The sequence below is a fragment of the Cajanus cajan genome, chromosome 11 (genome assembly GCF_000230855.2).
Source record: "Cajanus cajan strain Asha chromosome 11, NIPB_CcT2T_4, whole genome shotgun sequence".
Lineage (NCBI taxonomy): Eukaryota > Viridiplantae > Streptophyta > Magnoliopsida > Fabales > Fabaceae > Cajanus > Cajanus cajan.
The window spans coordinates 41,224,026-41,289,394 of record NC_138527.1 but is presented as its reverse complement, the minus strand read 5'-3'; the positions used below and the strand labels follow the sequence as shown (position 1 = coordinate 41,289,394).

The following is a 65,369-nucleotide window of genomic DNA, read 5'->3' as shown; positions in this document are numbered from 1 at the left end:
TCATTATTGCAGCATCCCAAAAACGTGCCGGACCTCGTATGATTGCAAATCGAGATTGAAGCACTCCAAATGCACGTTCTACATCATTTCTCGTTGATTCTTGTCGTTGGGCAAATAATTTCCATTTTCCCCCCTGTGGCATGGAGATGGTCTTAACAAATGTAGCAAAGTCTGGATATATGTCATCTGCTAGATAGTAACCCATATTATATTGCATTCTATTCACGGTGTATTGCACTGTCGGAGCAGTTCCTAAAAGAACTTCGTTAAATACAGTAGATGCATTTAACACAATAATATCATTATTCGAACCTGCAGTCCAAAAAATGCATGCCAAATCCACAAGTCTTGTGATGCAACAACTTCAAGAATGATTGTTGGATTGGCATGATCACCTCGACAAAATTGACCTTTCCACGCAACTGGACAATTCTTCCATTCCTAATGCATACAGTCAATTGAACCTAGCATTCCAGGAAACCCACGTGCCTCTCCCATCCGTAGTAGTCGTTGAATGTCTTCGTTATTAGGGCGTCTCAGATACTCACCCCTAAATATTTCACAAATTCCTTTCACGAATCTTTGTAAGCATTCCACTGTAGTGGTTTCACTAATTCTAATATACTCGTCCAGAAAATCAGCAGGTATCCCATAAGCCAACAGGTATCACTAATTCTTCGTCGGTGTTGTCGGGTAGTTCCTCATCTATGAATTGATCCAAAAGATCATCTAAATTGATGTTTGGATCATCTAAATTGTTGTTTCGATCCATCACGTATCAATCTAAAAATCGAAGAAGAATAGATGGGGATTTTGTGTGAGAGAAGATGTGAGAATAAGTAGGATTAGATGACAAAGTCTACATATAAATGGTTTTACAACGGCTAGTTTTATAACGGCTAGTTTTACAACGGCTAGTTTTATAACGGTTAGTTTCATAACAACACAATTTGAATTACAATAATAAAAGAAATTAAAACTCAAATACTTCCCTAAACCCTAAAAGAAATTAAAACCCATATTGTTGTTTAAGATAGTTACAATACTTTTCATGAGCTTCACGTTGAGTCTCATTCATGGTGGAAGTATCCTTCATTATGGTTTCATATGCCAAACGTCTTTCTTGTGCCTCCTTCAACTCAATTAGTTTTGATGCATAGACATTTTTCTCCTTTATTGCATTTTCTCCTTTATGGGTCATTTCTTGTGCCTCATTCATGGTGGAAGTATCCTTCATTATACTTTGGCCTTCCTTTTGGCTGCCTTTTGTGCTATCGGACGGGATGTTGGCATTGGTATCTCATATTCATCAAGTTCAATGGGTGTCTTTGTGTTGGAAGACGATGAGTAACCACCTGCAGACGTTACCTTCCCTCTTTTTGAATTGTGTTGCACGAAATCAGATTGTCATTTAGGTTCATCTCTCAAAATGACCCATGCATGCTCCATATCAAATTTTTTACCTGTATCTTGAGTGTAAATCTTATATGCGAATGCCATGACATCTTTCTCTGAACTCTCGATTTTCTTTTGACTAATTGCTTGTTTGTAGCAACCAATAAATTTTTGAACTGCAGGATGAATTCGATTCCAATGTGCTTTTAGTTGATCGATTCTCTCTCTAGGAACTCGCCACGGTCTTCATCGTTGTTGTATGCTTCTGTGATTCTCGACCAATATTGTCGTAACGTTTGATCAACTCTTATGATTGGATCCTTCGATGTATTGACCCATGACCTCACGAGAATAATATCTTCTTGAACTGTGAATGGAACACGAATATTTTTTGTTGACGAATTCTCTACACTTCCATCTAGTTGAATTCCATCGAGACCAATTGGTAATTCAAGTTCACTATTAGGAGTGTCAATATTGTGTAGAGGCGGGCCTAAAACATGCATTTGGGTTGGTGAGAGGTGGTGGTTGACTAAAAAATTGTGGTCCTTGAGAATTATCACCACTAGGTAGATGTGTTGGAAACATATAATATTGTGGTGCTGACCAATAAGGTGGTGGATTTTGAGAATTTTCAATAAAATAAGATGGTGGATACATAACATATTGCGGAGGAATTTGAGAATTTGCACTCGTCGGTGGTGGTTGGTTTTGCAAAGAATTTAAAAGATTTTGATGATTGTATTGGTTAGGATCCATTTTTGAAAGCAAAACAAGTAAGATAAAAGAAGTAGCAGAGAGTTAAAGAGGTCCAAATTTTTGAATTGAGTTGATGCATATTTATAATGATTTTTAAAAAAAAAAAAAAAATTGCCAACAGCTCTTCAACGGTTACTTCAATGAATCTTTTGTTATTTTTTTTAATTTATTAATTTTTAATTTTTTTATTTCTATTTTTTATTTTTTATTTCTTATTTCTTAAACCATCTCTTCTTCTTCTTGTCTTCGTAAGAGGGTTTTCTTCTTCCATTTCCTTTTCTTCACCTTTTCTTCTTCCAACTCCGTCTATCGCCGCCATCGCCGCCGCCTCTGTGCGCAGGTCCAGCCAGAACGTCCACCCGTGGCAGAACGTCTACTGGCGCGCCTCCGTTGTCCACCGGCGCGCTTCCGCTATCCAACCGCGCGCCACCGCCGTCCAAACCCGTGCCTCCGCCGTCCAACCGCACGCCTCCGCCGTCCTACCCCGCGCCTCCGTCGCACCTCCGTCGAGCCTGCTTCAGTTCACAAAAAAAGCAACCGTTGCTTCATTAATAAACCCTCTCTCCTCTGCAAGAAACTTTTGCTGCCACCTCATACCTCTCCAATGGTAAGAAATTCATGTTAGAGTTGCTTGATGAGCCAAGCAATTTTCATCGGAGTTGCTCTAAGTATTTAAACTAAGGAAATAGAAAATCAAACATTGAAATACATTTTAAAGATGTGAGACTAAATTGATTCAATTAATTAAAGTAAAACTAAATTAATACTAATAAATAATATAAAAGACGAAAAATGTATTTTCAAATAAATCTATTAATTAATAAAAAATAATTTATTTTTTCAAGTCAAACTAAACTCTAATTAATTCAAATTAAGATAGGTAGGTATTTTTTTAATTTATTAAAATTATGGACGACAAAAAAATTCTTATTTATAAATATCTACAAATAAAATCATCATAGATTATAAATAGATAACTTAAATGAATAAATGTGAATAATAAATATATTTTTTTTATCCATTTATAAAAACATAATAAAATTTTATAAAATACATATTCATGAAAAATTAAATACCTTATTTTCTGCAAATAAAAATTATTTAGTAAATTAATCAATAATTTCTATTTATTTTTTCTATTTGATATGTTGTATTAAGATATGTATTTGTAATTTTGTGAGATTTATTTAGTTAGATTAAAAATGAAATAGTAAAATTTAGGATAAAAAATAATAAAATTAGTAATAATTTATTTTTATATTTTATAATTTTAAGCACTTATTTTATAAAGATAATATATATCTATATCTATATCTATATATATATATATATGTGTGGAGATAGATTTTATAATGAAATACATTTAAGTTGCTCCATAGTTTGGCAGTTGGATGCATCCATGATTAGAAGCCTTCTACGAATCCTTAGGTGGTGGTGCGGCATCTTTCTTCTTGGATTTCGAATCCTTTTAGAACCTTTCTTTGAATCTTTCTGCTTCGATTTGGAAACTTTCTGAGAACCCTTACCACCAACGGCGTTTCACACTTGTTTTATTCTTCTTCAATAAAAGATTCTTCCTTCACCGTTGGCCCATGCCACCGCCGCCTTCTTCTTCGTTTCGCGGTAACCTCCTCGCATTTTTCTTTCTCCGCCTCCGCTTCCCGCAACGCTCCACCTCCGCGCCATTTTTCGTTCCAACAAAATATGCTCATTGGTTTCTTTTTCATAAAAATTACTACAAACAATCTTTTAACAAAACATAATTAAATATAAGACTATAATATTCTAATTAACTGTACAAGATTTTCTTTTTGGTGTACAATTCTAAAAGATTTAATTAGGTATAACTATTACAATCATAATCAAATTTAAAGAATCGAGTAAAAATGGATTATATTTTTTAGTCATCATTGGTTCACGTTAGATTGAGTATTTTGAATCATACCCAATTCTTTGTCCACCCTTAATCTTAACTCCATGTGAATATTAAAATCTTGATATATGTGATTTGTTTTGAGAAAAAAAATATGCATTTTTCAACCAGGAACACATTTATTATAAAGAATTAAATTGATATTTGCATTGCATATGAACAATACCCTAACATTTTGACTCATTTAATTATTTTATTTTAATTTAAAAACTAATGTTTATTCATGATAATTCTAAATGGAGAAGTTGAAGAGTGTAAAATTATTTGATTTAACATTAGTTATTATTAAATACAACAAATCTTGAAATTAATTAGTTTAATAGGAGTAACAGTAATGAAATATTAAATGGAAATGGGAAATTGAGAATTTATGGGTAAATTGAAAGAATTATTATAATTACATTTATACCCTTATTTTGGGCGGGATTCTGAAAAAGGAGTCGTTTGGGTTCCAAGTTTTGGGGGGGAAAGTTTGGTGATATTAATTAATTAATTGAAGTAATAATGGACAATAATATCCCTTCTGTGTTCTGGACATTGTTTGGGTCTGGGAACCCTAACCCTAAAATCCTTATAATTTGGATAATCGAAGCGAGTGAGAAAATTGTGTTGATCTAGATGGTTGCGCAGTCTCTGGACGTGGTTCACCAGCATATAATGGTTGCTATGAGAGCGGAAAAGAGTTCCAATTCCAAAGCTAAGGCCAAGAATGCCGGAAAAGGGCCCAAGGGGGGGAAGAAATCGAACGCTTCCGCAATGCCGCGGAGGTCGAGCGCTCGAATCCAAGCGTTGAAGAAAGCGGAGGAGGAGGTTCTTGCTCGTCAAAAGTCCGAGGAGATTCCTTCTCGTCAAGAAGCGGTGTTAGTCGAGGACAAAGACGAATGCGACGAGGTTGCCGCCAAGCCGAAGAAGAAGCACCGAACAAAGAGTGGCGGCGAGGAGGAAGAAGACGCTGCCTCACGGCCGAGGAAGAAGAAGAAGCCGGCGGTGGCGGCATGCCCCAACGGTGACGTGAGTGCGAAGGAAGAATCGGAGAATGTGGCCGGGGTTGGTGGTTCCGGAGAGAAGAGTGACTTGGCTAAGGTCAAAGAGACCATTAGGATATTTAATAAATACTATCTGCATTTTATTCAGGAAGAAGAGAAGAGGTGTGCGAGGGATGATGCTAGTAAGGGTTCTAAGAATGCTTCCAAATCCAAGAAGAAAGATTCAAAGAATGGATCTAAAAAGGATTCGAATTTCAGGAAGAAAGATGCTACACCACCACCTAAAGATTCAAAGAAGGGTTCTAAACGACCAGATCTAAAGGCCATAACGAAGATGATGGGAAACAACGAGATACTGTACCCTGAAAAAAGAATCGGCAGCATTCCAGGTATTCAGGTTGGGTATCAGTTCTATTCTCGTGCTGAAATGGTTGCAGTTGGTTTTCATAGCCACTGGTTAAATGGCATCGATTTTGTTGGCATGGCTTATTCCAAAGTGTATAGCAACTATGAATTACCAGTTGCTGTTGCAATTGTTTTATCAGGCATGTATGAGGACGACTTGGACAACGCTGAGGATGTCATCTACACAGGTCAAGGGGGACATAATCTGACAGGTAATAAGCGGCAAATTAAGGACCAGTTGTTGGAGCGGGGTAACCTGGCTCTCAAGAATTGTGCTGAGCAATGTGTGCCTGTTAGAGTCATTCGTGGTCATGGATCTTCAAGCAGTTACACTAAGAAAGTATACACATATGATGGCTTGTACAAGGTTGTCAATTATTGGGCAGAGAAGGGAATCTCTGGGTTTACTGTCTACAAGTTTCGACTTAGGAGGCTGGAAGGGCAATCTACATTAACCACAAATCAGGTGTATTTTACCAATGGACGGGTACCGCGTTCTTTAGCGGAAATACGAGGTTTGGTTTGTGAGGATATCAGTGGAGGTCAAGAAGATGTGCCCATTCCGGCTACCAATTTGGTTGATGATCCCCCTGTTCCACCTACAGGTTTTACATATTGTAAGTATGTTAAGGTTGCAAAAAATGTGAAGCTTCCCACCAGTGTCTCTGGGTGCAGATGCAAAGGGGATGGTTGTAGGGACCCAACAACCTGTGCATGTGCGACGCTTAATGACTCTGATTTTCCCTATGTATCTCACAATGGTGGCAGGTTAGAAACTTTATTGGTTAAATGGCTATTGAATTTTATTTGCTGTAATATTTGATGTTTTTTTTTTCTTGTCTATATTGACAGGTTAGTTGAAGCGAAAGATGTTGTATTTGAATGTGGTCCCAAATGTGGTTGTGGTCCTAATTGTGTGAACCGAACTTCTCAAAAGCCGCCGAGATATCGGCTGGAGGTTTTCCGCACTGCCAAAAAAGGATGGGCTGTTAGATCCTGGGATTTTATACCTTCTGGAGCGCCAGTTTGTGAGTACACAGGAATACTTGCTAGAACGGAAGATATGGACAGTGTATTGGAAAACAATTATATTTTTGAGATTGATTGCTTGCAAACAATCAAGGGTCTTGGTGGAAGAGAGAGGCGGTCACAAGATGGGGAGATTCCTACAAATCTTTTGGGAAAATATGATGATCAAAGTTCTGAAAGTGCACCAGAGTTTTGCATTGATGCAGGGTCTACTGGAAATGTTGCTAGGTTTATAAACCATTGTTGTGAGCCTAATCTATTTGTTCAATGTGTCTTGAGCACACACCATGATTTGAGATTGGCTCGTGTGATGCTGTTTGCCGCCGACAACATACCTCCTTTGCAGGTTACTCATTTTGTATTTCCTTCCAGTTTATTTCCTTTGGGATGTTGTTAACATATTGGGATTGGGGAGGGTTGCTGTGGTATAAATCGTTTGTAGAACTAGTTTTGTTTACATTTATTATTGGGTTGAGGTTATTCTGTACTATTTTTAGTTATTGTTGAATCTCTTTGATTACTTGCAGGAACTAACCTATGACTATGGTTATGCGCTTGACAGCGTCTTGGACTCTGATGGAAATATTAAGCAAATGCCATGCTATTGTGGAGCTCCAGAGTGCAGGAAGCGATTATTCTAACTGCTACCTTTTCCTTTATAGCAAAACTTGTCTGGTCTTTTTTTGCACAACTAGTGTGGTATCGTATTGGTTTTGCACAACTAGTTTGGTATCCTATTAGTTTTTTGCACAGCTAGTGATGTTTGCAGCATATACTTTGGGCCGAAATGGCAGTATTAGTTTTTTGCACAACTAGTGATGTTTGCAGCATATACATTGGGCCGAAATGGCAGCAAAGTAACATCGATATAGAATTTTTTGCATTTTAGAAATGAAATTGATGCAAGGTAGAATGATTTTGCAGAGGTTGTCCATTATTCTTTTTCTGTGGTAACTAAGTCCTGATTTTGTCATTTTGACTAGCAAGACTAACTCCATTGAGGTAGATAAACCTTGCGCGTTGTTGATCAACATGTTGGCAGCAACATATAACTCTTGCACGTGTAAATATGTTAGTTCTACTGTGAGCCCATATCTGCTACTGCCGGCAACATATATGTAGCATGTTGCAGACAGGTTTGCTGGATCAGTCTTTTTCTCTGAATCACAACATAGGCACCCTTTTGGTAGATTTACTCAACTAACGTCGTTTTCAGTGTTCAATTTGAAGCTTTATGAGGTACAAAAGCCGATCAATGTGAATATCTGCTGGCTCTTTCTTTGATTTCCAACATCCTTTTGATTATCACAGCTCACGTATGGTTATGAACACTCCGCTGAATATTTGTGTTCCACCCGTTTTAAAGTGTCACGTTCAATTGAAAATTACACATTCGTAAGTGTAAGGTGTGCATCATTTTAGGTTTAGACCGAGATATTTGGCTGTCTTTGTTTCTTGAGCCAAAAGCAAGCCCTATAACAACAATAAGTGGCTGTGGCCATCTTTCCAAAGCAGTATCTTTAGTTAGATTAGGTGAGCTTGCTCAGCTTTATCATTATTGAGGAATAAAGCATTTTTCAAACTTGATTTCACACAATTTTTATTTGTAATAGAAATGAAACTTGCAGTTATTGAAGTTAGTAGACTAAAACATGAAAATTAAAATTCATAAGTTTATTTTTAAAACATTTCATCCTCCACAACTTTTAAAAATAAACTGAGTGAGAATGTATCTTTTTTTATATATCGATATAGATTTAGCCTTTGAATGCAACATTTTAAGCTTTAATTATTTTTAAAATAATTTAAAGAAAAAACACTGGGCTTATGAGCTCAGTTCAATTAATCGTTTTTTTTTGTAGAATTTTGAAACCTATATTTTATATTAGACTAGTCGGTCCAGCCCATTTTAATACCAATTCAGTATGTTGTGTGTACTAATTCATCTCAACGGCGTCATTTCAACAGAAAATATTCAAAAAATTTCAGCCAGATCAAAGCATATATTTAATTTATATCACCACCTCCCAAGAATCGAAGGTTATTCAAAGTTTCACCATGGATTTTAGTAGCAAGCACAATTTTTGTTTTTTACGTAAATTCCGTATAGTTTCCTATTTTACACTGTTTATTGCGATTCAACTCCATACGAAATACCTTCTTGTAACATTGGTAGCCTACATGTAACATTAACACCAAGTAGGTCTATACATGTGAAGTGAATGTAAGCGTGTGATTTAGTGGTAGGAGTTGATCCACGCTTAAATAAGGTCAGGGGTTCGAATCCTGTCTTGTGTATGCAGTCGCGTTAAATCTTGGGGTCAGCTATCTCACCCTTTGAGGTGCCTCCCTCGTAGCGAGGAGATTAGTCACCGCTATCAGCGGTGGATACTCCATAAACGAACAAAAAAAAAAAAAAAGTGAATGTAGCATAAATCAAGTCTATTCACGTAAATTTATCAAGTAGGCCTATTCGTGTAGCATGCATGGAACATTAACACACGCCCTTCCAATTAATGCCTACAGCATAAATTAAGTCTATACACGTAAATTCATCAAGTAGACCTATTCGGGTAGCATACATGATCTCCATTATAATACACAAAAAATATCCTATTACTATGTTTTAGATCTCGCTTATAATAAACAAATACAAAAAAAAAATTATATCATATTTTTTACCAATGATTAATATGCTCCCTCCAAACTCGAATATAAGTAAAAGAAAATAAAACTCTTATAGTGGTGGACCAAAATATTTACGAAACGTAATTAATTTTATTCAATTAAATATTTAATACTACCATTTCTAAAATACCCTTTATTTAATTAAAATTATTTTCAATGACTTATTCTTGATATTAAGTTCAAATGAAGGGCAGTATAAAAAAATTAAGAATGGCAAAATTAAATAATGTTAACCAACTTAAATAATAAATAAGTTAATTAATTTTTATTATAAATGAAAATAGAGGGAAATTCATCAATAACAAAAAAAAATCATTTAATGTATTGAGTGATCATTTTCTACAATTTTTAGGCGTATCTAGGATGTTCAACTAATCCAGTTAATTGTTCTAACTAGGCCATTCACCGTTGCTTATACACAATCTAGAAGATTAATACAGGTAAAAAAATTTCTATCTAGCTTACCGAGGAAGCTGCATCGACAACCTTGCCTTTGAATAAAATTCTCACCTTAAGCTGAGGAACTGATAATAATTCTCAATTCAGTAATCTTAAGACGTTCAGTCGGTACAACGTGCCATCATTATTGATGATCCATCTCTTTAATCTAAATTTCATTTCATGAATTTAATAAGCACAGAAACAGTTTAAGCAATAGCTACAAAGGAGAACCATAGAACAAATTGTCACAATTAGTTAGCAGAATCATCTGTCCAACATTTCAATACTTACAGGAGACTACCATAATTCACAAAGAACTATTCAAATGCATCTTGTTAAAGTTCAGAGCTTCTTTGTAGATCTCACACGTGGTTCTTTTACTCACATACCTCCTACATTATGCAATTCTCGTAGCAAAAAAAAATTCAAACCGCTAGACCTAAAAACCTGACAACCTCTATAGCTTGGACATGAGATTTGGTAGTTAAATTTGTTGGGTAGCCGGTAACATTACCCAGACTTCCTTAAATTGTACATTTAACTCCCACACAGTTTCATCAAATGCAGCAATTCCCATTTGTTTACACTGAAAGACAAAGCTAAAGAGCAGAAAGGCATCAAGTAAAGCTCAGTTAGAATATTGGTGTTTCAACGGCAACTTCCATTGTATGCGCAACTAAACAGATAAAGCCCAACTAATCAATAACCATACCAATTTTTATGGTAATCTGCCTTTGTCTTCTGCAAACTGTGGAATAATTTTCCCATCTAATAGGATCTGTTTCTTCACATTGGCTGGCTTGGTATCATTCTTCAGTTTGAACCTTGCTGTTGTTTTATGATGATCCACTGCAAGTGCTTCAGGCATCTCAGACGAAACCTCATCAAGGAATTCATCTGCTACATCTCCATCTTCATCCATCTTAAGACGCTTTACATACCATCTCAGACCCTGATGAAGAGAAACAAAAATAAAATAAAAATGAAACACATGCTGATAGTAACTTTAATAGGGAAAAATCATTTGACCATGTAGCTCCCAAATTTAATCAATAAGATAACTAAATAAATGTATACATCAAAATGATTGGATTCAGAGGCAACATAGCAAAAAGAATCATTGCAAATTGCATGAACAACAAAGGGTTATTGTCATCCGCTGCACTTAATACAAAAAGCTAGCAGTGAAGACAAAAGAAAGCGAAAGTGTAGAAGGTAAAACTGTAAGGTCATGAATGTCCAATAACTCTAGTTAGCAACTATGTTTCCCTTCCCCTCTTTCATCTAACATTGATTGGAGTCACGTGCCTTAACTTCAAATTGTTTCATTTTCTTAACTCATACATACATAATACTGACCACCATGACTGTACAAACAAACACTATCCACTAAAGAGTTAAGCACAAAAAAGCTATATAATGAGAATTCTTGATCATCAAACAAGGACAAGGCCCACTGATATGATGAATAGAACATACTTGAAAAGTATTTTGAAACAAGACATGGTACAACACAAGCCATGTAAAGGTTTATCATTAGCAATTCAAGTTTTTTATAATTCCCTTTTCATGCTCCTTATTGATAAGTGTCTAATTTACTCAATTAATTGATCATTTTAGACACTTATCTAGCTAGTTTGATATGAAATTGATAAGTAAACTCCCTATGTTTGTAACTCGAGTCAAAAGGATATGAAATTAAATATTTTGTTGAGAAATGATGACATTTTGTATATTGATTTTGGGTTTGTGGTCTTGCAAGTGAAAAAACAAGTATTGTTCAAACCCAAAACCGCTCAGCCATTGGCAAAGTGCTAAGCAGTTTGAAGGTAGAAATCAAGGATTTTGGAAAACCCAAAACCGCTCAGCCATTTGGAGAGTGCTGAGTGGTTTCGGTCCAGAGGACATGAAGAATCTGACCTCAAAGGGCTCAACAAATCCCCGAAGGCTTAGCCATTGATGTTTCTTCACTATGAAGAATGTTCAAACCACTTAGCCGTTTGAAAAGCGCTGAGCGGTTTAATCTCACTCTTCCACACTATTTTATTTTTGGTTGACATAAAAAAGGAGAAACAAGAGGAGAATATAGAATCAGGGCAAAAGAAAGAACAAAGCTTGAAGGATCTTGGAACCAACTGGGAACGAGGGTTCTTACGGATTTCTTTTCTTCTCTTTTCCATTTTCCTTGTATCTTGGATTGGTTCTTACCTTTATGAGGGGTTGATCCTTTTGTTTTGTTGGGATTAAATGTAAACCGTCAACTCTTGTGTATTCCTTTTGATTCATTTATATATGATGTATTATTCAATGTTAGTGATTATGGTTCTGTTCTTAATGCTTGGATGAATTGATCTCTCATATTTGATCTTTGGTTTAGAATTTGGTTGGAAAATAATTTCTGAATCTAATCACCTATCAATTTCAAAGTCTAGGAATAGTTTTGAGATTGTTCGTTAGTCAAGTTCTTAACGTTTAATGCAAGGTGTCTAGCTTGATAATTAAAGGAATCAATTGTTGAGTTAGGTCCCTTAAAATTTCTAAATGCAAGGAATTGATTTAGAATGATTTTCATGAACTCAATAACATTGGATAATAAGGTTCATATATGAATGATCATAGGAAAACATGAGAGAGATAGGTGGAATTTAATCCCAACAACTCTAAATTATGATATTTTCTACTTCTTGATTTGATTTGCAATCTTATCTTACTGTTACAACATCTAAAATTGAGTTATATATGAATGATGATCATAGGAACACATGAGAGAGATAGGTGGAATTTAATCCCAATAGCTCTTAAATATGATATTTTCTACTTCTTGATTTGATTTGCAATCTTATCTTACTATTACAACATCTAAAGTTGTTATGAACCTCTTGTTAATATTTTGTGGATATATATATATATATATATATATATATAAATTTCTTATTCAAGTTTAAATTAAGATAACGTAAATTAAAAATAACTTCCAAGTCTCTGAGGATCGACAACCCTACTTTTTCCTATACTACAAAGACTGGATACGATTGTCACAAAAATCTAATCACTCATCTCATTTTGAGTTGAGAAACAAACAGTTCATCCACTCATATACTCTATGTGAGAGAAATATACAGCAGATTAAACTTCTACACTATACAAGGATGAAGTAATTCCCGTAGAATATGATAAGCATGCACATCTTCCCTCCCCAATGTTATGACACCTCCAACCTGATTTTGCAATGTACAAAGAAAGCCAAATGTTGCCAATTTCACTCATGCTTACAAAAGTTGACTAAAGCATCCCCAAGCAACTAGAAACAAAATACTTAAAAGTTCAGGTACTTGTGCAGAATGAAGTAAGAAAAACAAAGACAAATGGTTATCCAACTTACCATTGCAACATTACAATATGCTACACCTATCTACTACTTTTGCAATGAAAGAAAACTAAAAAAATATAAGTATACAACACCACCTAGAAGTCAAGAGCACGTTTCAGCCCTAGGGGTACAAACTCCAAAAGAAAAAAATGGAAAAGCGGCATGATCTTCACAAACGCTAACATTATAAGATGCTATTTTCAAGAGTTTCAGCTGCAGTGCATAAGCATACACAAAGACTAAAAACAGGAACTACATAGTTTTAGAATCATGTTATATACACGCCTAATAATAGAATTAGAAACTAGAATAAAAGATATTAATAATAACCTCTGCTGAATCTCAACCATTCACAAGATCCTTGATGTTCCAAAAGCACAAAAGTAAGGTCTCTTCAAATAAACTTCTCTAGAAACACTCTTAGGAGCAAAAAATAAGAAGGAAAAATGAAATAAGTTTTTCCATAAGCTAAAATTAACTTATGCATAAACTAATTTGTAAAACTTTCTTCATATAATTACTCCAAAAATTATAAATTGACTTGTACATAAGTTAGTTTTAGCTTATGAAGAGGTTTGTTTCATTTTTCCTTTGTAATTTTTTTCATCCAAAGTGCTTTCGGAGAAGTTTATCTAAGCAAGCCTTAAGCACGAGTTTTCCTTTTCCTTAAACATATCCGTGCAATTGCATACACGCGAGATTCAATCCATTTTCCGTTAAGTTAAATTGCGTATTAAAAAGTGAAAAATCGGAAATGGCATATAAGATCCAAGCAGTTATTTTGTCGCTATCAAGAAATGGAACAGTAATGAATTTCTAGGTTTCTAAAATCAGATTGAACGGTTAAAAAAGCAAAACTATTTGGAGAATGTGGGGAATTGTAAATTATGAGAAAGGAAGGACCTGAAGTCCGCCGTCGCCGGAGATAGAGGGAGTGAGAACGGGAGCGAGGTGGGGGCGATCGACAACAACCTGGGCAGGGACACTGAAGCCTTTACGAGGACCGGTTTCTCTGACTCGATAGGGTGTGGTACGAGGTTGAGCGTCGTGTTCGTCGTCGGCGTCATCCTTGGAATCGTGGTCGTGGTCGTGGTTTCCAAACCCTAAAATTCCAATTATCTTTCTGAAAAATCTCATGATTCCAACCTCGATTGTTGCAGGGAAGGGAATGTATATATAGCCGACTCACCAACCAATCCACTCTCAAGTTTCTCACTGACGTTCCAATTCCACTACATATCTTCATTTTCTATTTTATTTTTCTCTACTAATAATTTGTAGGTTAAAATACAATTTTAATCGGTTAAATTTGTTTACTTTTAGTTCTTATAATTTAAAATAAATATTTTTAACCTTTAAAAGTTTATCTTTGTTAGACCAAATTGATTCTTCCTTTACTATACCAAGTTGATCAACATGGTGATTAGTGAAAATCTGGAAAATTATACATCATATAAGAGATAAATGTTTGTCGGGTCATTCAAAATTAACACATTTTGTGAAAAAAAAATGATAGAAATAAGCAATTTGATTTAAGGAAACATTTTAATGAAATAAAATAGAAAATTTTAAACTTAAAGAAACCAAATTAGAATAAAATAATAATAATAAGACGAAGAATCAAAGATTCAACAGTGTAGTATTTTAGTCTCTTTTTTTTTTTCGTTATTAGTGTTCGACTGTTATGTTATTACCTCGTGACTTCTATATTATTTTGTTGGTATTTTTATTTTATATTGATATAATACTTTTTTACTTATTAATAATATTATTTTGATTTAATATTTTTTATGAGTATTCTCATTCCTTCATTGTATATTATGTATACTGAAAGGGATGGAACGTTGTGATTTGGCAGAATACTTTTTCATAGAAATATGCCCAATGACATAGGAATATTCTATAAATCTAATCCGTATATAAAACAAAATATGATATTTTTCAATCAATTGAAATTATAAAGATATAACAAGATTCAAACCAAAGACGTATTATTTCAACCATCTAACACATTGCATTAATATTCATAGAAATGTGTAACGAATGGAAATATTTTAAATTTACCATGCGTGTGAAAGCATCATTAGTTTTTTTACATTAATAATATTGAAGGTGGACGTTTTTTTAATATTGGTAATTTAGTAGGCAAGGAAATTAATTTTTAGGAGGAAATAGCTCCCGTGTGTATCCCACACAAACTAGAACTGCAACTATGAAAACAAAGAATCCAGAAGAGAATTTGATTACTATTTATCATAACTTAGTTTTCCTATCTCAGAGGACTTTTTTCCCTCGAAGCAACAAATCCGTTTAATGAGTAACTATATATCTTTTCGAGCAGTATAGATCAACTCCGATATGGTGTAAAAGTTACAGAATGCACCACTCAGTGAAAATTATCATTAAAATAAAATACAATGTTTACAAGGGAGATAGAATGAATTAGAAATTTTCATCAACAAGCTGGCCTTGGAATAAAAAATACTCGACTGATTTTTCACGACCATAATCATTTTGACAGCGCACTATATGATGGTGGACGCCTAAACCTTAACAAGAAACTCGACTATAATTGAATAACTACACAGAACAGCGCCTTTAAGTATTTGGTTGCATCAATCTCCACCCATTAATCCGGACGTTACGAGATGTGTCGCCTAGCACCTTATCTCGTATGATCCTGCTTTTGTAATATAACGAACCCACTCAACAGTGTTGTATCCACTCTTCTCCCACACCTTCAGAGAGTAAATTAAATAAATCACTGAATTCTAAGAAAAATGCAGAACCAAAAAAACAAAAGCCTAATAAGTCAGAATGGAATGATGGATACCTTTAGGAAACGCACACGTAAACCAGATGCCGTGAACATGGGAACCTGCATTAACAATCAAGAAATATAAGACTAGTACATCAAGCTACTGCTGCTAATACATAGGAAGCGAGTTTGGACTTTGGACTTTGGATAGATAACCTCGACAGGAGAATGTGATATATTAAATCTAAAGTGAGGGCCAATATTCAATTAAACTTGGCCAAAAAGTAAAAGGAAAGTTTAAAAAGTATTTTGTCAGAGATAGAGAAAAAGAAAAGACCGTGTCAACGGTCCTAAGCCCTAACTCCAAATTTCCTTAATTCCCACATATACAATAAAGCTAGACATTAAGCTAGACTTATTACATATCCAATTCCAACCGTTTTCATGAATAAGCTTTCAAAAAATATTTTAAGGCAATCGGGATCCAGCCATTTTCAAGGAATTCGTTAAGCAAAACAAACCTGAAACTCCATCTGAATTGGCGGTCTTGTCCAAGATTTCTTATCTGTCATCGTGGAAATAAGTTCAACTTCTGCACTCAAGGTTGGCTCAGTTTGCCCAGGAAATTTTCTTATTCTGCAAATTAAGAAGAGTTGGATGTTAGAACTGAACCACATAAAAAACAGAACCCTAACAATTTATTTATTTATTTATTTTTAAAATGGGAATCCTATCATGCTCTAACAATGTAAAACAACACATTCACACATGATTATCAAAATATAAAATTACAAATTAAAAGCATGCAGATTTATGTTTTCACTAGGGCCACTATATATGTTATTCAAGATCTAAGTTAGGGTCTGAAAATTATTTTCAACAACCTTTGTTTCACATAGTAATCATAATAAAGTGAGACTCTTACTTCCAAACTAAACAATCAATAGCTGCATTATACTTTGCTCGGCCAGATGTGACTGTGAAACTTGTTTTTGCAGTTTGTTTCGGCACAGGAATTTTGACAACAACCCCTAGTGCAAACATCTTTGCACCAAAGACACTCTTTACCTGAAAAACATGTTAATAAATATATAAAATGGGTGGAGGATAGATGACCTTCAATAAATTTGCCTTCAACATGAAAATTTTCAAACCTTAACATTTACTTCCATCCGAGTTCGACCAAGTTCCTTTATGGTTGGCAATACTTTGAAGGGAAGATTAACACCCTCAGTGATACGATATCTACAAAAATAAAAAAAAATATTAGCTGATATTAGATAAAACCAATGACCATTCTGGCACCGTTAAAAATTTACCTGATCCTATATCACTTGTGGTTTTAATACCAAGTGATGCAAAATGGTAAAATAGTCTTTTTGAAGCTACTAAATATACTTTGAATTTCATAATGAGCTAGTGCTGTGCAGAAGATGCTAATCACTTCAATGCCACAAACATTATGAAAGGAAGAAAGTAATCTAACAACTAAGGGACCCTAACCATCTTTCTAAACCCATCTACCCACCCTTTTCCCAACAAAGCATATTGATAGCGTTTGGTCTATCACATGCATGTAATACGTTTGCTATAGATTTAGAAAATTTTATATAACATGAGATATAATGAAAAGGCAGAAGCTTACTTCATTAGTTCAAATTCACCATCAGGTGGCACAAAACTAACTGTCTTCTCTGAGTTGAACCTCGTCAAATTTACACATTGATGGAAAGTGACATCATCAAGTTCAATAGTTTTACCACTGCAAAACAGATTTGTTGACAATAGAAAACAATATTACTATTATAGCAGAGCAAATAAACACATAAGGATGAACTATCCTCCCAGCACAACACTCAAAACAGACTAATTTTAGAGGAAAAACAAGTAAAAACATAATTCTCTATGATAATGTAACAGGACAAACATTTGAAGGAAAATGGGGGGTACTGTGTCCAAATGAAAACTACCTTTTAGTAGGACGAGATTTAAGTTGCGACTCTTTCTCAAGGCCAATCTTGTCGTTCAAACCCAATTTCAAATCAGGCATTCCCGAAAGAAAGCACTTCATAAGAATCTTCCCCGTAACATCACAACGTAGAACAACACCTAAAATCTTAATAATTAGCATGCAATCAAGCAAACATCAACGTGAAGACTTCAAAAATTCTTGACCTACCTTTTGAAGACATAAGAAGATTCACACTCTCCACAATATCCAAGAAGACCTGCAATGGATCAATGTTGTAAACTTGCAATAGTACGGAAATGATCATAAAGAATGGAAGTAGTATAGTACACAACTCACCTCATTCTTCTTGTATACAAGGCCTTCTCTCCTCCAACCAACAGCACCAGTAACTTGTAAAGTTGCATTTGGAACAGGTCTTTCTGACGGCTGTGCCCCCCAAGCATTGCACATGGAAAAAGATGAATTAAAGGATTTAGCGAAATATTCAAACAACACAACATATTAGGAAATATGAACTAAAAAAAACAAATGTACAGACAGATAACACATCCACACATTGCACTAACTTATGAAGTCACATTTTGAACGGGTCTATCTGTGGGCTGTTCCCCCTATACTCCCTCTGACAAAATGTTATTTGGTATTTTCATATATTCATGCAACTATATATATTCTATACTCCAAAATTCCTATTTTTTTTTTTTTTCATGTTAATGTGATCCATGTATGTGTTGTATCGAGTCCACACTCATGTACTTACTTCAATGTGTACAATAGCATGAACAAACTAACCTTGGATGAAAATGGGGAACGCACTCCTTCCTGAGTGATATAAAGCTTTAAGATCTCCGGTGAAAGATTTTGAGGATAACCAAAGTCCATGATTTCTGCAAATGTGTAAATATTTATCATAAACCCATTCAAATTCAAAGGATAAATAATTTTGTCATGAAAACACAACTTGGTCTTTAACGTGTACTCTTGCAGTTTCACATGTGCATGCATAAGAAACCAGCCACTTCTGTTACATTTCACTAGCAAAGCCCTAGTTTACTACCTATTATAACCATGGTAGTTGCTTCAAATTCTGAAGGGCGTATAGAATTATAACAAGTTGGCGAGCTACTTTTACCTGTATAATAGAGTTTGCAAGAGGCACAAAATTTGCAACAAAGACATGTATCCTTCCCCTGACCAGCCCGAAGGTTTTGTCACCATCAATAAATGTATTAGGTTAGAAGAAGATTCTTTATGTTTTTTCCCAGAAAAAACCCAGTTACATACATTATGACATGACTTGTGTATTTGTATTTAATATCTCCAGAAAATTAAAATCATATAAATATTTTATATTGAACATAGTAATACTCTTGCATCTCCCTCTTCATTGTAGGTGCCCACTTTCACATGTAACTCCTCACTTAAACTTTGAACAGATATATGAACTTATCCAGAAGATATTCTTCTAACTAATGACAGTTTTTAAAATTATAGGTAACTAAACTAAAACCATTGCACTGCTTTTCAGCATTAGCATGCTTTAGAGACCACCAACAAAATTGAATTGATATGGATTACATACCATCTAGGAGTTCATAAATGAGTACAAAATTATTGCGAATTGCATCCTCATCAAAGGCACCACCAAAATATGATTTGAATAGTGAAACAGCCTGCGAGGAGGACCTATTATCAATCATGATCGTTTACATAACCATATGTAAATGTTAATTATAATCAAATAAGCAATACACAAGCAACAAAGACAGCATCCTGAATCATAATTGAACAGACAAAGCCATACATCATCAGATAAGGCAGTGACAGCAAGTGGTTAAATACCTCAACAACAAACTTGAAAGCGCACGCTACATTAGCATTGCTGCTGACGACAATCACGATGTAAACATTGTTGATCCTCATGTAAAAGAAAGAGCAGCCACCGATCTGCCTCACAGGACAAGTACCAAGTTCTTTTGTTTGCATTATATGTGTCCGAAAAGCATCAACCATATTTCCCCTATAAAGCCACGAATTAGAAGACACAATATTGCTCCCAATGAAATCACAAATAAACTGCCAAAAGCTCAATCAACAAGTTCCAGTGTTTCAAGAAGTAGCACTCCAAAAGTAAAAACTCACTGTCACTATTCCTAGCTGCATTACAAGGAAATGTTCGGCGCAAAGCAAAAAATTCTTTGAAAATTGAAAACATGATGCTACTAAATACAGGCTTCTATTGAAACATGCTTAATTGTTTTCCTACAAGCAACTACGACGACACGTAAAAGACAATCAAGCAAAGCTTATTTTCCAGAATCCGAGTCACATTCGAGAGTGCAAACGATAGAAACAGTTCGTTTTCATTTCATTTCATGGCTAAAAATCTCCACTAAGCAGCAAGGTAGAGATTAGAGAGGGAGAAACATAAGAGATGTTACCCAACATCGTCACGGTAGAGGCGATTGATGAGAACGTCCCCACGGAGGTTTAAGAAGTATATAGCAGAAGCAGCAACCGGCATCTCCGATCCAGTGTATCGACTTCCAAACTCTCCGGCGAAGAGGAACAATCAGATACGGTGGCTCCGCCGCAGATCTGTGGCGAGGAGGAGGAGGAGCAACTAATGCCGTTGACGGAGAGAAAAAGAAAATGAGAAGTGCTGTAGACTCGCTAGTCAGTATTTTTGTGGCTTTTGTGCGGTAATTTTTCTAAAATTACAAAAATGGTAAGTTATGAAGTATTTCTGGAAATGGAGTCAGTTGGGTTCGGGATACACGAAGTCATATTTTATTTTAAACAAATTAAATAAATAATATTTTTTAGGGGACACTAGATTGAAGGAAAGCCTTTTTAAATTTTTTAATTTCTATGGATTATTAATATAAAATTTTTACTGTGTTAATTAATTAATATTTATGGTTAATATACCTTTGAAGGTAATCAACATAAAAATTAATAAATTTATTATACTCGGCAATAATTAAATGACAATATAATTTTTTTTATATGGTATTGGTCACTACTTACTGGTTTCTTTTAAATGAAAATTGTCATTCTTAGTTATGGTGATTTTTGAGAATGATTAACATATGTTTATTTATAAAATGATTTTAATTAACAATCTATTTTTTTAATAATTTTATAAAGTCAATGATTATTAAATTGTTGTGACTTAAATATTATTTAAAACATGAGATTTTCGTGATAAATATTATGTTTAAATATATAAATCATACTTAAAATTTGTATAAATAGATATTTTTAAACATATGAATTATATTTTAGATTTATGATAAATAATTTATATGATAGCACAATATTATTTATTATTTGATATTTTTTTAAATATTAAAATTTAATTCATAAATATTTATGATGAATAAAAATTGAATTAAATAAAAATTTAAAAAAAGTCTCTAAAAATATTTTTGTAACATAGATTCATGTTTAATATATAAGAATTAAAATTTATAAATAATTATAATAAATAAAAATTAAATTTAATAACTTAAAGAAAATCTCAAAAACTCTCTTTGTAAAAGAAAACTTTCTTAAAAATCCTTTCATGTATGATAGAAATTCATGTATATATAGAAGTTAATTGATAATTCAATATCTTTATTCCAATAATATGTCAAAATCACACGCAGGGAACATAATTACATAAATAATCCGTAAACAGTTCCTTCAGAACCCAAGACTCATACCATATTCTTTTTTTTACAAAAGAATCATACCATATGTTAAGTTCGCACACACCCAACTTAATTGAAAATCCTTCCTCTAAACAGTCCAAGGCTTTTATAATAGCATTCCATGTTGTAGATCTTTTCTTTTTTTGTCTGGAAGACAAATAATTGTCATGGTCAACATATTTATCTCTTAACAAAAAGACCCACAAAAGATTGTTAGGATGAATAGGGTCTCAAAGGAACTTTCCTAATAGCGTAGTGTTTTGGTTCCTCGTAGTTCGGATCCCAAGACCACCACGCTTTCTTCGTTTTGCTATTATATCCCAAATTACCATGTGCAATCCGTTATCATGTTGTCCACTCCAGATAAATTTTCTGATAGATCTATCCACAAATATACATACATGTTGAGGGTATCAATGTACCTTCATGTCATATGATAGGAGCGCTGCAACCACCGAGTTAGTCAATACCAGATTACTTTTTCAACTAGTCAGCTTGCTATTTATTCTATCAATCTTAAAAGAGGACTTTTTCCCTCGAAGCAACGAATCCGTGTTTAATTAATGAGCAACCATATATCTTTTCAAGCAGTATAGATCAACTCCAATATGAAGTGTAAAAGTTACAGAATGCACCACTCAGTGAAAATTATCATTAAAATAAAATACAATGTTTACAAGGGAGATAAAATCAATTGTAAAGTTCCGTTAACAAGCTGGCCTTAGAATAAAAAATACTCAAACTGATTTTTCACGAACACAATCATTTTGACAGCACACTATGATGAGGGACGCCTAAACCTTAACAAGAAACTCAAGTATAATGGAATAACTACACAGAACAGCGCCTTTAAGTATTTGGGATTGCATCAATCTCCGCCTATTAATCCGGACGTTACAAGATGTGTCGCCTAGCACCTTATCTCGTATGATCCTGCTTTTGTAATATAACGAACCCACTCAACAGTGTTGTATCCACTCTTCTCCCACACCTTCAGAGAGTAAATTAAATAAATCACTGAATTCTAAGAAAATGCAGAACAAAAAAAAAAAAAAAAAAAAGCCTAATAAGTCAGAATGGAATGATGGATACCTTTAGGAAACGCACACGTAAACCAGATGCCGTGAACATGGGGACCTGCATTAACAATACAGAAATATAAGACTATTACATCAAGCTACTGCTGCTACTACATAGGAAGCGAGTTTGGACTTTGGAGAGATAACCTCGACAGGAGAATGTGATATATTACATCAGAAGTGAAGGCTATTATTCATTAAACTTGGCCAAAAATAAAAAGGAAAGTTTAAAAAATATTTTGTCAGAGATAGAGAAAAAGAAAAGGCTGTGTCAATGCCTTAGACCTATGCTACGCCTAAATATACATTACTATAATTAATATAATAATAATGAACATACAGGTCCTAAGTCCTAACTCCAAATTTCTTTAATTCCCACATATACAATAAAGCTGGACATTATGCTGGATTGATTACATATCCAATTCCAACCATTTTCATGAATAAGCTTTCACAAATATTTTAAGGCAATCGGGATCCAGCCATTTTCAAGGAATTGGTTAAGCAAAACAAACCTGAAACTCCATCTGTATCGGCGGTTTAGTCCAAGATTTCTTTTCTGTCATCGTGGAAATAAGTTCAACGTCTGCACTCAAGGTTGGCTCAGTTTGCCCAGGAAATTTTCTTATTCTGCAAATTAAGAACAGAGTTGGATGTTAGAACCGAACCACATAATAAACAGAACCCTAGCAATTTAAATTTTTTTTAAAAATGGGAAACCCATCATACTCTACCAATGTAAAACAACACATTTCACACATGATTATAAAAAAATAAAATTACAAATTAAAAGCATGCAGATTTATGTTTTCACTAGTGCCACTTTATATGTTATTCAAGATCTAAGTTAGGGTCTGAAAACCATTTTCAACAACCTTTGTTTCACATAGTAATCATAATAAAAATGAGACTCTTACTTCCAAACTAAACAATCAATAGCTGCATTATACTTTGCTCGGCCAGATGTGACTGTGAAACTCGTTTTCGCAGTTTGTTTTGGCACAGGAATTTTGACAACAACCCCTAGTGCAAACATTTTTGCACCAAAGACACTCTTTACCTGAAAAACATGTTAATAAATAAATAAAGAGTGGGGGATAAATGACCTACAATAAATTTGGCCTTCAACATGAAAATTTTCAAACCTTAACGTTTACTTCCATCCGTGTTCGACCAAGTTCCTTAATGGTTGGCAATACTTTGAAGGGAAGATTAACACCCTCAGTGATACGATATCTACGAATATAAAATGATATTAACAGATATTAGATAAAACCAATGACCATTCTGGCACTGTTAAAAATTCACCGATCCTATATCACTTGTGATTTTAATAATAAGTGATGCAAAATGGTAAAATAGTCTTTTTGAAGCTACTAAATATTCTTTGAATTTCATGATGAGCTGGTGCTGTGCAGAAGATGATAATCACTTCAATGCCACAAACATTATGAAAGGAAGAAAGTAATCTAACAACTAAGGGAGCCTAACCATCTTTCTAAATAAGTGAAACTTGGATAATAGGAAACTGCATACGGCATGAACATATAATACATTTCCGTAATAGCAAATAATTTAAATTTGTAGCAAAGGCAAGGAAAACTTAATAAACTGAAGAAATGGATGCTTGTAAATCATAAGAAAGATCCAGATGCACCCCTTGACTAAGCTCCTTGGTAATAGAACTGGATTTATGTACGTTGGGCAGTTGTAAGCAATTAGCAATATTAATCTTAGCAAAATTAGCTTTCAATAGTGCTTTTGGTGGCCTATTAGGGTGTCGTAGATGGAATAAAGCTCTTTCATAGAAAGCTTAAATCATAACATAGGGATGCAAATAATCCATTGTCGCAATCAAATTTTGATGATGAAAATCTACCAAAAAATAGATTATCAAGTGCCTAGTAGAACCAACAGTGGTTTGAAATAATTAATCAAAAAAAATAAGGGCAAAGAGAAGGAATCGCTAAACCATCTACCCACCCTTTTTCCAACCAAAGCATATGCATGTAATACGTTTGCTATAGATTCACAAAATTTAATATAAAATGAGATATAATGAAAAGGCAGGAGCTTACTTCATTAGTTCAAATTCACCATCAGGTGGCACAAAACTAACTGTCTTCTCTGAGTTGAACCTCGTCAAATTTACACATTGATGGAAAGTGACATCATCAAGTTCAATAGTTTTACCACTGCAAAACAGATTTGTTGACAATAGAAAACAATATTACTATTATAGCAGAGCAAATAAACACATAAGGATGAACTATCCTCCCAGCACAACACTCAAAACAGACTAATTTTAGAGGAAAAACAAGTAAAAACATAATTCTCTATGATAATGTAACAGGACAAACATTTGAAGGAAAATGAGGGGAACTGTGTCCAAATGAAAACTACCTTTTAGTAGGACGAGATTTAAGTTGTGACTCTTTCTCAAGGCCAATTTTGTCATTCAAACCCAATTTTAAATCAGGCATTCCCGAAAGAAAGCACTTCATAAGAATCTTCCCCGTAACATCACAGCGTAGAACAACACCTAAAATCATAACAATTAGCATGCAATCAAGCAAACACCAATGTGAAGACAACCAAAATTCATGACTTACCTTTTGAAGACATAAGAAGATTCACACTCTCCACAATATCCAAGAAGACCTGCCATGGATCAATGTTGTAAACTTGCAATAGTAAGGCAATAATGATAAAGAATGGAAGTACGATAGTAAAGAACTCACCTCATTCTTTTTGTATACAAGGCCTTCTCTCCGCCAACCAACAGCACCAGTAACTTGTAAAGTTGCATTTGGAACAGGTCTATCTGACGGCTGTGCCCCCCAACCATTGCACGTGGCACAAGATGAATTAAAGGATTTAGTGGAATATTCAAACAACACAACATATTATGAAATGTTAAAACAAAACAAAAGCAAATGGACAGACAGATAACACATGCACACACAGAGCCACTAACTTGTGAAATCACATTTTGAACAGCCCAATCTGTGGGCTGTTCAAAATGTGATCCAAGATTCCGTTTCCTTTTCTATTTTTCACGTCAATGTGATCCAGTGTTCTATCAAGTTCGCACTCATGTACTTACTTCAAATGTGTTTACGATAGCTTGTGCAGACTAACCTTGGATGAAAATGGGGAACGCACTCCTTCCTGAGTGATATAAAGCTTTAAGATCTCTGGTGAAAGATTTTGAGGATAACCAAAGTCCATGATTTCTGCAAATATGTGTAAATATTTAACATAAACCCATTCAAATTCAAATGTTAAATACTTTTGTCATGAAAACACTACTTGGTCTTTTATTATTACACAAGATTTGACTTGGCAAAACATATTTGTTTCAACCTGATGACAAAATAGATAGATCCAGAACAGTTATCAAGTGCACTGTTGCAGTTTCACATATGCATGCATAAGATACCAGCCACTTCTGTTACATTTCACTAGCAAGCCTTAGTTTACTACCTATTGTAACCATGGTAGTTCCTTCAAATTCTGAAGGGCAAATGGAATTATAACTATTTGGCAAGCTACTTTTACCCATATAATAGAGTTTGCAAGAGGCACCAAAATTGCAACAAAGAAAATGTATGATTCCCCTCGTCAACCTGAAGGTTTTGTCACCGTAAATAAATGTATTAGTTTAGAAGAAGATTCTTTATGTTTTTCCCAGTGAAAACCCAGTTACATAAATTATGTCATGACTTGTGTGTTTGTATATAATATTTCCAGAAAATTAAAATCACATAAATATTTTGTAGTGCACAGTAATACTCTTGCATCTCCCTTTTTAGGGTAGCTGGGTAGGTACCCACTTTCACATGTAACTCTTGACTTAAACTTTGAACATATATATGAACTTATCCAGAATATATTCTTCTAACTAATAACGGTTTTTAAAATTATAGGAAACTAAAACCCATGCATTGACTTTCAGCATTAGCATGGATTAGAGACCACCAACAAAATTGAACTGATATGGAAACCTATTCATCACCGGATAAATACATACCATCTAGGAGTTCATAAATGAGTACAAAGTTATTGCGAATTGCATCCTCGTCAAAGGCACCGCCAAAATATGATTTGAATAGTGAAACAGCCTGCAAAGAGGACATATAATCAATCATGGTCGTTTACATAACCATATGTAAATGTTTACTATAATCAAATAAGCAATACACAAGCAACAAAGACAGCATCCTGAATCATAATTGAACAGACAAAGCCATACATCATCAGATAAGGCAGTGACAGCAAGTGGTTAAATACCTCAACAACAAACTTGAAAGCGCACGCTACATTAGCATTGCTGCTGACGACAATCACAATGTAAACATTGCTGATCCTCATGTAAAAGAAAGAGCAACCGCCAACCTGCCTCACAGGACATGTACCAAGTTCTTTTGTTTGCATTATATGTGTCCGAAAAGCATCAACCATATTTCCCCTGTAAAGCTAGGAATTAGAAGACACGATATTGCCCCCAATGAAATCACAAATAAACTGCTAACAGCTCAATCAACAAGTTCCGGTGTACTCCAAAAGCAGAAACTCACTGTAACTAGTCCTAACTGCAATACAAGGAAATGTTCGGCGAATAGCAAAAAATTGTTTGAAAATTGAAAACGCGATGTTTCTTAATACAGGCTTCTCTACTTCTATTGAAGCATGCTTAATTGTTTTCCTACAAGCAACTACGACGAACCTAACACGTAAACGACAAACAAACACATCTTATTTTCCATAATCCGAGCTCGTTAACACAAAAATGGCGAAAAATAGGTCATAGAGCATTCGAGAGTACAAACAATTGAAACGGTTGGTTTTCATTTCATTTCATGGCTAAAGATCACCAAGCAGTAAGGTGGAAATTAGAAGGAGAAAGAGAGAGAAGCAGAAGAGATGTTACCCAACATCGTCACGGTAGAGGCGATTGATGAGAACGTCGCCGCGGAGGTTTAAGAAGTATATAGCGGAAGCAGCCACCGGCATCTCCGATCCGGTGTATCGATTTCCAAATTCTCAGACGAAGAGCTTCCAGAAGAATACGAAGAATCAGATACGGTGGCTCCGCCGCAGATCTGTGGCGAGGAGGAGGAGAAGCAAACAAACGGCGTCGACGGCGAGAAGAAGAAAATGAGAAACGCTGGAGACTTGCTCTTGCTAGTCAGCGTATTTGGCAACCAATATTGAAACATCCAAACCCCGTTCAGCAATTCAATTTGACGGCACGTGCGCCTCCCGTGACTTTTTTTGGTGAACTATTTATTTTTTAATTTAATTACAAATAAAATATACTAGATTAATGAGATTGTACAAGTTTTTACACTTTTATTTTATCTAATCATAAATTACGGTTTTTAAATTTTATAACATTTTTAGGGGACACTAGATAGAAGGAAACCCTTCTGTAAAATTTTAATTTCAATGGGTTATTGATATAAAAGTTTTATGTTAATAAATTAGTATTTATGGTTAATACAACTTTGAAGGTAATTAATATAAAAATTAATTATTTTTTAAATGATTAATTAATAAATTTAATATAATCAACAAGAATGAAAATATAATTTTTTATATGTATTGGTTTACACTATTTTATTGAGTTGTTTTAATGAATGTCATTATTTTTAATTACTAACGTAAAAAAAACATATATATTTTTAAAAAATAATTAAAAATATGTCTAGTTAAGTGATTATTTAGAAGGAGTAGGAAGTTTGAAAAATAAATTTACAGTAAATTAGAGAAAAAAAATAAAATAGAAACCAAATAAAAAAAAGTGTTTTGAAAATTGATGAACAAAAAAGTCAATAAAATATGTATATCAAAAAGACATATCACTATAAAAAATGGTAGTGATAGCTGATAAATCCTTTGAGATTTCTTTTAGTACTTGAGTTCCTAAATTTTAACCTTTTTATATAAGTTAATCATTTTGTTATATTTAATTACCAACTTTGTTAGTTTTATGACTAGAAAATAGTTAATTGTCACATTTATTTTATCTCTTAATTAACATAGAAAATCATTATCACTAAGTTATTTTCTACTTCTATCATAAGAGTTTTGTGATTCATTATCTATAATAGAAATACTCATGTTTATGTTTGATTGACACATCCTTACTTAAGATTTTCAAGAACGATTACTCATTTTACTAAATCTTAAATTTAATAATTTAATATTTATAATCCTAAACTTGTAGTTAGAAAATATAAAGAAAATAAGGATGACCAAAATAGAAAAATCCAATTACAAGAAATCTCATAAAACTCAATAATAACCTTTCATTTTAATCAGAGCATCTATGATCATAATATTTAAATATGACCTAGTATTTATTATTGATTGCAAAGTATCAAAACTATGTATTATGGTCAATATTAGGTAATTAAGAGAGAAAATAATCAATTAAAAGAGAGAATAAGTGTTAACCCGACTATTTAAGAAACTAACAAAGTTAGTAACTAAATATAATAAAATGACTAACTGACATAAAAGAAATAAAATTCAGGGACTTGGATCTCACAAATAATTATTCAAAGTCACTTTTATCATCTTTTATACCAAATTGAATGTTTACTCAAATAACATATCTTTTAGTTATAAAATAATTTTCATTAACAACCTATTTTTTTGTTTTTTTAAGTTTATAAAGTCAATGATTATTAAATTGTTGTGACTTAAATATTGTTTAAAACATGAGATTTTCGTGTTAACTAAGTAAAAAATAATCTAAAATAAATATTATTAATAATTTATTTTGAAACATTTAATTTTAACAACATAATAATATAATTATTTCACAAAGATTAAATTTTAAAATAACTAGTATTTTATTTATACAGAATAAATGTTTATTTTATATAATTATAATTCATAATAAAGAAAAACTTTTAAATACATGCAAATTACATTTTAAAATTATTATAAACAATTTATTCTATCACATAATGTTATTTTTAATTATTAATAATTTTTAAAAATATTGAATGATAAATTAAGAGAGCCAAAGGAAATGCTTAATATTTTTTGACAAAATAAGTTTTGTTAGATCAAAGACTAGTTTTTTAATTTCAATGCAGGTATTTGGAATAATAAACTCGTAGGTAAGCGACTAGTAGGATGATTTGGTCGAATAAACTCACTGGTATTATAAAATGACTTGGGAAGTTATGCCATAAAAGTTAATGCAATCATTTTCAAAATTCTAAATTTTATAATGACTAGAACTAATAATTTTTTTGAATATATATCTAGAAAAGAAAAAAGTTACCATATTTACAGAAATTAAAAACATATCAAACTACTTTTTCTCTTTCTAATATTGTGGTCGCATTTTGTAGTTTGTACTACACTAAAAAAAGATCTATATCTAATTATTTGAGAACGATTACTTTTAGCACAACTTACTAACCTTTAGATTTGAATATATAAAAGTTATAGATACATGTTCACTTTTTATATCAACTATAATTATAATTATGACTACAGTAGATTTAGTTATTGTTATACATACATTAGATTTATATTTAGTCACAGAGATGGGTCAAAATGAGATATGCATCCATAATCAATCAATTGTAAATTACAAACATGTTTGTAACATTGCAAATTATATAAATAATCCTCGACCCATCTTATTTAACACGTGGCTATAACTTTTGTTGGGAAATTTTTATAATAAGGAACATTTCACACGATGGATAATAAGTAAATTACATAAACAAGTTTGACACTACAAAATAACTTAAAATTTTATGGTGTATTTGGATGATGGATTTTACAAATTCAAGAAATTTTAAATTTTTTGTATTTAAATTACTTTGATTTCAATTTCTATCATTCTTAAAATATTTTGTTTGGATAAGTCAATTCAAATTTTTTAAATTTTAAATTGTTAAGTTGGATATAATAATTTGATTCTACCATGGTAAAATTAATTTTAAAAATAAATTTATATGTTGAAATTTTTGAACTAAATTTTATAAAAATAAATATTAGCTAATTTTTAAATATTTAATAAATTTAAAATTTAATATTAGATAATATTTAATAATTTTAAAAATATTGTTGAATATTTAATAATTAAAAACATGAAGAGGTAAGATAAGATAAAATATATAAGTAAAATAAGAAGAAGAAAAAAATATGAGGAATTTCAAATTCTTATTTTTTAAAGAGAATTTCAAATTCTACTATTTCAAGAAATTTTATAAATGCTTGAATTTTAAATTCTTTATAAATTCTCCATCCAAACAAGGTATTTCACCTCAAAGAATTTAAAATTCTTCAAATAAATGAATTACTCCATTTAAATTTTTCATCCAAACACACTATTAAGGTATTAGGTAGGTGGGTCTTTCTTACTTATATATTACTCAACATGTTAAACTCTAATCAATGTTTACTTCATACTTGAACTTTAACACTCCTCTTCAAGTGTGAACCCCTTCCACATGGTCACGTTCCCTCTCAAGCGTAAGCCTTTCATGCATCACGAGTATTCAATGGTAGTCTTACTTGCACTGTCGTTGCACTTCAACAACACATGTCCTCTTCACACCTCTAGGGAGACTTTTAGTACAAGGGATGATCCCACTATTGGATCTTCTGCCAATTCCATTCTGGATCCTTCTCTTGGATCTATCCATTGCCAATTGTATTGACCAATGCTCGTCTGAGTCGATCACTAGTCACTTGGTTGAACTATCGGCTCTAATACCACTGTTGGGAAGTTTTTACGGCAAAAAACACTCCACACAATAGGTAATAAGTAAGTCACACAAGTAAGTTTGACACCATAACATAATCTAAAACATTAAAACATTAGGTAAGTGGGTCTTTCTCACTTATATATTACTCAACATGTCTAATTCTAACTAATGTTAGACTTTACTTTACACTTAAACTCCAACAAGTTTTTCATGAGAAATTCCAATGCCATTAGTTGAAAATTGATTTTTGGGTTCATACTTTAATTTGTCTTGGAGTAGTTTTAGGAGACTTATGGGCTGAATGAAAAGTTTCATACTAACTTTTATTACTACCTTATTTTAGAATAAAAACATTCAAACATAAATCATGTAACTTAAAAGATCATTTTTACAAAATCAATTTTGGGTGTATTTGGATACATATTATTTGACATGTCTCAGCTTTATTCTAGATGGGTTAAATGTGATTTAGTCGTTGATTATGATGTTTGACATTGCGTTGGAAACATAATTTCAAGTTTTAGACATAATCTCATTAAAACTGTTAGAAGTAGTTCTTTGCTTCAATACTAACTCGAGTCATGTTATTTGTTTCATGTATACCCATAGTTGTGTTATTTGTTCCATGTATATCCTTAGTTAAACTCAGGTGATTTCTATAATTACACACTCTTATTTAAGTTTTGAAATGCTAGTGTGTAAAAATAGTTTTTTAATGTATATTATCCAAACAAAAAATTACATTACTACAAACTGACTTTACATAAAATCCTATAAATCACGCTAATTTAGAATCAATTACACAAATGTGTACGCCTAAACTATACTTCATGGAAAATTAATTATACAACTGTTAACTAAAAAGAAACACTAATTTTCTTTATATTTATACGAAGTTCATATATTTAACATTGTTCATAAATAACAACCATGGTCCTAATCAAATATATTCAGAAATTTATTAAATCAAATTTATTGAAAATCACAAATTTTTATAAGTTTGACTTCCTTTTCAATTGTATCCTCTTAATTTTCTCAGCTTCATTCCCACATGGAATTATCTCAAGCTGTTCATCCACCACGTACTCAAAGTAAACGTGTATGTCTTTGTCAAATTGGACACAAGTAACACTAACCATAGCATGGATATCTTCGTCGTTCTCTAGAAGATGCAAACGACACCCCTTTTCTAGGCACCAAGAAGAAAACTTGCTAAAATCTAATAAAATTTCCACACGTTATGCGTAAATCACGAACGACAAATACATTTACATAATCTGTGTGCATGCCTTCCACACACAAATTTCTCCATCCACATATTTCTGTAACTCCCTGTCGTTCTTTGTGAACCTACCCTTGTGGTGAAGAATTGGGTTAATCAATAATGACATCATGCAATAACCCAAAACGTAATAGAATAATGACCAAGACAAATAACATACATGCAAAATCCATCAAAATTGACAACCAAATAAATACATGCAACACAAATTGAACAAGGAGAAAAACTACTTTGTGTATATATACGATAAACAAGTGTTTAACAGGGTACTATTAACATGCTTCAACGACTAATGTTGCCTATTCTTCTTTAATATCGTCGTAGCAATCGGGTTGCTTGACCCCAGTAGAGACAAAGTCTCTTATTGGGGAGGACATCGTTGAGGAGATTCTACTTGAGATGATATGATGCGTGAGAAGGAAAATGGAAAGGTGATGGACAGTGTGAGGGAAGAAGACAAAATAGTCTCTATTATGACAAAATAACCCTTTCGTGGATTTAAATTTAACTCTTGGCAAACAATTAAAAGTTAACAATGTACTATCAAAATGGTCATGTGACTGTTCAATACGTTGGCATCCCATGTGGATAGCTTCATCACACAAAACTTGTCACACACATAACGTTACATCAAGACTCTAAAATTAAAATTAATGGAACTTCATTAACGACGAGACGAACGTTAGAAACAATTTATACTTTGATAGTTTTTTATTTTTATTTTTATTTTAAATCTTTGAAGAACTAAGGTGAGAACGAGTTACACAATTGAGGATAAAAAAAGAGTTTTTACCCTAAAATAAACATTTACTTTGTATATTGTTCAGAATAAAAATACTATTTTGTTATCTCTAGTTAGTCTTATAAATCTGTTTTATTTTTTTTCTTCTTTTACTTTTGAATTGTTGCCGTTGAAGACATCCGACTTCAAACTAATTATAAATATATTTTTCATGTGGCATATGCAGCATTCTTTTATTTGTGAATAAAATAAATCTAGTAAAATTGAAGTTGTGTGACATTAGTAGGTGATTGTTACCATGGTAATGAACTAATGGGTAATAGGTAATATTTCCTAATTATCTATTATATTTTTATATTTACAAATAAAATATAATCATACTTTTAATATTTAAATGCTAACAGTATAAACTTTTCATACAGGTAAGATAAAGAGTAAAACAAACTTATAAAATACTTGAATCGACAGATGGAGTATTTTAAGAAGGAAATATAATTTTTAAGGCTATTTGAAATTTTAGAATAAAATTTATTGTTTAGATATTTTACTAAATGAAATATAATATTTTAAATATTTAAATTAAATTTTAATCAATTGAAATTCAAAGTATTTTAAAAGGAAATGTGATTTCCAAGAGGATTTCTTTATTTTTAGAATATTTTTTTTTGTTTAGATATTTTATTAAATAAAATTTAATACTTATTTGTTTTTAAATGGAAATCTTAATAAATAATTTTTTAAAAAAATTCACTAAAATGTCAACAATTTAATAGTTCTTTTCTATCTCCTCTCTCATCTTTAAAAAGTTTAATTATTTTATTTACATACAAAATTTTAAAAAAACGAATGAATTTATATATTTTACCAAAACAATAAATTTAAAAAATAAAAAATATTGATTACTTATCTAAACACACAATTTTAGAAGTGAAAGCATTTAATTTTTCATCTAAAAATTGAAAATAAAAATTCAATTAAAGCAATTCAACATGTTAATTTTTTTACAAAAAAAAAAATTATATTAGAGTAAGCCATAACTTCTTTAAGAATTTTTAGTAAAATTATAAATTGTTTACTCTAATCCACATGAAAGTATCTATACACTATACACATTATTTATAATTTTATTATAATTATAGAGGGGATAATTATAGAGACTACTAGATGGTGTAATTGGTTTTGGTATCTATTTTTAATGAATCATTGTATCCTTTGAAAAAAAACTCTCATATTTAATGAATAATCACTTACAATCATTCTTAAATTATCTTTTTTTAATTATTTTAAAAATTAAGAAGTACAAAATGTTTTTTTTTACTGGTATAAATAAAAGAGAAGTCAAAATCAATCTATAATCCTAATTAATATACATAAAGGGACTTTTAAGACAAATAATTTTAAAATTAGTCAAAACAAGAAATTCTAAAAAGATGAAAAAAAAGATTATTTATCTAAATTGATAATTTAAAAAACAAAAAAATAATTTAACTTAAAAATAAAAAATAAATTTATTTAGAGTAAAAAAAATGTACAAATATTTTAATTATTTATATAAGAAAAAGAAGAAGTTGATTGTAGAAAGTAGAAGTAGAAAGCGAAGGATGATGAAGTTGACAGGGAGCGGCGAATGGGTAAGGGTAACTATCGTATCCAAATGTTGTCAAAGCATGGAAGTGAGAATAATAAAATAGGGGTAAGACAGGGAATAAAATCAAAATCTAAAAGTAAAACCCTAAATTAATACACAACCCCGAGACTCGGTTCGATTCGCGTGTTCCCCTATAATTAACTCAGCGCTCCGCATTTTCTTCTTCATTCATCACCACCTTCTTCTTCTTCTTCAATCACTCCTTAGTTACATTACTCTCTTCTCAGGATCCAATCCAACCGCATTCCCGTTTCGCTTTCGTTTTTCCTTTCTTTTTCTCTCGTTTGATCCGCGATGGATTCTCGGGAACCGCCTCCGCCTCAGCCTCAGCCGCAACCGCCAAGCATGATGGTGGGCCCCGCCTCCTCCTACCCCTCGGTGATGGCCCCCGCCACCGCGCGATTCCCTTTCAACAGCAACCCTCCGCCCGACCCTTTCAACGACGCCACCACAGCCAACAACAACAACACCGCCACGTGCGAGGCCACGTTGAAACCGTGCGGGCTTCCCTCGGACTCCGCCAAGAAAAAGAGAGGCCGGCCCAGGAAATACTCCCCCGATGGCAACATTGCGCTGGGTCTGGGCCCAGGCCCAGGCCCAGGCCCAACCCATGCTTCCTCTTCCTCCGCCGAACCTCCCGCTAAGAAGCACCGCGGCCGTCCCCCTGGCTCCGGAAAGAAGCAGATGGACGCGCTCGGTGTGTTTACGTTTCACTTTCATCTGTTTTCTTGTTCCTTCTTTCCTCTGCGTCTTTGTCTTTTGTATTTGTTTTCATCGTGCTTTTTCCTCTATTTCTCAGGAATCGGTGGAACTGGTTTCACTCCTCATGTTATCTTAGCCGAAGCTGGCGAGGTATGCACTGCAATCTCTCACTCACTATTCACTGTTGAATAGCTTGTGTTATAGACTTATAGTCTTATGTGTTGGCTCTGTAATGTAACTAAGCTTATTATTGATATTTGGTGGGGGTTTCTTACTGCAGCAGTGTTCTTCTCTTTGTTTGTAGGATATTGCTGCAAAACTTATGGCCTTTTGTCACCAAGGACTGCGGACAGTTTGCATTCTCTCTGCTACTGGTGCAATCTGCAATGTTACCCTTAGGCAATCAGAAACTTCTGGGGGTGGTGTGTCCTATGAGGTACCTTTTTACATCCCTTTAGAATCCTTTCAATAACCATTGTTCAAAGTTTTGTTGTTCTATGTGTTGATTGCTAATGATATGACGTATTATTTGTTTGTTTGGTGTGCTTGTGTGCATGTTAGTTGTTCTGTTTGTCGAGCAGAACTTTAAAATACACGTATTTATGTTAAAATTTTCTATTTGGGAAACAGAATATAGGGGAAATCTAACAGAATTCAGAAACATTTATACGAGATTCTGAATGTTATATTTTTTTTAGAAAAATTACATATTTTATTTTTCCATGAGATTAGGTAGGTAGATCTACTTAAGAATTGTTATGGAAAGAAATATCAAATAAATATTGTATACTTAAGAGTTAGGTTTAATGGATAAATTCTTGTACACAATCTTGATTTAACTCTGTGAATGAATGGATGTAAAAACTATAAATGATTCAAAATGATTGGATAGCTATCTGTTTTGTGAAAAAAATATTTTGAAGTGTGTTTTTTAAATGCTTAATTTGATCTGAAAAGTGTCTTGAAAATTGTATTTCTATTGTTTGAATGAAAATGTTGTGATAACATGCAGTAGCTCTATAGGGATTCTGTATGTATGGGTAATTTGACTTGTGAAGAAACAAATTTTGAGGTGTCAGTCACACAATATTACTTGTCACATAAGTTGGTCTTTTTTGGTGCACAAGTTTATATCTCTTTTCTTCAGTTTTGATTGGGTCCAACCAACAACTAAGAATCTCTTTTTGCTGAGTTGTTTTAGGATATATATTAAAACCCTCTGATTATAAAATATTGCAATTGGTCTCTCACTATTTATAAGTTTTTGTGATTACTTGATGAGCTCTAGTTTAGTGACTATAGGAACTAAAATCTACTTTGGAACACAGAAGAAGATTACTATTATATTAAGAAGATGTTCCTTAACTTAATCCTAATCCTGCCAGGTTTTATTGACTTTTTCCAAACCAAAATCTAGTTTGGAACACAGAAGAATAGTGACTTTGTGCACTAATTTGATTCTCATTCTGGTTTACCCTTAGTTCTTGGTTAAACCTTTTTTAAATACAATTGTTCAAATTTGTGATTTACATGTGTTAGTGCTGCTGTGTGTGAAACTTTCATTTTCTTGTCATTGCTTTTAAATGTTACTTCCTATCTTTCAGACACTCTTAATTGGTAAAGGTGCATCGATTAATAATTAATAATGAAGTTTAAATGACAATACTAATATTTTTTTTATTTATTTTTTTGCTGAGAAGGAATCAAATTTTGCTGCATCTATAGTTCTTCTCATGATGTCTTTTTAATAGTCAGAATGTTATTATTTTTACTTGCATTTAAGTTTGATTCACTTCACGTCATTTTTTTTTTCACAGGGTCAATTTGAGATTATATCACTTTCAGGTTCTACTCGACATTCTGAAAATAACAGTGGTCATAACAGAATGAGTAACTTGAGTGTGTCTCTAGCTGGTCCTGATGGAAGAGTATTGGGTGGTGAAGTTGTTGGAATGCTTACTGCAGCATCTCTAGTGCAGGTATTTTCAAATGGTTGAAAATTTGTCAAATTATATAGAGTACATAGTGCATACATGATTTTGGCTATTGAAGAGTTTTTCTGCATGAAGGATTGATCTAACTCTGATGCATTATTTCTGTGACTTCTAAAAAATCATCAACAGATCATTGTGGGGAGTTTTGTTGCGGATGGTAAGAAGTCTAGCTCAAGTAACCCAAAATCTGGACCGGCTGTGACACCATCATCCCAAATGGTAACTTTTGGTGGTCCTGTGACTCCAACCACTCCTACATCTCAAGGGAATTCAACTGAGTCCTCTGATGATAATGAGAATGGTCATTTTAGCAAGGGGTCAGGTGATCCAGGACTCTACAATAATAATGCTAGTCAGTCCGTTCATAACATTCCGATGTACCATCATCAACTATGGGCAGGACAAACTCAGCAGTGATGTGCAATTTTAGGTTTAGCATTGTCGAAGCAGAATATTGGCATGATTATTGTTCAAAGTAGTGACTAGAAGTCAAATTGAAATTCTAACATCCATCATTGGTTTTGGAACTGATTTTAGGAGGATTATCTTAAGGTCAAAATCTATTTATCTTTATTTTTCTGTGGATTAGAATTTTTAAATCATAATCGGAACAGTGTTAGTTATGATAGTTTTTGGTTATTGGAGCCTGTTACGGATGTGGATCCACACTCATTTATTAGATATATGAGTTGTGTTCCCCTGTGCATGCGTTCATTAGATATATGAATTGTGTTCATTACTTTTTCCTTTTTGAATTTTCATTCATGGCTTTTTTTCTTTATTCTTGCTGTGTTTGAAGAGAAAATCTGACCAACGAAAAGTAAAATATTAAAGGTTGAGATTTGATAAGTTGGGTTTACCTGGTAGCCAAAAAGATACATCATCTAAAAATATACTTATATCTATTTTAAAAGATAAATTAGCTATCGAACACATATACGGTAAAGAAACTACATAAAGAACTCACACAGGATATACATTGCAAGTTATTTTAACAAAATGTTTTCACAAAAGGTTTATAGGACTGACCTATAACAAAATATAGCAAAGAAGTTAGTAAATAAATGTAATGGGAAATTTAGGGTCTGACTTAAATCGTTATGAACTAATCTGGTTTTTCACTAATCATTAGCATCATTTGGATGTGATCGAAAGCCGTATAATCTTTCATCATATATTAATGTTATTATAGACAAAACTTAGTTGCATCATATATTATTATATACAATTTAGTAACAATTTTTTAAGTATGTTTAGTGTTCTCTAATCAGAATTTTATTTTGAATAGTATGTTTAAATGTATATTAATAAGTATTGAGGTAAAATTTTAATTTTAATTGGATGACAACACTAACTACATTTAAAGAACTATATCTAAATTTTGTCTTATCATTATTATTATTATTTTTTAAAATACAACTCCTTAGGCATAGGTTATATTAATTTCGGTGATCAAATCAACTTATACCTACTTTTATTTTAATTACTAACTAATTGTAAAATCATAATCTGTCGAAGTTAGATTACCATTATCGAAACTACATGTACCCGTGTATATTATACAAATTTAAGTTTTCCTTCTTTATTTCTATTATAACAGTAGTTAGTAATAATGTAATATATATATCATTAACAAATGTTCTATTATTTGAGTTTAATTTGTTGTATATTTTAAGATATTTTAAAAGGTTAATTACTTCATCAAATTATTTTGAATTTATATTTAAATTCAAAAACAATATTTTATTAATTATAGATTTTAAAATTTAATTAATATTGGTTTTAATGAAATATAATAATATGAATGCTATAATTTTAATTATCAACCATTTTAAAATTAATTATTTTTAATTCTCGTGATTAATTATAATTTCTAGTTCGTTTATATTAATACTGGGAATCAACAAAAGATATTGATTTAAGATCTTGTTAGTTCTGCATCCTTAATTTAGTACTGGTGGGGACTTGTTGTGGATAAGTATGCTTCAAGAATTTATATTATTTTGTACTTTCAGCATCCATGGTCAACAATCTATAAAACTTACAATTATTTATGAAAATTGTTGATGAATGTGAGAGTTAAACATAAGGTTACAAAGGAGAACGCGTGTATGCATTGTTGCGACCGTCATATATGAAGGAGAGCAAGATATCAATTGGTTAGTCTGATGTGCTTTTGCCATTGGTGAGTCTCGTAGAAAGCGAAGGGTTTCGCAAGAAGGAATTCATATCAATAGCAGTAAGTATGATTAATTTGCTAACCAATTTGGTAAGAATCTATCTAAATTTTCTCAATCAACATGTGTTAAATATTTTATGTGTGAATAATTATTATGGAGTAATAGTTTTTCATGGTACATAACATATTATTATATTCAATTATGATATCTTAATTGAAAATTAAATTACTTTGGGTTGTAATTACTATTTAAATGTCTGGTGCATGTTACGTGATTCACAATCATGATTAGCATATTATGTCAAGACACTATATATTTAATTATTTATGTTAAAACACTGAGGATAATTAAATATTTATTTATATGTATGGAAGCAAAAAATTAATAATAGTATTATTTTGAGAATATTATTCTTTATGAATAAATAAGATTCATCATTTGGAAAATGATGTGGGCAATTAATTCTTAAGATTCTCTCCATAGTGAGAATAATAATCAATACTAGTTCTCATGAATAAGATGAAATTCACCTTGTAACTGATATAAATTAGTGCATATCAATTTATATGGTGATGAACATTTTTTACTCTATATTTTAGAGATATTGATTTCTAAATCTTCTCATGTTTTGTTGTGACCATATATAATTGATTTGGTGATTATATATTTTATTTGCTTTTGAGACAATATGTTAATCTTTATGCCATTATATGAGAGATAATGAGTAACAATTGAATGTCATTTGAATATCTTAATCAAATGCATTATCATATAATGAATGTTAATACCTTTGTTATTAATGTTTGATTTTTAATTATAATCATCATCAACCAAATGAATCATGTATAAATAAACTTTATAAAGTAGTTAAATCATCAAATATAATTCATTCAACATAATATATCGACAAATATATACATAAAAATTAATAAACAAACTTAATAACAAAACACTTATATAATAGAAATATGAAAGAAAGATCGTTTGTATAAGTAGTTTAACATTCATATTTTTTAATTAAAAATAGGAGCTTAATATTTTATTTAAGTATATAATTTTGATCAAAAATACTAATTTATTCTTATGAAGACTGATTTAATAGAATATAATTATATTTTTTTATTAAAAAAAAACCATAGAGATTTAAAGGTCAACTTCTTTCATAAATTCTTAATTGATGAAATAGAAGGGCTAATCTTCACTTTCTCCATACCTTAAAATGGCCTTGAATGGAAAAGAAGGTTTGGAGAAGAATGTGGTGGGAAAATGATGCATAATTTTATCAAAGAAATTCATTTATTTTAATAAAAAATTAGGTGAAAATTAGAATTTTATTAAAGATAGTTCAAGAGATATTTTAATAGATGACTCTAGAGCTTCCACATCTTCCTAAAGTGGCATGAATTTGCAGCAGTAATTTTTTTATTTTGTATTTTATTTTATTTTAATAATCAGGTGAAAATTCAAAATTATTAAATATTAATGTAATAAATTAGGATTAGACTTTTTTATCTGTTTATGATAAAATTGGGCCTCACCAGGGTCCAGGGTTGTCACGTCCAAGCCCACTCCAAAACTGATCTTAGATTTTAAAATTTTTAATTATTATATTATTTTCTACAATTAATTAATCAATTTTTTTGTTAAATAAATACCATTTTCAAATTATTTACCTTCAAATAATTTTTCTTCTAATTATAATAGAATTATTATAACCAGTTAAAATTTCAAAAATATTTTTCGGCCAAAAAGTCTCATTGGTCTTCTACAGTTAAACAGGTCCAACTAGGAGTATTTTAATCATTTCATACATAAAATTTTTATGAATTCCCGAAATTTTTTTTATAGTTAATCATTCTATACATATTTATTACTTCATCATAAATTTTAAATGCTCACATCTATTTTCAGTATTTTATTTTATAATTATGGCTTTAGGGGACGTATTGGCCATCTTAAAATTTTTTCGTCTTCGACCCAAATAAATAAATAAAAATAAAAATCTAAATGAGGTATTTTCATTATTTTGAACCTAACTACTTAATTATTCAAAATTTACGAATTCCTACTCAGACACTTAAATAAATAGTGATTAAATAGAAATCAGTAAGCAAAAATGAGCGTATAATAGGCCGAATACATCACTCTATGAACTTGCACAAATATTTTCCTACAACATGCATCGCATCTTGTAAGTAAATATCCAAGAGACGAGTTGTTTATCCCTAAACCTGAAAACCACGGAATAGAACGGAATATGGATAAAGAATTTAGATCTCCTCTATTATTATAGTTTTAGATATATACTAAAGATAAATATTTTTCATGATAAATATTTAATAACCTAATAGACTCGAAATTATAGAAAATGAAAAAAAGATGGAGAGATAAATATAACAACCCCATCTCAGAAAAAGGGGGGAAAATCATTACATTATCTATCAAATACGAAGCACTGATATTTGGCAAATGGCATAGTTTGACATGTCCTTTGGTCTGCACTTAATGTGTTAGTTGGTCTGCACTTAATGCCATACTTTTTCTCTTTATCTCTCCCCCCTTCCATAGTGTGAACATTTAGTGTTTTTTTTTTCTTTTCCAATTTTAAAGCAACTTATTCAATTATTTATTTTAATAAAAGTACAAGTAAATGGACCATTAATCCAATGCAATGTGGGAAAGTGTTGAAAGAAAAAATTGATTGAGGGCGAACTACCTATTGAGCTGGATGGAAGGATGCTACGCGCAATTGACACATAAAACACTACCAAATTTTTATCACCGACAACTAAATGGAAAACACATAAAACGCGTTAACCTAATTCCCTAACTACTCTAACTAAAGTCACTTGAAATATTCGTTTTCATCCATTAATTAATGATTTTGGGCTGTCCATCGTTTTTCTACAAATCGTGGGAGTGTAACTTCAAATCTAGTCTAGACATGGTGATAGTAAACTTATATCTTTCCTTTAACTAGAGGAACAATATACATTACCAAAATAGAACAACATTTAGTTACTTGAAAGGACAGAGTCAACGACCCAAAAATAACCAACAATAAAATTATCATTAATGATTTACCCTACCCTACCGTGCATTTTATTTCGCTTTTAAATGTGTAATTGGAAAATTAATTGTTGCAATGAATGTGTTTGATAATCACTTATGTTAATTAAGGTTAGTGTCTGACACCAATATTGATTGCACATGTGACAAGACAAAAGCCGCGATGGTAAGATTGAATGAGTTACTTGGAACTTGCGTGTCCGGTGTCCCAAATCCAATGTCTCGTTGACTGTTGACCAAACTTTAGCCACGCGCCCACGCGCATCCTCGCGAGCGTACGTTCCAAGGGATCCTTTCTCCAACGGCTACTTCCCATACGTCACCGAAATATACATCCAAAGTAACCTTTTCTTTCCCATATGGTCACCTAAACAATATATTAACTAAGGTTACATTACATTTCACACCAAAACTTTATCATATAATAATATCTTACATTAACTCCTTGCAAGTTCTAGAGGTTGCATCCATGGATTGTTTGGTGATGCCAGTTTCGTTGATCCGGCGTCGTTCCACGGGTTCAAGGATGGGGTACGTGCCTCTACCAAAACATCACACCTTGGAGTTGGAGCACGAATCCGAGGCTCCCGTAACGGTGGTGGTTGGAAAAGAGAAGAGGGTGTTCATGGTGGACCCTTTCATATTGCAAGAGAACCCGTTTCGGCTTTTGATGGATATCTCCATGAAGAAGGACCCATCGGAGATTGAAAAGGACCACTTCCATTTCACCTCCACTCACCGGAGGGTCATCTTTGTGGACGTGGATCACATCTTGTTCGAACACATGTTGTGGCTCATGCACAATGATGCCTCTTCTTTGTTTCAGCTCAACTTGAAGGAGATTATTGACTTCTACACTCACGATATGTAATTATGATAATACCCTTCATCACACCCCCAAGGTACTCTGTTTTATGAATTTCAGATACTAATATTATTATATTATACACACACAACGGTTCATTTTACCAAACCTCGTACATTCAGTTTCATTTAGATACTACATCTGTTAATTTCTCTTTCCCTTGCCGTGAATTTAATTATGAGCGTTTATTGTAATATGCCTAACCCCAATTTATCTCTCGTCTTTAGTTACATTATTTTTAGAAAATTATTACATTATTGTTGACACCTTCAAGGGAATGTGAAAATTTTGAATGGAATAATCGGACAAAGGTACTTTGTCTATATCCCACGTTTCTTGTGTAATCTAAATTGCGCGATAAGGGGTAACTGGATTCGATGGTTAATTGTTCCTCACCCTCACCCCACCAATTTTTGTTTTTTATTTTTTAATCTTGAGTGGCACTAATTTACGAATTCACATGCACATGCACACATCAAGGGGTTGGGGTTTAGACTTCAGGGAATCAGAACGTACAATCTCACTTAACCATGTCAAAATCGAAGAGTTGAAACTTCATTTTGGCTCTGGGTGTAGGCGTTCTTCCAAGTTCCAACTATCGTAGCTTCTATGCTTGTTTGTACAGGTGGATTTTGTTAGTTGCAATGTGTCTATCGACTTCCTAGAGTTGCTGAAATGTTTAATAACTTAATTTATAGCCTAATCTATTGCCTATATTCGTTAATTAATTTCAATTTTAGTTGCTGACTTTTAAAGGCTTTTCCCAAATACAAACAAACAATGGATGCGGATGCTGGATTCATTAATTAAACAACTCTAGTTCCTAGTCGATGTTTTACTAATTAGTGTTCTCCACTCATGTTGATCCTCCAATGAAGGATGTGCTTCCTCTGAATTTATGTATTATAGCGATTGTGCATCACTCATCGTCGACGCATTGAGAAAAAATATCATATAGAATAGATTGAGATTTGAGAAGCACTACATCCTTCATTAACACCTTTTCTACCAAAAGAAGTTTCAACTCGAGTCTATCATTTTCTGTCGTGTCCAAAAGACACTTGCAAGGCATCTTGAATTGTAGGTCACAAGTCAATAATCAACTTGCCTTGAAAAGAACCTGTATTTTTTTTAAAAAATCTTTTTCCATACGAAGGCTACAATATATATATATATATATATATATATATATATATATATATATATATATACTTTTTACTAGGCTACAATTGAAAATGAAAGAATTTATACACCTTTTTTCTCATTTGGGCTTTTTTTTTACGAAAGCAAGGGGCCTTATCCTCACTTGTCTTCTGGGCTAAATTAAGGGAAGTAGAACGCCCTGGAACCAGTGTGGACAAGATAATAGGCCCATTTTAAGGACATTTAGTTCATTATGAAATCTATATTGTCCGTATGAAAGAAAAAGGGGTCCACAATCGGGCCCAATATTGTACTTGCAAATTGGGTGACTGGGCTCTGCAAGCTGTTCTTTCTTGCCCACCTACCTATATTTTGGAAATTGTTTCCTGTACCCAACTTATTATATCATACACCTATCAAATGTATTATGAAACACCCATTCCGAAATAATAATAATTGGTGCAGGAAGTAATTATCTTATATTTTTGAACCCGAAAATTCTAGTACAGCCATCATGTCTCCGCCTACACAATTTACTACAAAAAGGGAAAACACGAAAATAATGAGTTATAGAGACATATTGCAATTTTTTTTTAATTTCCATATTTATATAATCATTTTATTATTTATTTGTTTATTTATTTTGTTAGATATTTATTTCCTATGAATAAGTTTTTGTTTGTAATATTGATTGTAATTGTCAAGTGTCCTCAAGCAAATCATCTTCATATATTACCTCAGAATACATTTTATGAAAGTAACTCAATATTCCTTTTTCTGAAAGGAAAAAGATATGTTATTCTTAATTTTTTTTTAGAATTTAATTCATTTTAATAAGTTATACAATTTTTTTATATATATAAAACACTCAAAAATATATATCAACTATGTTAAAAATATGTCCATAGGAATTGTAATTAAACATTTTAGAAAAGATGGAATCATTGAACATAATCATCGATATCTCAACATCATGTTGCTAGCAAGAAACGTTAGTAATACACTGTTTATCATATATATATATATAATATTCTTTATTATTGATTAAAATTTGCTAAAACTTATAACTTTGTGTGTCTTATTTGTAATTTAACAAACATTACTTACAATTTTATAGTTTATAATAAAATTTAACAAATAATTAAAAGTGTATAAAAAAGTGCGTTGTTAGCACTGGGGTGGTCATGGGGCTAGGACAACCCAATGACCCATTCAGTTTGAACCAAATTGAAAGAGAAAATTTGAAGCTATGTTACCAAATTTGGATGCATGAAATGTAATCTGATCCCAACCAACACGAACATATACAAATTTTAAATATTTAGGAATTTTTATTTTGTGCAATTTTATAATTATATGATTTTTATGCTATTTAATTTTATAATTTTGATTTATGAGACTATTCGTTAATTAGCTAAATTTTTTTTATTGTATTATGATTTTCTATTTTTCATTTTTTTCCAGTTTAAAATATTTTATTGATAAACATGAGCGCCTAATCTGTCCAACCAAATATGATTGATTTGCTTCAATTCAAGTAGCCAAAAGAAAATGGAAAAAATTAAATTAATCTAAACCGATTAGCAATATTGATCTATCTAAAAATCTAAGTATTTTTCTAAATCTCCCGAGCCAAAACCCACCTCTAGTTAGCCATCCTCTTTGCTAGTATGGTTCTACAATTCTACAATAATTCATATCACTATCTTAATCAAACTTCATTTCTTTTTCATATTAAGTTTATCCTTCAGTTAATTATAGTCCCAAACTAAAATAATTAAGTATAATATCTCCTAACAAAACTTTATCTGTATATAAATCACAAAAATTTAAAGACATTAATTAACCATACTAAAAGAACTAAATATATACCAACTAGGTACTGATATAAATATGACATCTTAAGTCTTAACATTCTATTATTTACTTATCTTTCTAAAACAACAGATTACTATATTATTATTTAGTATATACTTATGATTACTTCCGGCCATATTATTTGTGGATATTGTAAACATGTTAACCAACTCAATATGTAGCACCTTTTGGAGTAACGACAACATCATTACCAAAATATTATAACATAAAATCATTAAGTTCTTGCTCACGCTGCAATGTATATAGCAATAAAACATATCATGCCTTAATTTCATTTTACCCTGATGCCATTTTTAATTTGATTATGCTTGATTGGTAGACTCAAAAACTACTTCGTAGTACTTTGACATCATTATCATTTGGGCCTCATTCATTATGCCCGCTGTACCACAACATTATGTTAATTTATATTAACATATAAAAAACATTTTATGCTTTCATGAATTATTTAAGGACTGTTTATGAAAAGTACATGAGTGACTACTTATGAAATAAGGGAAATTTAGAAAGAAACATTTATATAAGTGGATTAGAAAGAATTATAAAAGCTAAAATAGTCTAAAAAGAAATATGTACACAAAAAAAGTCTATTATCATCATTATTATTATAAATTATAAATTATTAATAAATAGTCCACGTGGTTATTGTTTTGTTTATGAAATATAAAGTTCAGCTGCTCTATATGATATTATTATATTATATGGAAATGTGTATAAAATTAAGAAGTTGACAGCTTAGAAACAAATGGGTGTAAGCATTAGAATGAAATATATTATTGCACATAAGACTTAGTCAATATGATTCCTTTATTAAACCTTATTATCTGTTTTCTCACTTAATTATTGACCACACTTGCACCAATTTGTTTATGCTAATTGACAGGAACAGGAATCTTTCTTCCCAACCACCCTTCAGGTGTCGTATACCTCTTCTATATATTGTCGGCTTCGTCGTTAACCTTTATCATAATATTATAATAATTAAGATTTTCATAAAGCTGGAATATGTTCTCTCGAGATAAAGCCATTTATATATAAAATTATAATTTTTTTTTGTGGAATTATTTCCGGATACTTATGCGATTTAATAACTTAATTAGTTGTTTCATTCGTTTAAAAGAAAAATACAAATCTAAAATGTGTACAGCCGTCATTGGATAAGGATAATAAAAAATAAATTAAATTTATCATCAATGCACTTTATCTAGCTCCCTCTCCCTGACCAATTTCTGTATTTTTTCGGTCTACATTGCAGACTTTGAAAAATAAGAAAGTTTGACTTATAATAAGAAATTCAGATCATGCTATCTTGAAGAAGGAGATACGAACTCTTCTTTCATACTTTGGAAGACCTCTGAACTGGATATATGGAGTTAAACTCAGCAGTCAAAATGATATTATGAAAGTTAACTTCCCTTTTCGGCCTTGACAAAATTGAAGCAGCTCTTAATTATGAATTTATCCTATCCGGATGATTCTTGGCGGTAACTTACTAAGAATGATTACTATGTGACATTATTCTTATGTAATTTATATTATATTTTTATAAATTTGGTTTCAATGATGAAATTTTATAATTCACATGTCTATAATTTTTGTATTTACACTTTATTTTTTACAACTTAAAAAATTAATATAATTATTATAATTAAATATTTTAACATATACAAATTAATAATAAAATTCATATAATTAATTTCATACATATAAAAGATATTAAATATTAAAAATTAAAAAATTACATAACCATAAAAAATATATAATGATTGAAAATTAATTAAACATAATAAATAATATTTTAATATAAAAATAATAATAAAATGTACACAATTAATTTCATTCGTATATTAAATATTAAATATTAAAAGTAAAAAAAAAATATAATCATGAAAAATATATAACAACGATAGACAACTAGTTTTTTTATTCATAAATGATGAAGAATTGATGATGTATATCTATTTTTTTTATTTGTGGGAGTGATTTGTATTTCTTGTTCTTTATTGAAAAAATCAAACGAGTTTTGTTTTAATTCATAAATAATATTTTTTATTTAAGAGTTGTTATTTATTTTTTAAATAATTTTCTATAATATGTCATCAAATTCCAATAAAAAAATACTAATAAAAATAGTTGTTTATTAGTAAGATATACTACATATATTTTCCATTGGATATGCTTTAATATTAAAGTTCGGATGGACAGGTTTTAAATTTAATTTTGAAAAAAAAAAGAATTGATAAAACATATAAGTTCTTAATTGGTATGTTTCAAGAATATCAGTTTTTCCGAAATTGAAGAAACTTTTCATCCTATCCTAAAACTCGATAGTCCACACAGAATTGGAGATTTCTTAATTATCTCACTTTTAAGATATCTAAATAGTAATTTAAGGTATTCACGTAAAGGTTTTAAAGGTCTTCATGTAAAAGATTTGTGGGCTTTAAAATGGGAGAAGAGTTAGTGATATTAATTTCATCTTCTCTAGTGTGGGAAACTTATGCAAGAATGATTGAATGTTATATATATTAGAATTAATCATTTATATATTATTAGTATAAAGTTTTTTTTATACTGACAATCAATTATATATTTTAATAGTGTAATAAAATAAAAATAGAATAAAATAATTTAAAAAATTTGATTGATTGTTAGTATAAAAAACTTTACACCGATAGTATATGAATTAACTCTATATATTAATGAGTTTTGTCTAGTCTAACATTCTATTTTAATAAAAGTTGTTTGATGGTTACAAGGGTATGAATTAATAAGAATACATTTCCTTCATTTAACATTGGAGTATCTTAATTATAAAATGCATTGGGTCTTTTCTTTTCAACTATCTTATACTCCCCTTTGGTGAACATGTAAAATAAAATTCCACGTACGTTTTCAAGGGAGACTTCACTCTTGGAAAACAAAACTCTCGGAAGGGAGACTTTCCTCTTCGAAAACAAAACTCGGAAGAAACACGAACGTTTTAAGTAATTTTTTTTCCCATGATCATAGCCATAATGTTTTTTTAATATATATATATATATATATATATATATTTTATCAACAAATAAGCAATATATTATATAAGTACAAGGATACCATGAACCCATATAAAAAAATATAAAAAAAGCAAATCATAGCTGTCAAAGTATACATATATGCTGGTTAGATTTAATTTATACTGATATAAGTGCAAAATACTAGCTAACCATGTTCCATAATGTATCTAAAGTTGATAATAAAAAAATAACTTGTATTGGAATGTGACTTTTCCTAAATAAACATTATTTCAGATGTTCTTTACTTGTATATGTTCTCCGACTACACTTACAAACGGTTACTAGACAAGTAGCTCATTACCTTCCAATTATCCATCACACGCACGCAACTGATGGTGTAAATTGGTGAAGATACCGAAAGCAATTTAGCTAAAATTAATTTACGCTAATTAAACATTAATAAAGTAATATTAATAGAGATTTATTTATATTCAATTCTAACAAACATGTTTTTACCTTCATCTTTTATTCTACAATGAAAGAAGGGAATGCCACGAAATATTAATTCATCGTGAAATGCAGAATTCTGCAGCAAAGAATCTCTTAGTTATTTATAGACAAAACTGAATATCATTAATAATATGTAACCTGCAGGCTCAACATGCACAAGGTGTCTCAAAATGCTGGTTCTCACAATGACATGCACAGACTGGTTTCTATTAATGGCCAGCATAAAAGCAAAGTTGAAGAGCTTTGATGGAATCAATATGCAATTCTACGAAGACAACGAAGCATGGTACGGCTTCACTCAGCGCGCAAAGCCTCCACTTTGTTCATCGGAAACGCAAGCCACTATATTAAGTGGACAATAATTTAAGCAACAATAAACTGAAATATTAACATTTTTGCAATATTTAAGTCGTGGAGCGCCGGAAACCTAGCTTCCTTATCCAACCTACACTTATAATTTCCTCATCTACGCATAAATATAATAATTAAATAACTTCTAATCAACCCCCTTCAAGCTACTCAAAAATAAGGTCAGATATCGTAATATCAGAGCAATTCCAGACAGAAAATAGGGCTTAGAATGCAACCAATCGCACCATTTAATTATAATTATCTTGAAAACTAGCATGCGTGAGCATTCCTAACCATTTCAATGTAATTAAGAAAATGAACTAACCAAACGGATCGGGGTGGCCACTTCAGTATGTAGAGGGTAATTACTATCTCTCAAGCATTGTCTGGTTGAAACGCTTCTCCTAAAAGATATATAGCTGTTTGGAGTGTAATTTCATCACAATAAGATAGTTGATGCAAGTTTTACGTTAATTAGGGTGAAATGTCGGCAGGCGGAAATAACTCGTTAATTTTTCCTTCATCAGATTAAATGTATTACCAAAAGATTAACAGTAGTAGCCAGCAGAACTGGCTTTCTAATATGTTTTCATTGTATAGCCTGCCGATATGAATTGATGATATATAAGAAAATTTGAAGGTTCATCTTATACATTCTAGAAAATTAGGAAATAAAATGAATCAAGGAGAAAAAGTAATCAAACTTTTTATATAAATTATTTTACCATTTTCTAAACTTATTCAGAGTTAGAGCTTATCAAGACTAATTATTAAGACTGGTAGAGGCAGAGGAAAACTTATCAAGACTGGTAGATGATCATATGAAAATAGAGCGGGAGACGAGTTGAAAGTTATATATTACTCTCGAGACATGTATGAGGTAGTGCAATCCGGAAAAGGAAACAAGAAATTAGTCGTGTGATATACATAGTAAAGAAAAGAAAACCAAAACTAAACTAATTAAATAGAACAAGGTACAGAAATTAATTAAAGGCAACTTAACACATCCTTCTTAACATGAAAAAGAAAAAAGAGAACAAGAAGAAGCAGATGATATATATTCTCCATGAATTGGCTGACCTGAAAGCGAAGAAAGGCCTAGTTGCGATGTTGGGAAGATGCAGATGATTAGATTAAGATTGAAGAATGAAGAGAGAGGAGCAAAAGACACCGTTTAAGAGTAGTGATCAAAAGGGTGAACGTGTAGTTGAGTTTCCCGCCCAGCCATCCACAGGTAACTGAACGTTATTCATTGGCAAATTGAAGAAAGCAAGTGCCGAGGAAGGGTCAGGAAAGGGATTATTATTATTATGATGATGATTATTATTAATATTCTTGTTTCCAATCTCAACATGTTCTTCTTCTTCTTCTTCTTCCTCCAACGGTAACCGTTCATAAGCCACGTTGGTGAACGACGCCGCGATCACAATCACCGGTCCCGCCGCGGTCAACTCTCCGGCCACACTCCCTCCCACCACCTGCCCCTGCCCGCCGCCGAGGTAAATGCTCAGGCTCGTCGCCCCCGGCGGAGCCGGCGCCGGCAGGAACGATCCCGCCAGCGACAGTATCTCGAACCTGCCGTGGAGCGTCACCACCGCTCCCGCCGACGCCGGCTGCCGCAGGCTCACATTCGTCACGCTGCCGCTGCCGCTCAGGATGCAGATCCCGCGCTGCCGCCGCCGCGCGTAGGCGGCCACGCTCTCGAACACGTCGCAGCCGCTCGCCACTTCCAGGATGTGCGCGCGGAGCGTGTTTGCGCTCTCCCGCGTGATGATCACCGGCGGCCTCGGCTTGTTCTTCGACCCCGGCGGACGGCCGCGCGGCCGCCGCCCCGCGGCGTCGGCGGGGAACTGGTCTGTTTGTGTTTGGTTGGCGTCTTCTTGTGATTGGTGGTTGAAGTCTGGTCTTTGGTGGAGAGTTTGAACGAAGCCTAAATCCAAACCAGCCATAGACACATGAAAAGGAAGAGAGAGGTATTGAAAGAAAATGAGGTATTAATAATAAATAGTTTTTCTTTGTTTATGGTTATTGGAAGGGAATATCGAGAGAGGGAAAGAAAAGGAGAAGAAGTATGGAAGGTAGAGAGAAGCAGTGATTTGTTTGGGGAAGTAAAATTAAGTTTAAATAATGGACATAAAATAATAACGAGTATTTTGTTTAGAAAATGAATCATTCTTACGAATAATAGGTTGCGAGGGTTCGTCACTCTGTTCCCGGAGCGTGCCTACTACGCCACCCTTATATACAAATTAATTCTTAGATTTCCATGGATAGAAAGATACCCATTACCCCCAACCTTCCTATTTTCTCTTTTCTTTCTGCTAAAATCCACACACTAGTAATCACAATCATTTATGCTATTTCAATCCCACTCTTCTTAATTTTTTAAATAAACTATGATGCATTATATTAATAATTTTTCAATATAATATATAATATTAATTAATTGCTAATGTACTTTTAATGTTTATATTATAAATTTAATTTTTATCATATATATATAATTTATATCAGTAAAAAATCATATGAATAGAATGATTATTAATATGACAATTTCTTAATGCAGTATAAATTACCATTTTTTTAATAAAAAAATATCTTAATAAGAAGACTTTATTTTACGCTTTCACTATTATATAAAATATTATTTTGCCTCACTGTTTTACATTTTTTCAATATTTTAATTATTGAATGGGTTTTATCTTATTCTTTAGTATGAATCCTGGATAAGATTTTACTCAGGAATAAATAACAATAAATTTTCTTTAGTATATATATAAACTCATTTAAAACTCGCTATATTCATTATTTATAACACTGATGAATAAATAATCTGCTATCGACGTCAACTTAATTTTCTTTAACATACACAGAAGAAATATTGATGTTATATAACCTTTTGATAATTACTTCAACATTTTATAAATTTTTTTAAAAAAATTTAGATACAATTTTAAATATATAATGCAATAATTATAAAATAATGTAAAATATTATGATTAAAAAAAATATTAAAAGATGAAATATTTTTACTTAAGAAGTGCTACTTAAAAAAGTCTTAAACTGACTGTTAATTTGTACCTAAGTCGATGAATACTCAAACTACCCCAACGTTAACACCTATAGTGGATTAGCATTTTTTTTTTTCATTTTTTTGGAACTCATACAGTGGATAAGCCTTGTTTAATTCTTTTGTTCTACAGAAAATACTTTCGATAAACTCATAAATATGTTCCGCTTTTTTTTTCTTTTTTTTTTCCCAAGAGACAAGATAGCGCATGCATGATTATATATTATAGTCAGAAAACGCCAAAGCTTGCAACAATTAATATGCGGATTATAGCTAAAAAAAGGTTGCTAATTAGTTAAATAGATACATATATCATATCACAGATAGAATACAAATAGAATAAACTAACTTAATTCTTCAGTTAATTAGGCTAGAAATTAAATCTCAACCGTACAAGAGTGAGGTAAACAAAACTTTTTTTATTTATATTTTTTATTTATAAATATTTTATATTAAGATTTATATAATTTTTTAAGATTCCATAATTTAAAAATCATTTTTTAATATATTTCTAAATTTTATTTTAAAAGATATATAAATATAATTATTTTTTTTCAAGATATATTTTTAAAATATTTTTATTTTTTAACAAAAATATTATTATTAATTTAAGAAAATCTCACTTTAATATTTTTTAAACATAATAATATATTTTACCGTCCTTGTTAAATCCATATACAATTTCATCTGGAGGGAAACTAGTTCTACGTGTAATCAAAGATATGCATGACATATCGCTCACTTTACTCAACTATTATATAGCGATAAATGTTCATATATTATATTTAATGCAAATTAAGAAAATAGAATATTATATTTAACTTTATATTTTATTATATGGGTTCATAAATGTCCTTTTTTCTCTTATATACATATATATGAATTTGATTTCATCATAATTTTCGAATATTAACATTTTTAATCAACAATTATGAATTAATATACATTATTTTCTAAATTGCTCATTCTAATAACTTTGGAAAAATCAAATGCATTATGCATGCGAATAACATTTTCTGTTTATACGTTGAAACAAAAAAGAAAATCAGTTTTACAAAATGCACGTATGATTCTATATATAGTTATATAATCTCAAAATTTATGTTCACATGTAAGTTAGCATTCTACATATTTTTAAAATTATTATTTTCTCTATACTACTCCATTTAAATATAATTAATATTTAGTATTTGACAAGTTAAAAAATGACATCAATATATGCTTCTCTATTAATCGTTTCTCTCTCTAATTAATCAAATAATTTTTTTGGCTAAATTTTTTTTTCTTTAACTAATGCTATAATATTTGGTAATTTTGAAAATATCAGTAATGAGGATAAATCATTTAATTTACTTTCTAGAAATAAATTATATTTTTTTTATTTGTATTTTTTTTATTAGTGTTCTAAAACTTCATCTTAAATAATCTAATTCAATCGAAAAATAAATAAGTGTGAGCTGAAATAAATAAAAAATAAAATAAAATAACCGCTAAGGAAATGAAATACCGAAAAGAAGAAAGGAAAAAAAAAGTTTCTGTGAGAATCAATTTTCCACCTTCCCCTTTGATTGTTGCCAAAAGAGGAATTTGATTTCCACATAATTGCTGTTTCTATTTCCTGAAACGACAATTTACCAACGAAGAAATTCAGTATCAAATAACCAATCAATATTACCTGTTCTAGCTTGACATTTTTCCTTTATGTTTTACGTGATTACTCTAAACATATAGGGGGGAGCAACATTTTACCCATGGTTTCTAAAGATCCTTCTAGAAAATAAATATTATCTGATTTTTTATTTATTTTTTACTTTGATAAATGAACATGCGCCTTGCTTAAGTATATATATATTATTAAAATTTGAATAATAACCAATATTTTTTTATTCATTCCAATAAATTTGGTAAATAAAATTATATATAATATATATTCTCATATAATAAATAAACACTTGATTAATTAAGTTGGTTGTTCATAAAACAAAATATGTTGTTTAGCAAAGCATATATCTTTATCGATTTTTAGTCATTGAATTGTTTAAGTATAATAATGCTTTCATCTCGATAAGATGTGCTTTTTTTATTATTATTATTATAAGTGTTGTTTTAAGTTATTTTATATAAATTAAAAATAAATAAATAGTAATTTTACATATTTAATTTTATCATTAATATCTTGTATTAAAAATGATATAATCCAACAATATTTTTTAAATAATATTACTTAATAACACTTATTTTGTGATTTTTTTTTCAAACACAATGTTTATTATGAAATGGATGGAGGGAGTAACGAATAAGTGTGACTTCTAAGAGAGCTTTACGCTTTCTATTAGTTAGCTAATATAAACGTGAGAAAGGAGACCAGAAAGAGAAATTAAAGGCTTATTTGATAATTGATTGATTGATTGATTTTTAAATTCCAAAACAAAGAAGAGAAAATAAAAGATGGGGTTTCATTGCAGCGCAGTTGCACTCACTTTTTTCCTTTGGCATGTATGAAGAGCAATCAATCAACTAAGCATTATAATAAGGTTTCTATATGTGTAAACTTCACTCGGTTGACTATTTTGCAATTAAAAATATTATTTTATTTTTTAAAATAGAAAGAAAATTATATTTCTTAATTTACTGAAAAAAATATTAAAAGTTATCATTAAGATATTGAAAAAAAATTAAGTTTCGTATCAAGCAATAATATTATCAACTTAGAGTAAGTAAGGAGAGACTTCTTTTTATCTTATAAATTGATTAACTCACATTCTAATATAGAGTTGTCTTAAATAAGTGAGATCACACAATTTTGTAATTTTCAACCAAAGAAAAATGAAATGGTGAAAGAGTTGATATTTAACTAATAATTAGTAATATTTTGTATAATTTGATTTTACATTAAATTCGTCATTTGTTTACATAATTATTTTATTAAGAAAATATATGAAATATACAAGAAACATGTTAAATAAAGAATATGAATTTAATTATATCATTTCACAAAATGTAAAAAAACAATATAATTAAGATGGTAATTGATTTTGATTAATATATATTTTTCTCCTATAAAAAAATATTGGGTGAAACGAAAAAGATTGGCCGATCAATTGATCTTTCTCGTTTATATTATTATGCATCTATTAGCCACCATTATATTAAAATAATATAAAATTAGTTAAAATATTCATATTTTATTCCTCCTATGAAGGGAAGAAAATAATCACTTTCTTTTTACTTCATCCAAATAACTAAAAAAAAAATACTCTTTTAATTAATAGAAAAATTTTAAATAAATTTTTTTTATTCATAAAATTATTTTCTTGAATCATGTGAAATTCTATCTTAAAATTAATTTGTATAACTAAAATTATCTAATAGATATATAAATTGCACTTGAAGAATTGTGGCAGCAGGCAAATTCATATCAGAACTAGAATTGTAATAAAGTGAAATTTTATTGTGATTATAAAAATATTACATACATAAAAAAGTGTGTCTAAATTCTATTGTTTTTCATTTTCTTTCCCTCATTTTTTTCTGTCATCATCTAAACAAAGCATCTGTGATGGTGTGTTCCAGCGTTCTTTGCGATTGTGTGGCCGGGAGTGTGGGGAAATTTGAGACTAATGCAGACCCTTGAATCCAGGGGGTTAAAAAGCTTTGGTAGATTTGTGTTTATTCCACGTATATGCCTAATCTTTCCCTCTCACCGCCAGGGCTCATAATTAGTTAGAACACTACTATCTTTGGTGCCACGTATCATCCAAACTAGGATTCCAATCTATTTTGGTTCTCGCTTAGATTGATGTTACCTGAGTGGAGGCTTTTGCTTACTCGGTTGTTGAGAAAGTGCTTTTACTTTCCTTTTATAACTTGTCCATAACATCTTTAGTATAACACCTCTTTGGTATCCAAAAGTTATTTTAGATATCAGAGCGGTGAACTTGTTTAATTCATTTTTCGTAATTATGTAAGGTAGCATGGAAAGGTGAGTTAGACCTGGACTAGTATGTTTCATTTACATTAATATTAATGTTGGTGGTTACAATTGTCAAATGTTGTTTGCTATGGGAAATATAGTTTGGTTTGCATGAACTGAACGTAATGCAAGGATGGTGTGGTTGCATTGGGCTTGTGTGTGAAGAAAAAGATGAGATGAATAACGTAGAAAGAGGTAGAAAGAGGTGAATATGAGGAATAGGAAAGAAAAGGTGCCTGAATTATAGGCTTTCCATATTATTGTTGGGTACCAGAGGGAAAATAAAAACTGCAACAGCGGAAGCACACACAAGAGAAACAAATTAAAGAAAACAAACTCAAGAATTAACGTGGTTCAGCACTTCTTGCCTACATCCACAAACAAATTTTTACTAGCAATTTTTACAAGGACAAAATTGCAAAACCTCTCACACAAGTTTTCTGGAAAAACTTGGAAACCTTACACTTGCACACAACTACCCAAGTCCCTAATACACTCAAAGGAACCTATGTTGTTGTGGTGAGTAAACACAAACCCTCACCCTTTATTTATAGTAGTACTCTACCACTACCCTTCTTCAAACTACCCAATGTGGGACTTTGGAAGGTACCCACACACTTTGGCACAACACAAACTACTCGATGTGGGACTTTGGAGGATACCCACACACTTTGGGCACAACATTCCTCCCTTCATCCAAAGTCTCACATTAATCCATCATCATAACAGGCCACACTTACAGAAGGAATACTCTTCTTCTTCTCCTTCATACATTTCAAGTCCTCCTTGAATTCTGGACATTTGAATTGAATGTGACCAAACTCTCCACAGTAATGACACTGAACATTACTCATATCTTTCGGCTGGAATCTTCTACCATGTTGATCACCATACTTCTTTCCTCGCTCGCTTTTAGCTAGCAGTATCTGACTGTCTCCAGAGGATTTATCACCACCCATCATTTGTTGATTCTCCTTCAACGCCCTTATCACCTCATCTAGTAGCAATGTACTCTTCCCAGCTAGCAATGATTGCACTAGTGATTTATAAGATTTGGGTAGAGAAGCCAATATCAACAATGCTTGCTCTTCATCTTTGATAGTCTCCCCTGCATTCATCAGTCTAGATACCAGTTCATTAAACTTATTAATGTGATCAAACACATTACCTTCATCTTCCATCTTCAGCGAGTACAGATCCATTTTCATCATCAATCGATTGGTCAACGTCGTCGATGCAAACTTGCCTTCCAACAAATTCCACAACTTCCTTGGAGAGGTTTCTTTCAACACAGTCACTTTGATTTGTGGAGCTAGTGCCAATCGAATTGTGCTCACTGCTTTTTTCTGGATTGTACTCCATTCTGAATCTTTCATCTCACGTGGCTTTTCTTCTTCTAAGGCACAATCAAGACCCTGCTGTACTAAATAGTCCTGGATTGTGCATTGCCATAAGGAGAAGTCTATCCTCCCATCAAACAAAGGAACATCTAACTTCATCGTAGTCATAGCACCGTTCTGCTCTGGCCCACGTACTGCTTCTTTTCCTCCCTGGTACTCTGCTTCTCTTCCTCCCTTGAGCAAAACCTCAATTCTTTTTTGATGTGGAAGATCAGACAATGCTGCAACCACAGAGCATACTAAGAATTAAGAATTCCCCAGAGACCTACCATCGAGCCGGTCTCCTGATTAGACCATCAGCTCTGATACCACTGTTGGGTACCAGAGGGAAAATAAAAACTGCAACAGCGGAAGCACACACAAGAGAAACAAATTAAAGAAAACAAACTCAAGAATTAACGTGGTTCAGCACTTCTTGCCTACATCCACAAACAAATTTTTACTAGCAATTTTTACAAGGACAAAATTGCAAAACCTCTCACACAAGTTTTCTGGAAAAACTTGGAAACCTTACACTTGCACACAACTACCCAAGTCCCTAATACACTCAAAGGAACCTATGTTGTTGTGGTGAGTAAACACAAACCCTCACCCTTTATTTATAGTAGTACTCTACCACTACCCTTCTTCAAACTACCCAATGTGGGACTTTGGAAGGTACCCACACACTTTGGCACAACACAAACTACTCGATGTGGGACTTTGGAGGATACCCACACACTTTGGGCACAACAATTATGTTGCATTCACGCTCAACTGTGACCTACCAACGATGAGAGGACAAAAAAGAGAACGAGGAAGGGGAAGAGGATTCAGTCCTCACTCTTATGCACTGTAGAAGAAAGGAGAAAAAAAAGGAAAAAGAAAGGAAAATAAACAACCACCACCACCACCCTTGACATGATGATTGGATGGATCCAAGTCTAACCAATATTGGGAAAGGTCCACTACCACCAACTCCAACATCGTGAATCCCTTATTTTGTAGTATCAGCCGTTTTGTCAAAGTTCATGTGTCAAACTCATATGTAGATTAATTGTTAAGTTCGAATGTTGTTTGTACTGTAATATATATATATATATGTGCAAGAGAAGGATAGCTGCTGTATTAATAGATCTTAGCCTATCTGCAGAAATACATTGTGAATGCAAGCTTTTCTCCCATTTTACAATAACGGCCGTTATGGATTACATTGTTGTACAAGATCATAATTTTTTTGAAATGAGTGTATCTGATTATGGTTTGAAATTTTGAGCTGTGAACCATTAAAACCAAACAGTCAAACAGAAGGGATTAGATTCAAGGAAGAAAATGGATGTGACAAAATACAAATCATGTTCGAGGTTTTTATATTTATTTTTGGCTTAAATCCACTTTTGTTTCGGTAGTTTCATGTTTTATGAATGTACAATTTTGGTCTCGAATTTTTTTTATTATATACATTTTGATTCTCTTAATTTTTAAAATTAAACAATTTTAGTTTATTTATTAACATGTCATTCAAAATTAAATAAGTTTAAAATTCATTGAATATGATGTCATTGCAATTTTTAGCTAGGAATAAAAGAAACTTGAAGTGAGAAAACAAAAATTCAATAAAAACATTTTAAACTTTATTTTTTATCCTGAAACCTTATTTAATGATAAAATTTGATCCGAGTTAAATCATGTAAGTAGTTAAGAAAAAGTTCAGTAAATGGAAAGAGAGTTTCATCATTTTCTTTTTATTGTTGACATAAGAGGGTTTCAGATAAACCTATGGGCAGAAATTTAGTCTAACAAATATTTAAAAGCATTTTTAATTAATTAAATTACATTTGAAATTAAAAGTCAATATATATAGGATCCTTTAAAATATTTAAAAGTGGTATCAGTGTAGTTTTATGCTTAACATGTATGTCCTGTTCATTGTTATACAGTACTATTTATTATTATTATTATTATTATTATTATTATTATTATTATTAATGAAATTGATTATGACAGTGGTTACAGCTCAACAGTCAACACGTACATTGAGGGTAATGACGGCCTCTTTAATTAACAAGATAAATGATTCATTAAACTAATCCTTTTCGGGTTTTTCAAAGCAAATGCTATCTCTAATGCGAATTCACACACAAAATTGTCGTCTTTCAGAATGATTGAAATTAAATATCGTTATTATAATTTCAAGGGCTAACATCAGTTTCGTCATCAGCATTCGGAAGCCAAAGATGTAATTAACTTAACCTTATAACACATTTAAATCCGAGTGGGTTCTTTATGCTTTCATTCTTTTTATTATTAAAATAAATTAACATGAGAGAAATGATACTCCAATTCAAGATAAAGAAACCTTTAAAATACATAAAGTGAGGATTTACGTTTATCACACGCGCATTAAAAAAAAAATAATCCAAACCTAAATATGCAAGTTTTATCAAATGCAAAATTCTCTTATATCACTCAACTACTTAAGTTCCACCATCTCTGACGCTTAAAGTAACGTGTCTTAATAATGTTAATCTACATCTTCATACTTTTAAATAACATTTCGCAATCAAGCAACGACTTAATTAAGATGCAATTTCGTGATAGGAAATATATATATTTTTTCGTGTATCGTAAAATAGAAGTAAATTGTCGGCTTATTATAGCGTCATGAGACATGACTCGTCCAAAATGGTAAACTTTATTTATATATATAATCACCTTAATTAATTATCTTCAATATTATTATAAAAAAAATTATCAACACAGACTTTATAGATAATATTTATTACTAAAAATCATTTTGATTTACACCATAAATACAATATATATTAATATATTATTAAAAAGTATAAATATTTATCATTATAAATATAATATATTTGTAGTATTTTGACTTGTACTATAAATATAATATATGTTAATAAATTTTATTTAAAATTAACATTAAAATTATGTATAATTATATGTCAAATATATATTTAAATATTTTGTATTTATAATAATACTTTTTGTATGTTATTGAATATAACATTTTTGCATATAAGTAAAAAAGCATGTATCTAATATATAATTAATGTGCTAATTATATTTTTTTATATGAAATAATTACATATAAGTCGAAGGCACTTATAAATCTTTTAAGAGAAAACTTTCTACATAAAAAATTTAGGGGGGTGTATTAGTTTAGGATTTCATAGAATTTTAAAAGACTTTTTTTGAATAAAAAAGTCTATTGGTATTCAATCAGGATTTTATGTCACTTAAAAACAATCCAGTGGTATTCAATCAGGATTTTCAAGAATTTTTAAAGAGTCTATTAAAATCTATTGGTATTCATTTGAGACTTTTTACAACTTAAAAATAATTCATTGGTATTAAAAAATATAGGGATTTTAAAGGATTGTTGTATTAGAGGGATTTTGATGGACTTTTTAGTGGTATCTACAAATACCAAATTCATAAAACAATCACATCCAAACCCATAAGTTTTTGGAGGATTGTTTGAAGTGACTTTTCAAGTGCTTCAAGAATTTTCAAGTGAGTTTTTCATCTTTTTTTTTCCTATGCTCATGTCTTCTCCATTTTTTTCTCTTGTTAATAATACTGCACTACTACTTATATATAATATTGTACTACTGTTCCCATTTCATTCTCCTATTTGGTGAAACTTCTATACGTAAATGATAGTGTTATTAACTTGCTCTATTTTTCTCTCCATTCTCTTTAATTGACTTGCTCTATTATGGTCTATTTAATTGTGCTTGTTCCTCAGTGATATAACACAAAATACACTTAAAATTTTAACTTTTTTTATAACACGCGTCAAGAAAAGGGAAAGATTAAAAAGCTAAAATTAATATATATATATATATATATATATATATATATATGTATATATATATATAGGGGAATGCTAATGTACTCCCACCTATTTTTTAGTGGGAGTATGTTAGCAACCTACACCAATTTTTTAGGACAAAAAAACCACTCATTTATTTTGATTTGGTTCATTCGTACAAAGGATATTATAGTAATTTAATTTAATTTTAAATAAAAATAAAATATTTTCTCTTTCTTATTAATTTCATTCTCCAATTCATTTATTTTTTCTATTAATTAATTTTTATTTGTTCAGAGAGAGAGGAGAGAGATATCATGAGATATGAAAGAGAAATGAGTTAAAGAAAGAATTTAATAGGAGAGAGATAAATAAGTTAGAGAAAGAATTTAATAAGAAAAAGAAATGAGTTGGAGAAGAAATTTAATAAGAGAGAGAAATGATTTAGAGAATGAAATTAATAAAAGAGAAAAAATATTTTATTTTTATTTAAAATTAAATTAAATTACTATAATATCCTTTGTACGAATGAACCAAATCAAAATAAATGAGTGGTTTTTTTGTCCTAAAAAATTGGTGTAGGTTGCTAACATACTCCCACTAAAAAATAGGTGGGAGTACATTAGCATTCCCCATATATATATATATATATATATATATATATATATATATATATATATATATATATATATATATATATATATGTAAAAAATGAATTTGAGTTAGAATTTTTGTAAGTAGAATGAGATAAGAATGGATCTTAATTGTGGGAAGAACCTTCTCAGCACAAACTGATCTCTCTCCCTCTCTTGAATTTATTATTGTTATTCTTCCCTTTTTATGACTCAACAATTATTATTATTTTTTTACTATAAATTTTATTTTTTTAATTTTTATGTTATGAAATTAGGATTTTTATATTTTACAAAAGAAAATTAACATAAGACACGAGTGAATAATTAAAAAATTATTCTGTACCTGTAACAAATTTCATAAAAAGTTATTTTGTCCCACTATTTTTTTAATCATTTATAAAATTATAAATAAAATATTTTAAATCACAAATTATAAAAAATTTGAAATGTTGTTTAGAATATTTTTTAGCATATGTGGGACTACATAACTTTCTTCGTAAAGAATGTCATTATGATGAATTTCCAATTGAAGTGATGGACGAACCTTCATCTTCAACATTACTAGTTAATGAAAATCATAATTTTGAGTCTATTATTAAAACACAGGAACAAAAACGAAAAGATTCTAATGTTTGGAAAACTAGTATAACTATGAATATGTGGGTGAATTATATTTAGAACGACGTGATATACGAAAAAATATTATTTTTATTTATCGAGACATCATGTTTTTTTTTTATTTTTTATATTTGACTCTTTTTTTAAATTTAAATGTATGAAAAAAAAATCTTGAATTCTTATCCTATTTCAAAAATTTATGAAATTCTACAAAGTCCCGCAGAATCCATTAAAATCCTAACTTAAAAGTCTTGCATAATCCATTAAAATCCTGATTGAAAGTCTTGTGAAATCCTACAAAATCTTAAAAGTCATGTTTTAAAATTCAAAAGATTTTTTTCAATTAAAAAAATCTTTTAAAATCCTAATCTAATACACCCCTTAATAATAATGATAATCGCTTGATTTTTTTATTATATGTCTTTCCCGTCTTGATCTTAAAAGATTGCTGATAGAAAACCCATGCCTACCTAGGATTTTCCTATTTCGGATCAATCATTATAAAATAAGCATGTCCTGATCAAATTGCCTAACATAAGTATCCAATGTTGTATTTTAATTGAGGGAAAAGAAAAACTGAGCTGACTACTTGGATCTTTCTATTTGGAAAAGTAACATACAAAATCCAGTTGCCTTCTATAATAAAAATAATTATTTACCAATATAATCATTAGTTTTAATATTTAAAACAAATAATTGTTTTTGTCCTTCTTTTTTCTGCTTTAAACTTTTGCAAATAAAATATATAAAAAATAATATTTTTTACTAATTATATTAAAATTTTAATTGAAGATATTAACACAAATAGTCATATAAATTGCATTAAACTGATTGGGATTATTATATTTATGCCAGTCACCATGCCAACAAGGAATTACTTTATGTAAATAACTTTTGAAATTTACAGGTCAAATATTAAAAAATGGATAATTAGTAAAGAGTTTTATTGAAACAAAAAATAAACAATATAGTAAAAAAATATTATATATACACGTATTAAATAATAACTATTTTTTTTAGATCTATTCATAACCACATGAATGACGTGTCAAACCCACACGAACATAAGGAAATTTAACACAAATTCTCACACATTAAATAACTAACACGTACAGAGCCTTGAAATTAATTCTGCACAAAAAATTAACATAAAATCAACTCTATATTAATACTAATAAATTTACGCAAATTAGTTCCCTGATCCTAAAAAATTATAGAAAATGATTATGAGTGTGTTTT

General features: G+C 31.1%; 6 protein-coding genes, 1 long non-coding RNA gene and 1 pseudogene across 9 annotated transcripts; 4 read left to right on the top strand and 4 right to left on the bottom strand.

Annotated features, from left to right (window-relative positions):
- The first annotated feature begins 4,599 nt into the window (after positions 1–4,599).
- SUVH4 (histone-lysine N-methyltransferase, H3 lysine-9 specific SUVH4-like protein) lies at positions 4,600–7,430 on the top strand. 2 transcript variants are annotated; one of them, XM_083066894.1, is made up of 3 exons: positions 4,600–6,246; positions 6,331–6,853; positions 7,070–7,430. In XM_083066894.1, the coding sequence occupies exons 1-3, from the start codon at positions 4,706–4,708 to the stop codon at positions 7,082–7,084; spliced, it is 2,079 nt and encodes a 692-aa protein (XP_082923020.1). In that variant the 5' UTR covers positions 4,600–4,705; the 3' UTR covers positions 7,085–7,430. The 2 variants fall into 2 exon arrangements, with proteins under 2 accessions (XP_082923020.1, XP_020218226.1); XM_020362637.3 differs by having other exon boundaries at positions 4,601–6,246; positions 7,035–7,430.
- A 2,439-nt stretch (positions 7,431–9,869) lies between these two features.
- On the bottom strand, positions 9,870–14,221 carry LOC109800892 (uncharacterized). Of its 2 annotated transcripts, XM_083066896.1 has the most exons (3): positions 13,910–14,221; positions 10,349–10,588; positions 9,870–10,235 (listed from the first exon to the last, which is right to left on the bottom strand). In XM_083066896.1, the coding sequence occupies exons 1-2, from the start codon at positions 14,141–14,143 to the stop codon at positions 10,355–10,357; spliced, it is 468 nt and encodes a 155-aa protein (XP_082923022.1). In that variant the 5' UTR covers positions 14,144–14,221; the 3' UTR covers positions 9,870–10,235; positions 10,349–10,354. The 2 variants fall into 2 exon arrangements, with proteins under 2 accessions (XP_082923022.1, XP_082923021.1); XM_083066895.1 differs by having other exon boundaries at positions 9,870–10,588.
- A 1,155-nt stretch (positions 14,222–15,376) lies between these two features.
- On the bottom strand, positions 15,377–20,449 carry LOC109800037 (AP-2 complex subunit mu). The gene is made up of 13 exons (XM_020360714.3): positions 20,178–20,449; positions 19,579–19,756; positions 19,319–19,409; positions 18,529–18,623; positions 18,073–18,162; positions 17,944–17,992; positions 17,735–17,873; positions 17,410–17,526; positions 16,919–17,009; positions 16,690–16,832; positions 16,286–16,400; positions 15,840–15,884; positions 15,377–15,744 (listed from the first exon to the last, which is right to left on the bottom strand). Exons 1-13 carry the CDS (start codon positions 20,258–20,260, stop codon positions 15,664–15,666), a joined length of 1,317 nt encoding a protein of 438 aa, XP_020216303.1. The 5' UTR covers positions 20,261–20,449; the 3' UTR covers positions 15,377–15,663.
- A 1,607-nt stretch (positions 20,450–22,056) lies between these two features.
- Positions 22,057–27,730, bottom strand: LOC109800038 (AP-2 complex subunit mu). Its single transcript, XM_020360715.3, has 13 exons — positions 27,447–27,730; positions 26,807–26,984; positions 26,547–26,637; positions 25,655–25,749; positions 25,255–25,344; positions 25,126–25,174; positions 24,917–25,055; positions 24,592–24,708; positions 23,659–23,749; positions 23,431–23,573; positions 23,029–23,143; positions 22,527–22,571; positions 22,057–22,425 (listed from the first exon to the last, which is right to left on the bottom strand). The coding sequence occupies exons 1-13, from the start codon at positions 27,527–27,529 to the stop codon at positions 22,345–22,347; spliced, it is 1,317 nt and encodes a 438-aa protein (XP_020216304.2). The 5' UTR covers positions 27,530–27,730; the 3' UTR covers positions 22,057–22,344.
- A 7,258-nt stretch (positions 27,731–34,988) lies between these two features.
- On the top strand, positions 34,989–38,406 carry LOC109800643 (AT-hook motif nuclear-localized protein 8). Its single transcript, XM_020361442.3, has 5 exons — positions 34,989–35,626; positions 35,729–35,781; positions 35,936–36,067; positions 37,449–37,610; positions 37,755–38,406. Exons 1-5 carry the CDS (start codon positions 35,224–35,226, stop codon positions 38,040–38,042), a joined length of 1,038 nt encoding a protein of 345 aa, XP_020217031.1. The 5' UTR covers positions 34,989–35,223; the 3' UTR covers positions 38,043–38,406.
- Positions 38,407–43,343: 4,937 nt separating this feature from the next.
- Positions 43,344–43,745, top strand: LOC109801346 (uncharacterized). Its single transcript, XM_020362395.3, has one exon. It carries the CDS (start codon positions 43,344–43,346, stop codon positions 43,743–43,745), a length of 402 nt encoding a protein of 133 aa, XP_020217984.1.
- Positions 43,746–47,638: 3,893 nt separating this feature from the next.
- Positions 47,639–48,337, top strand: LOC145953005 (uncharacterized). The gene is made up of 2 exons (XR_014430525.1): positions 47,639–47,676; positions 48,016–48,337. It is a non-coding gene; the product is annotated as an uncharacterized LOC145953005 (long non-coding RNA).
- Positions 48,338–51,448: 3,111 nt separating this feature from the next.
- Positions 51,449–52,823, bottom strand: LOC109800526 (AT-hook motif nuclear-localized protein 23 pseudogene; annotated as a pseudogene).
- Positions 52,824–65,369: the final 12,546 nt, after the last annotated feature.

Bases quoted from the DNA above. Each gene is read 5' to 3' on its own strand.
- LOC109800037 (XM_020360714.3), bottom strand. From the start codon at position 20,260: ATGCCGGTTGCTGCTTCTGCTATATACTTCTTAAACCTCCGTGGGGAC. The intron at 17,527-17,734 runs GTAGTTTTCATT...TCTGTTTTGCAG, and splicing joins AAATCTCGTCCTACTAAAAG to TGGTAAAACTATTGAACTTG. The intron at 17,010-17,409 runs GTAAGCTTCTGC...TTATTTTTGTAG, and splicing joins GGTGAATTTGAACTAATGAA to ATATCGTATCACTGAGGGTG.
- LOC109800038 (XM_020360715.3), bottom strand. From the start codon at position 27,529: ATGCCGGTGGCTGCTTCCGCTATATACTTCTTAAACCTCCGCGGCGAC. The intron at 26,985-27,446 runs GTAACATCTCTT...CTAGCTTTACAG, and splicing joins CTCTACCGTGACGATGTTGG to GGGAAATATGGTTGATGCTT. The intron at 22,572-23,028 runs GTTTGTTTTGCT...TTGTTAATGCAG, and splicing joins CGATACAGATGGAGTTTCAG to GTCCCCATGTTCACGGCATC.
- LOC109800892 (XM_083066895.1), bottom strand. From the start codon at position 14,143: ATGAGATTTTTCAGAAAGATAATTGGAATTTTAGGGTTTGGAAACCAC. The intron at 10,589-13,909 runs GTCCTTCCTTTC...TCTCTTCATCAG, and splicing joins CCGGCGACGGCGGACTTCAG to GGTCTGAGATGGTATGTAAA.
- LOC109800643 (XM_020361442.3), top strand. From the start codon at position 35,224: ATGGATTCTCGGGAACCGCCTCCGCCTCAGCCTCAGCCGCAACCGCCA. The intron at 35,782-35,935 runs GTATGCACTGCA...CTTTGTTTGTAG, and splicing joins TCTTAGCCGAAGCTGGCGAG to GATATTGCTGCAAAACTTAT. The intron at 36,068-37,448 runs GTACCTTTTTAC...TTTTTTTCACAG, and splicing joins GGGGTGGTGTGTCCTATGAG to GGTCAATTTGAGATTATATC.
- LOC109801346 (XM_020362395.3), top strand. From the start codon at position 43,344: ATGGATTGTTTGGTGATGCCAGTTTCGTTGATCCGGCGTCGTTCCACG.
- SUVH4 (XM_020362637.3), top strand. From the start codon at position 4,706: ATGGTTGCGCAGTCTCTGGACGTGGTTCACCAGCATATAATGGTTGCT. The intron at 6,247-6,330 runs GTTAGAAACTTT...CTATATTGACAG, and splicing joins GTATCTCACAATGGTGGCAG to GTTAGTTGAAGCGAAAGATG. The intron at 6,854-7,034 runs GTTACTCATTTT...GATTACTTGCAG, and splicing joins ACAACATACCTCCTTTGCAG to GAACTAACCTATGACTATGG.